General features: G+C 48.9%; 4 protein-coding genes across 7 annotated transcripts in view; 1 reads left to right on the forward strand and 3 right to left on the reverse strand.

Annotated features, from left to right (window-relative positions):
• Tmf1 (TATA element modulatory factor 1) overlaps positions 1-239 on the reverse strand; it is a 24,321-nt gene extending 24,082 nt beyond the window's left edge. The window contains exon 1 of the mRNA XM_076841049.1: positions 1-239. This exon is cut by the window's left edge and continues 93 nt beyond it. Within this exon, the coding sequence (XP_076697164.1) occupies positions 1-46 (46 nt within the window). The 5' untranslated portion in view covers positions 47-239.
• Positions 240-3,400: 3,161 nt separating this feature from the next.
• Positions 3,401-22,672, reverse strand: Uba3 (ubiquitin like modifier activating enzyme 3). 3 transcript variants are annotated; one of them, XM_076841179.1, is made up of 18 exons: positions 22,603-22,672; positions 22,383-22,424; positions 21,064-21,184; positions 19,733-19,813; positions 17,448-17,530; positions 15,632-15,712; positions 11,701-11,744; positions 11,112-11,176; positions 10,663-10,818; positions 8,889-8,991; positions 8,634-8,747; positions 5,951-6,004; positions 5,456-5,492; positions 5,289-5,370; positions 4,840-4,940; positions 4,657-4,720; positions 4,504-4,558; positions 3,401-4,186 (listed from the first exon to the last, which is right to left on the reverse strand). In XM_076841179.1, exons 1-18 carry the CDS (start codon positions 22,620-22,622, stop codon positions 4,098-4,100), a joined length of 1,392 nt encoding a protein of 463 aa, XP_076697294.1. In that variant the 5' UTR covers positions 22,623-22,672; the 3' UTR covers positions 3,401-4,097. The 3 variants fall into 3 exon arrangements, with proteins under 3 accessions (XP_076697294.1, XP_076697295.1, XP_076697297.1); XM_076841180.1 differs by lacking the exon at positions 22,383-22,424 and having other exon boundaries at positions 22,603-22,658; XM_076841182.2 differs by lacking the exons at positions 22,383-22,424; positions 22,603-22,672 and adding an exon at positions 21,630-22,133.
• A 5,150-nt stretch (positions 22,673-27,822) lies between these two features.
• Arl6ip5 (ARF like GTPase 6 interacting protein 5) lies at positions 27,823-43,709 on the forward strand. Its single transcript, XM_076841056.1, has 3 exons — positions 27,823-28,088; positions 40,561-40,778; positions 42,888-43,709. Exons 1-3 carry the CDS (start codon positions 27,913-27,915, stop codon positions 43,058-43,060), a joined length of 567 nt encoding a protein of 188 aa, XP_076697171.1. The 5' UTR covers positions 27,823-27,912; the 3' UTR covers positions 43,061-43,709.
• Positions 43,710-45,951: 2,242 nt separating this feature from the next.
• On the reverse strand, positions 45,952-55,868 carry Lmod3 (leiomodin 3). Of its 2 annotated transcripts, none has more exons than XM_076841178.1 (4): positions 55,786-55,868; positions 54,988-55,308; positions 50,945-52,324; positions 45,952-46,302 (listed from the first exon to the last, which is right to left on the reverse strand). In XM_076841178.1, exons 2-4 carry the CDS (start codon positions 55,273-55,275, stop codon positions 46,276-46,278), a joined length of 1,695 nt encoding a protein of 564 aa, XP_076697293.1. In that variant the 5' UTR covers positions 55,276-55,308; positions 55,786-55,868; the 3' UTR covers positions 45,952-46,275. The 2 variants fall into 2 exon arrangements, with proteins under 2 accessions (XP_076697293.1, XP_076697292.1); XM_076841177.1 differs by lacking the exon at positions 55,786-55,868 and adding an exon at positions 55,410-55,494.
• Positions 55,869-69,311: the final 13,443 nt, after the last annotated feature.

Here is a 69,311-nt window from a genome sequence, read left to right on the forward strand (position 1 = left end):
CCTGCTTGGCGAAGCTGGACAGCTGCGCGGCGTTGAACCAGCTCATCGCCCCTCTGGCCGGCGGGGCGTTCGTGCGGAGCGGGGCGGAGGCCGCGGCCGCCTCAAGCCGCCAGGTCGAGTGGGCAGCCTCGCCCTCTGCGCTGGGGGTTGGTCAGTGGGCGGCCATGGCCCAGCGGCCCCGCCGGGACACGACCCTCCCTCCCGCCGGCCGAGACGCGGCCCGTGCGCATGCGCCGGCCCCCTCCACGTCCACAGCGCCGGGTCCGGGTTCTCCAGTGCGTTAGTGCAGCCCGGCGTGACGTCACGTCCGGGACCGCGCGGCCGGGTAACCAGCCGCGCCGGAAGCGCCTCTCCGACACATCCGGCCAGGACTGCTGCTCCCGGAAGTCGGTCCGCTAGTGAGGAACCCCAGGCAAAGGGGAGTCCACGCCTCGCGCCTCCGGTGGCGCCTGGCCGCCTGTCACCCGGTCCCCAGGGCGAGCCTTGGCCTGTTTACCGCGCAAGAAGCGTGGGCGGCCGTCGGCGCCAGACGCCAGGCCCTCGCGAGTAGGCGGGGCCGAGGCCCGTCGAGGTTGTGGGTGAACCGCCCCGTTGATGGGCGGTGGCGAGCTCAGAAGCACTGTCCTTGGGAGGCCGGGGCGGAAGGCGCGCAAGTGCCAGGCCAGCCTCGGCCAAGCTGGACTGTGTCCGCGTGAAAGTGCAGGAGGGCGGGACGGGGATGAAGCTCAGACCACCCCAAAAGGACGGAGGCACCTGGGGAGCGCCGAGACTGCCGCCCGTCGCACGCACGGGGCCTTAGCGAGGTGGCCGCCTGCGTGGAACTACGCGTCCGCCCCGCATTCCCGTCGGGGACAGCGCTCGGCCCTGCGGGACCACTGCGGGACTTCAGAGACCGCCCAAATCCAGAAAAATAGAAGAGAATGACCCTCTCGGTACCGGCAGTTGCATCCAGAGATTCCGCAGGAAGGAAGGAAAAGATGCACAAGATGAAAACTACCGGGGGGGGGGGGGGAGGCAAACCAGAAAATAAGACTGAACCAAACCTCGAGGAAGACCAGTCTGAGAAAAGCCAGAGGAGGAGGGACAGGAGGGAAAAGTAGACAACAAAGACGGATTCACTCTCCGCAGTAATTTAAAGACGACATACAGAGTGCAAAGGCATTTGGGCAATGAGGTGGATGGAATAGGAGGGCTGGGCTCAGGGTAGAGCACTTGCCCAGCATGCAAGAGGCACTAGGTTCTCAGCACCGCCTATAAATGAATAAAATAAAGGTTCATCAACATCAAAAAAAGAATAGAAAAACAGAAATGGACGAGAATTAGAAACAAACCTAAGGGTATTCCTGGATGGGACGTTAGAAACCAGCCTTGCCCCTGTTCACCTTTATTTCCGTTTCATAAAGATATTAACATTGCTGTATAGTGTTCTTTTTATTAGCATTTTTCTAATATATCTTTCCTAGTATATCTTTTATTAGCATTTCGTAGTGATAAACGTGCAGGTATATCCATCTTTCTACTTTTAACTAGCTGGTGTTAGTGGCTTTAGATGTTTGTTCTCTTACCTGCATCTCACTGTTTACTGTATTTTGAGCCTATCCTATTTTTACTAGGATTTACTCATTGTGTAAGTTCATAATAAAAAATGAAAGAAGATTGGCCTTGGGAAGAAATCTTAAGTTGATAGCCTAGTTCCTACTCCAGTCAGCAGCCGTTTTGTTTGGCGTCACTTATGTTAAAGACAAAATCCACCAACATTTAAAAGACAGACTTCATACAAAAATCCAGGGTTCCATGGTGGCACTCACTTTCAAAAGCATCTTGGACCTGCCCTAGGTCCTCCCAGATCTCTGAGACCTGGAAAGGGAGCAACCTGCCCAGAACCCGTGTAGAACAGGAAACTGAGGGAACTCTCACATGGAAGACTCCGGTGAAAGGAAAGGACAACTACAAAATGAAGAAAAGCCAGAAGACCAAAGCAGGGCCTGAGATGAAGGGAAGTCAGACAAGGAAGAAAAGCTGGATGTGGAGGGGAAGCCAGCACACCAGGGAAAGCTGTATGTAGGCTGAGAGAAGTCACGTGATAAGGGTCAACCAGAAGATCAGGGTGAGCCAGAAAAGCAGGGAACGTGGGTGATGAGGGCAAACCACAGTGAGGTCAAGCCATAAAGCACCACTGAAGGGTTACATGCCCTGTTGCAGAAGGGAAATGGATGGGCCACACTGATATTCCCAGTAACTCTCAGTAGGACCAGAGTAAAGGCATTGGAGCAGCAGAGCACTGTACAGGTGTATAGAGGGTCCAGGAAAAGATAAGGAAAAAACAAATGGGCAGCTTTCACCACATGCAGATACCTGCAGGATGTGCTGGCCCCAAACCCAAAGGGATAGGCAGAAAATCAGCTTGGAGGCAGGGGCCACTAGGGCCCTTTTGCCTTCAACTCTGGCTTCTTCGATCATCGTGTGGCAGCCTGAGTTCCCTGCCAGGATTTTTCCAGGCCCTGTGCTTTCACCTTGAGCTGGTGCTTAGCATTAGGTGATACTCTCCTTATCGGTGGCTCCTGACCCAGCTACAGCACTGTTGGTACAAGATTTGTACCTGTGTATGCTACAGGATAAATCAACAGAAAGTCTGCAGACCAACTTTGTATAAAAGACCCAAACCTTCCTAAACTATTTCTTCAGCAGTGAGATGGAGACAGTATTATCTTTTCAGAAGGCTACTTTTGAGAGGTATAGCACCTGAACAAAGGAGATGCTAAATGTTGTTTCTTCACCTTCAGAAATTGAAGCTATTCTGGGGACATGGCTAAGTTCTAGCTTAGTAGTCCACAAGGCCCTGGGTTCCATCCCTGGTATCCCAAATAAACTAACAAAAATTCAGGCTGGCTCTGTGACTTTTTAGGTATAGAATGTAAATTTACCCCCTTTGGATTGATAAACAATTTGTCAACATGGAGCTGGGAAGAATAAATGAAAACCACTGACACATATCTACAAAGCTTTTGGGCAGAAAACTGCCATCTAACCAAAAAACAAAACAAAAAACTCTCATCCAAGTCAACAACAAGGACTACATGTTCCCACATCAAAATACTACAACCCAGGTTTTTAGTACATGTGCTTAATTTTGGTTTTAGTATCTTTGAAGAAACAAAAATATGTTGTGACCTTAATATAAAAATATAGTTATTCAATTTCATTACATTATTATGTTAGAGGCAAGTCAAATTAAAACAGTAGATCTTTACTGTGGAAATCACTGTAGTAAAAGTATTAATTCAGGTGCAATAAAAATCTGGTGATAGTAGTTCTTTTAAACATTTAAAAATTATTCCTACATTACTTTGGAATTACTGTTCAACTTAATCTACTTTTTAAAATTTCAGTGAAAAAGGAAGACAATGTATGATTTTATTAATAAATAGTGCAAAAGCATCAGCAATAACTGTTTAAACAGTAAATTTTTTAAACAGCCAAGTCCTGGCTTAAATCTGTGCATATTGGCCTCTATGGCACTACAAATAAATACATGAAAATAGTTCCTATTTTCATGCACAGGTATTCAGTTATAACACTGTTTACAAATTATTATGGACAAGATAAAATGCAATAATTAACATTCATTTGGACAGCCACAGTGAAATGAGCATTAAATCAAGAAACAGTCTATGTTCAGGATACTCTACTTGTCAAGCTGTAATGTTAAAAACTGAATTCCTTATTTCCTTGAAGGTTGTCCTCTGTGTACATGGTGCTCAAGTGAAGGCCGAGGAGTGTGTTCTTCAAGCAGAATAACAATGCTCACACACAGGAGGGTGCCTGCCTCCTCCTTCAAGAGAAGCAACCCGCTTAGTCCAGGTCCCTCTCCCTGCAGGCATCATCACCCATACAAGGAAGATGCTTGTAAGCACCAACCCCAAAACTCTGTCTTCAAGGTAAGTTATCAAGTTAAAAAAGAGTAGTTCATTATATTAAAAAAAAAAAAAATCAAATTCCAGCAATACTAATGCTAAAAATGACATCAATTATATTTCTTAGCATCCATGAAGTATCTTATTTCCCTAAGTGTTCTATTATGTGCAGATTTATTCTCCTTAAGAAGTAAAATGAAGTTTGAATAGTACAGTCTGTGGTGTGGTGACATCAGCAACTGCCAGTTCTTGTCCATCAACGAGTCCTAATTCTTAAAATAAAAGAAGCATAATTAGTCCCCAGCAAAAAAGAAAAAAAAAAAAAAAAAAAAAGAGAGAGATAAAGATAACAATATACACACAAATATAGTTTTATGGTACAGATAAACATAGAAATTAAGTTCTCTTTAAGCAAGATAATAATTATTTTTTTTTGGAGTTTATTAATTCTATTAAAAGAGCAATTAATTCTTTTTCCAAAGATATAAGTAATTATGATCTGATCATGTATATAAGCATTAAGTGCAAATCTAGAATAAACATTTACTATTTTTACCAAAATAAAACTATTAATATATGTTTAAAATACCTTTCAATGTCTTGGAAAGATTTGGCCTTGTTCGTTCTTCAATAGAGGTTACTGACTAGAAAACAAAACTTATGTTAATGTAAATCACATTAAAGTGAAATTACACTGTTGCTAAAATTTTCTGAAAAAAAATTTAAAATGAGCACTGATCACCTGTAAGTAAAGTGTTCTGTTGTTCCCCTCTAATGTGGCTGTAATAGCCGGAGATTTCATTTGCCTAAATATGATCATGAGAAAAATATAACATCATTTGCTTAAAAAACAATTCTTGTTTTCAAAGTTTTAAAATACAAAATAAAGGATTTTTACAATATAACCAAAGCACAGAACACTTACAGAGAAGCACTATTGGTTAGATAATCCAAAACCTCCTGCAGTTTTGCTGATGGAGAAAACTGAATGTTCTGAGGAAGCTGGCTACAAGCTGGGCAGTTTTCCTATGTACAGAAAACACAACAAATTTCAGTGGTACATGAACCAATACTAGTCTCCTTGTAAACAAGGAAATGGAAATCAAGCTACTTATGATCAGGCATACTTCCTACGAAAACTTTTTAATGCTTTAAAGGCTGTTTCTCATAATAGACTATTTCTTCTAAATTATTTTGCTGTAGAGTATTTATTTGAGGCTACCCATCAAAAGATGTGTAAGTAGAGCTCTGGTAGTTGGCAAGTAAAATACTCATGATTTGGGCCATTCTGTTCAAATTGCTGATCAAAAATTAATATGTAAAAATCAAAGCATGCATGATCAAAAACCTTCCCATTAGTTGAACAGTACCAACCTTTCTTTCTGCTTCAAATGTGTAAGTGTACAGCCCGTCTACGTCATTGAATACCAAGTAATTATTAAGGGGAATGTATGCACTGTAATGAAAAGAGGTTCATCTTTATACAATCAAACCATGTCAAAACACAGATTTATATATATATTAAAGATGAAAACCATTACCTTGTAGCTATTTTAAAAACTTCAGTGGCACACACAGCTGAAAGGGGAGAAAATAAAGATGCTTTAACTCATTTGAAAATTAGACACTTAAAAGGTTAGTTATAAATCAGAATACATTTACAATGGCTATTGTTTTTTTTTAAATATGCTCTTTTAAAAACTGAAAAAGTTACAAATTTTCATTTGCTTTGTGAGATCTAAGCAACAGAGTAACATACTTATTTTTCTTCTTCTTTATCAGATTAATGAGCAGCCTGTTATACTGATTAAAAAGATATGGTATTAAAATGTCCCTCCACTGAAAAGCACATTAAGACATAGCATGGACAAAAATTACGCAGGGTCCAACAGCTTGTTCTTCTTTGGATAACTTAATTACACAATTCACCCAAGATACTGAATTCCTGGAACACAGCAGCTGCAGAAACATCAATTTAAACACTGATTCAAAAACCAAAGGAAAGAAACAACTAAGAGGTAGCCTTTCCTCCTTACCTGCAATGACTGCGTTTGTGGAAGCAACAGCAGGAATGATGCGTTTTACCACCCCTGAAAAAATGTATCGATTAAAATATAGTCATTTGTCTTAAAATAATAGTTTAAAATGATTATTAATGCCATTTTTGGGCTTTAAAGCCAGGGAGTAAAGGTTAATCATGAAACAATGTTTTGTGCTCCTATCATTTTATAATGTGCTCAGAATCTTAATCTACAGGAACAAAGAGATTTTTCTGGTGTACAGAAGTGCTCCTCCATGTCCTCTGGTTTCTCTCTTCCCTATCGACGTTCCAGTCCTCAAGCTGCAAAGTGTACACCATGTTCTGGTGAAAGGTGTGGGAGGATGAAGGAGAGCCAGCCTCAGGAATTTAGCAAGACCCTGAGCAACTTAGGAGACTCTGTCTCAAAATTAAATATTAACAGGGCTGGGGATATGGCTCCATGGTGGTAAAGTGCCCCTGGGTTCAATCCCTGTTGCCAAAAAAAAAAAAAAAGTATGGATGAAGGAAATAACATCCTGAAATGTGTTTATCGTTCTCTAAGACAAAGCACACTTATTTGTTAATTTTAAGGACTGCCAAGTGCATCCCATATGCCAGACACTGTTCCAGGTGGTGTTCACAGTGGTAGTGAAGAAAGTTTCTGACAGACCTTTCAGGGGGGACATAGCAGTCAATTAAATGAAACAGTGTGTGTTAGGACAACAGTGGTGGGGGGTAGTCATCCCATGAGATGGCTCTCAGGCCTCCTTGGAGAGGTGATGGAACTATGGCAAGGACCTAGTCAGTCTGCAGTGATTTCTCTAAACAGCAATGGCCACAGTCCCAGATTCGGATGCATAACAGCGTTAAGTGTGAAATACTCTTTGCATTAAAAAATGAGGCTGTCAGTAAGTAGTGTCATGCAAGGAAAAACAGGTAAAGTAGGCACGGTTTAGACATCAGCGGAGGCCGAATGATGAAAGAACCTGGTTGATGGATACCTGAGGGGAGGAGGAAGTCTTGAGGGATCAAGGAAAAGAATATCCCAGGCACAGGCATCAGGGGGTATTAAACCACCAAGGGGTGAAGGAGCATGATGTGTTCAGGGAACACCAAGCTGGTCAGCACAGGGAAGGGAGTGGGGTAAGGAGGACAGGGTATGAATGGAAGTTTCAAGTAACGTCACTAGCACACCAGTGAATATAAGGAAATAATCAAGAAGGAAAACAGGCAATTTGCAAAAAGAAAAACCTCTTCCTGGTGAACCTCTGAGACTCTGGGGCAAAATTCTAGGAAGGATGGATGGCCTGTAGTAGGTGGGCCAGGAGCCCTGCTGACAGCGACTGAGCTGACTCTTCAGAGGCAAGTCTTATAGGACCAGTCCCATCTAGCCACTATGACCAGCTGGGCAACTCAGGGACACAGGGAAGACATTGTGTCCAGGCTTACGCTGAGCAGGAAGGTCCTTCAGCAATAAAAAGAAATGTGAAATACTCAAGAAGGCCTAATTAATAGAATGATCTAGATGTGAAAGGGTCTGAATCACATGTCTGCTATCAGGCAACTAAGTCTTGTTTTTTTTTCCTCCTCCTCCTCTTTTTTGGCTGGGAACTGATCCCAGGGTCTTGAACATGCTAGGCAAGTGCTCTACCACTAAGCTATATCCCTAGCCCTTTTTATTTTCTTGCCCAGTTGCCCAGGCTAGTCTGGAATTTTTGACCCTCCTGCCTCAGCCTCCTGGGTAGCTAGGATTACAGGCATGCACCACCATGTTGGGCTAAAATTTCAATCAGATGTTTGGAGAAGAAATAAATAGTAAGTTTTTCAAAACAGAAGATCAATGGAAGTTGGTAGAAGAATAGAGAGAGAAAATAGGAAGTTGAATTTTAAGAATAAATGTCTAAGAACCTATACTTGGATAAAATAAAACAACACCCCAAATTGCCAAGTCTGTAATAGGGAGACGTGGCTTCGCGACTGCATAGTCAGAATGAACAGTAGACAGGAGACAAGAGAATCCAAAGTGCAGCATCGAGGACAAAAGAACAAACGGCAGAAAAACAAAAACTCCACTCTCATCTTTAAGAGTGCACCAAGTGCACCATCTGTCCCAAGTCTGGTTCACAATAAGCTGGATCCCAGAATGCTGCTCTGGCCAGGCAGTCAGGACGGCACAGACAACTGGAATATAGCCCCAGCAGAAGCAGGCAGTGAGGACTCGAGGCCACACAGCATGAGAGAGGTCTACAGAGTGACAGACCTGGGTCCTCAGTACCCGCAAAGCGTAGGCAGAGGAGCACTAGACTGAGAAGAAACCCAGACTAAAGGTAGAGATTTCTTATCGTCGACATAGAGACTACACAAAATAATCGTGCAACAGCATTGTCCAAATGTGAAAGAGATGTCCACAGGGAGCCATGGATGTCTTCATTGAGAGAGAAAATGGATGACTCAGGGCCTAAATAAGCACAATCCTATCATTTCACTAACCCCCTAGTAATACATAGTGTGAATTCTGCTGGACCTGGTTCTCTCTACTCTGGAGGAACCTGGAAACTGTCATTTCCATGTGCCTTTACAGAATCTCAAATGGATGGTACTGTCTAAAATTACTTACTGATAATTTCCCCAAAGCATTCCTAGCCCTTAAAAAAAGGATCACCCAAAGATCACAATTCCTTGACAATTCACTAACTTACCTTGGGTGAGCCTATATGTAACACCCCTAATATTATATTGTGATGCTCTCTCTAGAGATTTTTGGAAAATCCATTGAATATGTTCAGGATCGTCTCCATCTAATAGAACCCCTTCTGTTAAAAAAAGAGAGAGAAAGAAAGGAAAACAGAAATATGTAATCATAAGCAATTTATTTTTTGATGAAATTATCCAAATGAATAATGTAGAAAATACATATTTTATATAATTCTGGATTATTAAATTAGGTCAGTTACCTCCAAAAGGTCGCTCTTTAGGCCACTGCAACATCCTTACATACTCAATACAATGCTCTGGTAGCCTGGGCATAGATGCAATGGTGCACATGGGAAAATTAACCTAAAACCACAGTTTGTCTTTTTTAGTGAATCTTAAGTGATGAATTATTTTAAAAAGCAACTTCTAGTTACGATTTAGTTTGTAACATTCACCTAAGAACTCCATTTATATGAGGAAAACACCGTATGCCATTAATATTTCTAAAACTAACGGAGCAGCTCAGTTACTTTAGGTTCATCTTCCTATAAAGATGGGTTGCCCTATTCTTTTATGGTATGTAAATTTAAGCTCTGTTAGACCAAGAGAAGTGCTGAATTAGGTTCTCAAATATGAGAGAAACCAACTTTTAAGTCATATGAAATATAAATTCCAAAATTTTAACTGTCCTTTAAAGTGGGCAGGTAGACTAAAGAGCCCCATTTGGAAACATCATTCTATTGCTGGTATTTTTATTTCCCTAAAATAAGGACAGCTGTTTCCTTTCATCTGGGGGGGATACATTCCAAGGCCCTCCATAGAAGCCTGAAGCTGCAGATCTATACCCAACCCTATACATGCTGTTTTTCCCTACACATACATGCTTTAGCGTAAGAAAGAGTTTAACTTACAAATTAAATACAGGAATAATAATGATAAAAATGAAAGAATAAAACACAATACAATAAACGTCATGTGAGCGTGGCCTTTCCAACATTACTGTCCTACAGGCATCACTGTATTTGGCTTCTGCAGCACACTGTTCCTTTGTTGTGGCTGTTTTTGAAGATGCTGTTGATGTTTTGGACTAGGGACTAAACCCAGGGGCCCTTAACCACTGAGCCACATCCCCACCCCCTTTTATTTTTTTGAGACAGGGTCTCACCAAGTTGCTTAGGGCCTCTCTACGTTGCGGAGGCTGGCTTTAAACTTGTGATCCTCCTGCCTCCGCCTCTGGAGCCACTGGGATGACAGGCGTGTGTGACTGCACCAGCCATCTTTTTTTTCCCTTTATTAAGTCAAGGACCTTCACTTTCTCACTGAGGGGAAGCACCTGCTGTTTCTCTCTGGCATGTACAAACTGCTCCTGTGCTCGGGAACCACTTTTAAGACAGGAGCACCTTCCACAGCAACAGTGACACAGGACACTGCATGTGATGGTCGAGCACACAGCATGGACTCTGCACAAAGGAGCGAGTCACAAGCTGGGCAGGCAGGAGACCTCATCACGACTGAGCACACAATTCAGAACTTACAAACTGTCTGTTTCCAGAATTTTCCATTTAATGTTTTCAGAACATAGGTAACTAAAACCAGGGAAATCAAAAACATGGATAAAGGAGGAATACTGTGTAACTGAAAACCAAATAAATCACAGCTTTATCTCAGCACACTCTGTAATTCTCCTCAATCCCTACCTCCCAAATAAACAACTAGTACAAATGAAGTATAAAAACAAAACAGTTCAGAACTATGATATTCACTCTATAACTTTCCTTAAATAGACAAGAACCTCAAGTTTTATTCTTAAAATAATCATATTTTTCAAAACTAATTTACTTATTTTGTGCTGGGGATTGAAGCCAAGCCTCATGCATGCTAAATAGATGCTCTAGCACTGCACGACACCCCAGTTCTTAGCACAATTAAAAATGTTCACCCCTAATTAGAAATCCTAAGTCCTGACTAGATATAAGAATTCAACCCCACTTTAGCGTAAGATGCTATGAGAGACGCGCAGGTCCTTCTAGTTACCTGTGGTGGATAGAGCTCCAGCGTGCATTCGATGCACGCAGTCATCCCAGGCAGGATCACCCGGGCATTGCCTTTAAAACCTTCTGTTCCCCCATCAATCAGAGGGACAATGGAGCTTGGATCCAGCACACCATCTTCATAGTTGAGGAGAGAGATCTAGGGAAGCGTTTTGAATGTTGAAAGGGAGAAGGGATTAAAAACTGAAAACCAGCAGCACACTTCCAAGTAACTGTGGGAGGGTCACAGTGCTAACATCTACACTCCAGCGTGATAGTGTTCACAGTCTGTGTTCTCCCCTCAACCACTGACTGGGAAGTAACAGACAAGTACATTCACTTAATCCAGAATTACATAAACTGATTTCCAAACACAGGATATGCAATTCTGGTCCTTGGTATGTCAAAAACAGAGGCAAACCCTTCAGAGAACTGTAACACTAAAGTCTTTACCAGCATTCCATTAATCCATCTTCTGGCTATGATGGAGTCCAGTCCACACACGATAATGTGAAATTCTAAGAGAGACAAACCAGGTTTAATTTTTAAAGACTCAGTTCCACGTGACGTTCCAAGGCAGTCCCCTACGCTGGCAAATGCACCACTCCGGTGTGGAATGCTAATAGCAGAGAAGGCTGTTGCAGGGAGAAGGGACAGGAAACTGGGATTCCCATTCTACTATGCTGAGAACCTAAAACTGCTCTAAAAATATATATTTATTAATTTAAATAAGGCAGTTTTACAAAATGATTTCCTTTCTTGGAAACCAACGATAAAGTGCATTTTATCACAATCTCTCTCTCTCAAAGCTTCTGACCCTTGAGTAATCCTTATTTCAGTCAGCACGGAATAATACAGCAAGTCGATCAACTACGACCTAAAATCGTAGCACTCTTTTCAGTTGGTTGATCGAGAACCTGACTGAAAAGCCAATGCTGAGAAAAACCAGCTGAGAGAGCCTTCCAGCAGCCAGCAATTGTGGAAAGGCCAGCAACTAAAAAGCTAAGAACCAAGGAAATTTAGTTTCAAGCAAACAACTTACGTCGATAGAAAGTGTCATTGAAATCTTGAATCTTGTTGAAGTGTCTGAACACAGGTAAAGGAACTTAAGCGGCCAAAATTTTAATTTCTAAAATGAACTTAAAATGCCAACAGAACAAATGATAAGTGTATATTTAAGCAAGAAAGTGTTCAAAGCAGGGGATTCAAGAAACCTGACAAGACCCACACAAGCCTACTTCCTGGCAGTCTTTCCTCCCTCCCAAACCACTGGTCTCCCCATCCCTGAGCACCTCTCGTCAACCAAACCAGTGCCGCCTGGGAGGTCTGCAGGCTACCTGGCTGTAGGTTGGTTGTGGTTAGTTTTGGTACTGGGGATTGAACCAGGGCCTCACACACACTAGCAAACGCTCTCCCAGTAAGCAACGAGTTCAGCACAGCCTCCATTTAAAAAGCAAGGTTTCTAATTTGTGCCTACAAATAGTTGTGAAAAATAAATGATTTTTCTCACCCATTCAGACCTCCATTCCTTTTGAACACTAGGCAAGTAGGAACCTGAGCCATAGCTAAGAGGTCAACAAAAGAAACACAGCAAGCCTGGAAGACTGGCAGTAGGGGAGCCAGGGGCTACCCCAAGAGATCACTCACGCAGGCCTGTGTGTGGTGCTGGAGACGGTCTGCACAGCCTAGGCACCTGCTCGCCACTGAGCTCAAACTCCGGCCCTTATTTATCTTACTTTGAGACAGGATCTTTCCAAGTTGCCTCAAACTCGCAAACCTTCTGCCTCAGCCTCCTGAGTAGCTAAGAAGACAAGGGTGTATTACCAAGCGTGGCTCCACATCCTGGATTTCTATAAAATACACAAGGTTTCTCAGATCTAAATAATGACCCAGAGAGAATACAAATATCCTTGCTTTTTTTTTTTTTTTGCCCTAAAGAGGCTGTATTTCCAACTTATGTTCAAATAATATGAATTTATAGTAAGTTGCAAGCAGAGTACAGAAAGGTCTCATGGTTACATCTCACATTATCACAGTGTCATAATCATGACTACAACATTGTTACCATGTGAATACAGCTGACACTCAGACACAACTGTACATCTCACAACTGTTCTACCACCATAAAGGCCTCTCAATACCTGTTTGTAGCTGATCCTTGACCTCCTGCTTAATCCCTGGCGTCACTCACTTTCCATCTCCTTCACTGTCATTTCAAGATGGTGTGTAAGGGGAGCCCCCAGAATCTGACCTTCCAAGGGAAACACTGTTCACTCAGCAGTCTACACGTTTCACAAGGTGCTTTTACTAGTCAGTAGTATTTCGTGACAGGTATACTACAGTTTGACACTTGACTTATCGCGGGAAGTTGTTTACAGTTTTGGGCTACCTACCACAAATAGCCATGAACACTGTCACAAAAATTGGCTTTTATGCAAACATGTGTTCTTTCCTCTGGGATCTGTCCAGAAATGAAACTATTAGGTGCTCTGCAAGTTTATGCCTACAATTTTAGGATCAGCCAAACTATTTTTCCAGATGGCTACCCTATTTTACATTTCCATGAGTAACATGTGAGTGATCTTGTTTTTCTGTAATTCCATTAGCATTAGTTGCCATATTTTCTTTTAGCTATTCTAATAGATGTGTCACAGTAGTATTTCATTATGGTTTTGACTTGATATTGAACATTTCAGGGGTTTTTTGCCGTTTCTTTAATAAAATATCCCTTTATATCTTTTATCCATTTTTTAAATGGGATTGTTTAACTGTTTGGTGATACTGGAGATTTAAGCCAAGGTTTTACACATGGTAGGCAAGCATTTTATTACTCAGCTATATCCCCAGCCTTTTTTATTTTTGAGACAGGGTCTCCCAAGTTTCTCAGATTGGCCTCGAACTTATGATATCCTGCTTCAGCCTCCAGAGCAGCTAGGATTATAGGGGTGCACTGCTGTACTAGGCTTATTACTGAGTTTTCAGAATTCTTTATATACAGTTGGCCCTCTGTATCCATGGGTTCTACAGGCATGGTTCAACAATTTGGGATAGTATTGGGAAAAAAAAAAAAAAAGAATCACACCTTACTATGTTCAAATAATATGAATTTATAATAAGACTGTTTTTCTTTGTCACTGTTCCCTCAACAGTTCAATTATTTTCATAGCATTTAAATTGCATTACGTATTGTAAGTAATCTGGAAATGATTCAACCTCATAGTTCTACATAAATACTAGGCCATTCTACATAACAGGACTTCAGCATCCCTGGACGTTGGTCTCTCTGGCAGCCTGGACTTGACCTTCCATGGACACTGAAGGAACTGTATTGGAAACAGGACTGCCTTGCAGCTGCTTCATCATCCCTCCAGTCCGGTGGTCTGCCTTTCCCTCCCTGTGAGAGGGTCTTTTACAGACCCAAAGTTTTTCAAGTCCTGCTTGTCAACTGTCTCTTCTGTGGATGATGCTGATATGATCTAAAGACTGGTCAACAAGCCCAGGTCCCAAAGACACTGCCATCGCCAGGCTTCTCCCTTTCACCCCGTGTGCTTGCGTCCATGCCCACTCCGTCAATTCTACAGGAGAGGTGAGGGTCAGGCCGGGGCAGTCCAGCTAATCCAGCACAGCTACGGCAGACGGCCCTTCCTCCACTGAGTTGTCTTTGTGCCTTTCTAAAGCCCAGCTGCTGTCCCTGCCCTTCTGATCACCGATCTGTGCACTGTCCCTCTGACAGTGCCTGAGAAGCCTGGACACTACACAGCGCTCCTTCCACTTTATTCTTTTTTCCCCCTAGAATTGTTTTAGCCATTCCTTTCCTTTCCATACAGATTCTGGAATAATTCTGTATCAGTAAAACTTTTCTTGGGATATTGATAGGAACTGTAATGTCACACAGAAGTGACATTACCAAATTGTTCAATCCTTGAACACAGAATCTCTCTCCTTTTATTTGTTCTTTGGTTCTTTCATGAGCACTTTACAGTTTTCAGCACACTGGCCTGGTACTTATCTTGTTAGATTTCCACTTAAATCCTACTGTTTTTGACAGTTCCACATGGCACTGTACTTTGGATTTCAGTTTCCAGATGTTCACTGTTAAGGCATGGAAACAACTGATTTTTATGTTGATTTTGATTTCTGAAGCATTTCTCACATCTAAATCCAATCTCCTGATTGCCTATAAAATATCAAGTTTCCCAGATCTGAATTCCTACCACAGTAGGACTACTCCTTTGTTTAAAAAAAAAAAAAAAAAGATTATTGTAAAAGTAAATTTTTTCTAACATGATACAACTTTCATTTACCTACCAACATGCCAACTGTCTACTCTGTCAACTACCAGAAGACACCACTGGCCTAGGAATTCAGTCTAGTAGCAAACATGTGACTGAGACTGAAACTAAGGACAATCATTCAAAATGAAAGTAGATGATGACACAGGCCACAAAAGCTTAACTGGAAAGTCAGGGCACAGCTGGGTGTAACAGCCACACCCACCATCTAGCTGCTAGGGAGGCTGCAGGAGCAGGAACCCACACTCTAGGCCAGCCTGGGAAACGGACCCAGACCATCTGAAAATAGAACAAAAACATGATGCAGAGTTGCTATGCACCAAATTTTTGATGCCTTTTAAATACCCTGATGCCTGTAGCATTAGAAATGCTTTCTTATTTAAAATAAAATTTTTAAAATAGATTAAATAAATAAATAAAACAAGAAGGGCTGGGGACGTAGCTCAGTGGTAGAGTGCCCTGGGTTCAATCCTAATACAAAAAATAAAAGCAAAAACCAGGATGAAAACATATTTACATAACTATAAAGAAAAAATGGAAAGAATATAAAACAAAAGGTTACTGTCTGTTACTTCAGTAATAAAATCATGCCACCTTTTCCCCTTATCTATATTCTTTATTTAATGTGTTATAATAAAATTTGATCTCAAAAAGTAAGCAATGCTTTTGACAAAAGGATACGGAACTACATTGCAATTAGGAATCCTCTCATTTAAAAATTCTGCAGCAACTTCAGCCTTAGGTCTTCCAACATCTTTAGGCCTACAAGAAAAATCATATTTAAATAATCATTCATAATATAAATCTAGATGATCCACATAATTAACTTTTAAACATAAATATAAATCCACAGTGAATTTACTTATAGAATATTTAGAATTTTTTAGCTAAGTATTTTTACACCAATAACTTTCAACCCTAAATTTCAATCCCTGCTGATGGTCTTTACTGTGACATCTAATTATGTACTTAAGTGAAAACATGAACAGTGCTTTTTTTTCCCCCAGATAAAGCATAAAAATGCCCTATTTCCTGGACAGTTATCACTCTGACATTTTTCAGTGTAAGAACTTAAATATCCAAACAAACATTCCAGGTACGTAGCCTGAACCAGAACTGAAGAGGTTACTTACCTACTACGCAAGCCTTGCCTGAAATATAAAGAAATTCATTCTAGGGACACAAGAACCTTCTACTTATTATCACCTTCTTCCAGTGTGTGCTAACTAGTAGATTCTGGGTCCCTTAAGCAGCTTTACTCATGTTTTTAAAGAAAGAGTAATTTTCAAAGGCATTACCTAAAAAGTGCAAATAGATCAACATTTTCAAGAAGCCAACAACATAAAGCCCCACAGGTCACCCCTAGCTAATAACCACGTAACAGGAGAGGACACCATTCCCTCTTCCAGCAGGACCCAGGGCATTTCTTTTCCTAATGCCTCCTTATCCTTCTCATACAATGACTCACTCCTTCATGTACTCAGGAAGTGCCTCATGATTCCTACCTTCATAACACATTTTATCATATGCACACCTATCAGACCCACCAGGTTTAAACACCTAGAAAAAAAGCAATTGTATTTTTACTCTTGTATTCCTTCATGTCTAACACGAACACTTTAAAACAAATGAAAAGAACACATCTCATTGGCTTATTAGAGGGTATATTTTATTTAAAATTGGAATTTCAAAGAAAAATACTTTAACAGGTCAATTTTTCTCTTCTCCATACAACAATATTCTTTTTAGATTCAAATCTGCTAAGAGTTTTGTTGTCAATTTGTCCTAATTTGCATAAGACTATAAACCAGAGCACTTGATTTCAGTATTGCATTCAACTGCTGTGTACACAGGAAGCTCCTTGGGTATGTAGTAGGGATTGTGCATCCTAGGCTTTCACAGCAGATACCAAGCAGAAGAACCCCATAGTGGTTTCTGGGAAGACTGCTGGCTCATTTACATGCTAAGTGGGGTCTGACTGCTCCACACAGGACTAATTTATAAAAAATGGCCTTTTGCACACATCCTTACAGACATCTTCACCGAATTACTTAACCAAGAATTGAGAACTACTTTGAAATTAAATAAGGTAACACAAAGAGTTTAGAAAGTGCTTAGCACCTAATAAACACTCAAGAAATGTCAACTATCATTATTTCTTCAACCATTTTAGCCACAAATTAAAGGGCATGGCCTATTATCAATAATCAATCATTTCAGTGGACTTTTAGAGCATTTCTATAATCAAAATTTGTCATACTAGAAATGGTCCACATACCAAGAAAAAAGACTATATTTGCTTACAGAACTATTTTCACTCAGATGCTCCAAATTATCTTGCAAAATTTTTCGTAAAACTAAGCACTAGTTTTCTTTTTTCCTAAATAAAATTTGCATATATTCTCCATTAGTTTTTTAAAAATCTATTAAACTTCAATGTACTCAAGTTCAAATGTTTTGCAGGGTTAAGGAAAAAAACTCTGATAGTAAAACTTACCTAAATAAAAACTGCCTATTTAGATTGGAAACATCTATAGTGTCCATGTCTATAACATGAATCTGCCTAAAACCAGACAGAGCCTGTGGGAACAAAAACAATCCAATTAAGCAGAAGTGTCCTGACAATTGTGGAAATTTAAGATTTGTTTTCAGTGCAGCCCACACCCAAAACTCTTGGTAACAAACTCTGCGTAACTGCATTCCATGACTAAAAGAAGTCTTAAAGGCACACAAAACTTGTGATGGTAAAAGTGTGTACTGGCCCAGCTTCAACCAGCCTGGAACCAGAGGACAGCAGCTCAGGCCTCTGTGGCTTGTGAGTCTGCTGCTCCCTGCCTAGATGGGTGTCCCCAGGCACCTGCGTGGCACACTGCTTGCCTGGCTCAAAGACACCCCTCTGCAGCCTGTGCCCCAACAACAGCCTTCCTCTCTTGCCTCCTTCCTTTCTTCACAGGTTGGTTGCCACCTATAAATTCTGCTCGTCTTTTCCCCTCAGCTAAAATGTGAGCAGCATGCACACCTGTCTGTATTGCTCAATGCTACATCTTTCCCATCTAAAGTGATGCTCGACCATGCAGAGGAGGCTCAAGAAATGTAGGCTGTTCAGTCACTAAACAAAAACAAGAACAACAAAAAAACATGTATCTCTTATGTGCCATGGCTAAATAAAGCAAAGTAACAGGGAGAAAACTGAAGTCCTAAGTTTTTTTGCTGTGTGTAAGAAGTAAATGATGTAACAAATAACAACCACTCCTTGAAGCTGTTTGATGACTAATCCTCAGATCTAATCTTCAATTATTTTACATTTAACGTTAGTACATACCACATAGGAAACAATGGGCTTCAAAATGGAAGTGAAGCTTTCAGAGACTTGGACATACATATTGTTTAACAAAATCACTGTCTAAGCTCCAGGAGCACTTCCCTTCCACAAGTCTTTGGTTTCACATTGCAGGAGCATCTAAGTCTGACAAGGTGCCATCATTTTGGCACTCTAACCCAAAATATCACACACACTGCTATTTCATACGTGTGAGACTTGTCTCCCCAGTAAAAATGTAAATTTGTTGTAGAGACCATGGAGACCTGTAATTCCCAGAGAAGCCAGCATAACACTATGTAAAATGGACATTTAAGTTTCTACAACTTCAATAGGAGTGACATTAGTGTTTCTTAGTGCAATTAATACAGCTGGGTTTATACTGAAAAAAATTTTTGGTACTGGAGATTTAACCCAGGGGCATTCAATCCCTGAGCCACATCCTCAGCCTTTTTTATTTCTAATTTTGAGACAGGTTCTCAAAATTAAGTTGCTTAGGGTCTCTTTAAGTTGCTGAGGCTGGTCTCAAACCTGCAAACCTCCTGCCTCAGCTTCCTTAGTTGCTGGGATTACAGGCATGGCACCACTGTGCCCAGCTTTTATACTGAAACTTTAATTCCCTTGGGCAACTACTCAGATCCCCCATCTGTCTCTGACCTGCTTTATCTTCTCAAGCATTTCCACTGTCCACACAGCAATGAGAAGCCCACCATGTAACAGTTTTAAATCAATTCTCCCCTTACCTATTTTTGTTAAATAAACTGATAAAAGACTGAAAAAGCCACTGTGTGGTTATAAAAAAACTAATGAAACCAATTAATTATACAACAAATTATGAATTTCCATAAAATATACACAGGTTTAGCCATCCTAAATTTAGGGGTTTATCATGGGTCATCAAAAATTACCATTTTATTAGGTCACATAATGGTTACTGCTTCAGTGAAAAAGGATACTAATCTAACAATTGATTCCAGGCCATTCACTATAATCCAGAAAAATCTGGAACTTCCCTGACCTCAGTGTTTCACTCTATAAAATGATACAATGTTTACTCATCTAGCTGGTTAATTTGGAAAAGTAAAAGAAACAGTAAATTATTTGAAACTCACATTAAAATACCAATTACTCGTTTTTTATTTATTTCAGTGTCAGTAAAATAAAGTGGGTTATTTGCAAAAGAATATATGCCAAAATTTGGTCAAGAGCAGAGAAGAAAATAAGTGTAAGAAATTCGAGAATTTTTTAGAGTTCAAAACATTCCAAAGTGATGTCCTTAAATCGAATTTACTGTGTAGAATATGACCTACTAAACTTATCTAACAAGGACTCAAGAAAAAGTTAACAGTCACAATAGAGAAATTTCCTAGTATGACAGAAAAGGAAAAGTTTTACTCATCACCAAAGACAATAATACTTTATATATATATATATATATATATACACACACACACATATATTACCAGATTTTTCAGGAGCTCACATCCTAAGCCACCAGCTCCAATGATTAGAACTTTACATGTATCTAACAAAAACTGGAGAGACTGTAAAGAATGGAAAGGCATATTAAAATCTTGATGATTACCATTAATAAAGCAAAAAACCACAAGATAGCTTCTGATGTACCCAAGAAAAATACAATTAAGGATAAAGAGCAGTTTTCATTTGACCAATTACTTCAAATTTATGAATCAGATCCAGAAATTCTAAAATACTAGTGATTTCACAGTTTTAAATTGACTTTTACTGTATAATGTTAAAAGGCTATTTCTAACAGGAAAAGCTATCCTAATTATTTTTTCTTTAACTTTTGAAAGGTAGGGAAAGCATCAAATTCAGTTACTTAATTGATTTCCTAAATAATAGAAAAGTTTAAAAATCTTACAAAGCGATGATAGAGCATTAAATAAGGTGTTTGAAGTTTTAAGAAATAAGATAAGAACAATAACAGATGCTTTTGGACACAGTAAGAGAAATAAAACATGAGATGAGAAGAAAAAACAGAAGGAACTCAGAAAATTCCTTATCAGCAAAAAATAATTTGAAACAATAATTTTAACAGAAGGGACAATCTTAAATTATCAAGCAAAACAAATAAAACTTTAAAAGTACAAGAAAGTATGGTGTATTACCCAAAGAAAGCAGATGTAACTCTATTGATTCTGTTCAACCACTCAAAGATGAGACCCTGGGTCAAACTCAAAATTCTGCACACTAAATTTTAGGAGTAGCACAATATTTCTATTTCAAAATAATACCTCTTCTGAACACAAAAGTACACAAAAATTTATTGTAAAGAATCCTTTTTTCCATATTATAATGAAAAGCAAGTTGTATCTAATTGAACATTAGCTTCACATCAGACATAATCAGTTCAAAATTCTATTACAGCTCAAACATTTTAACATGCAATTCATTACAGTTAATGCTAAGATGCTCATTCCAGCCCAATTTCAAAACTTAAACAAGCATATCTATATTCCTATCAAAAGTTAATTTCTCATAACAAGGCTACAAAAGGGAAAAGAGTCTAAGAATTTACTTTGAGCTTTAAGAATTTAAAGTGTAACAACTTGAATGAAGTTATGAACTGAAAATTTTCAACTTACATAATATGAAAGTGACTCATGTATTAGTCATTCAAATAAAAACATTTAAATATTCTATTTAAAACTTCAAGATAAATGTTTCACCAAACAGCATTTGCATTATAAGAGCAAATTAAAAAGGAAGCATTTTATTATTTTCAAAATGTAAACTACTAAGCAATTATTTAAAAATAAATGTTTCTCACTTCAGTGCTTGGTTCGAAATCAGGGTGTGTGAAGGGTCCAGATCGCTCGAGGAACTTCTTTACATGGTTCCAGCGACCTTCCCAGTCTCCAGTGTCCCCACACCCACCATCAACAGCCATTCTGCACAGAACACAGTAAATTCAACTGCAAAGATCAGTATGAAAAAGTCACACCTATAACTATTATGGTTTTATGGAATGAAAAGGTAACCACACCAGACCTGCTCAAATAGAATAGGAAATGTTCAATGTGGTTATGTTTAGGCTTTCCAGTTTGTCTTGCTTATTATATTGGTTCATTTAAAACTAAGAACTGTATGTTTATTCCTATTTTTATTTCATCCATTTGATGAAATAGATCAGCCTATTTCTGGGTTCCTAGAGCAACCCAGGCTCAAATTTAGAATACTGATCTCTCCATGAGAAATGGACTTCTCTGCATTTGGCACTTACAAAAGAATACTGCAAACTTTCAGTCTATGCCTTCAACATTGGATCAGGAGGTATGAGATACCTGGGGGCACTTTCAGAACTGTGTTGTTTCCACTATACTATTGTTTATGTACCTTTCTGAGTCAGAATGGTGTGATTTAAAGATCACTTTTGACGAGAGGAACTTTCAGGCATTTTTCTCAGAAAGAAACAGAGGTTCCAATTTCCAAAAAACAAAAGAATCACACTGTCAGGTGGTGGTTGTCACTAAACACACACAGAAAAGGATTTCGAGAGACCGTATATCACCTAGAATCTTCCAGGATACTGAATATGGGGCTCCACTAATAAAGGTCTATCAACAACTAAATAATAATAATAATAGAGGCATCTCAGTTCTATGCAGAGCTGGGTTCGGCTGCACAACTAACGCTGTCCCCTTGAGCAGATCGCTTGACAGCCACAGACCTCATCTACAGGCGGTCTCGCTAGCTCTTAGGGGTCGACCACAGAGGCCGTGGCACTTGGCCTGGCACACAGTGCGCGCCCGACCTGCAACTGTCACTCCATGCACAAGCTGGGGGGGCAGCAAGGGTGGGGTGGCTTGTCACTATGGCCACCGAGCCAGGGCCGCGGCCCCTCCCAGGCGCGCGGAGGTCGCGGGGCTGGCCGGCGAGACCCGGCCCGCGGCCCCCGCCCCGCCCGGCGCGCAGAGCGGGGAGCCGGCCGCGGGCCCCCTGCGCTCCCCGGGCTGCAGCGCAGGCCGCGGCCCCCGCGCGGCGGCAGGACCCCGGCCCGCCCCGGCCCCCCAGCCGCTGCGGCTGTCCCCGCGCCGGGGCGGGAGGCGGGGGTCCCCGGAGAGGCCCCGGCCTCCCGGCAGCACTAACTTCTCAGCCAGCAGCTCCTCTACTCTCCTTCTTTTCTTCTCCCTAAAAGAAAGAGAGAATAAAAGAAGGGTCAGCATCACGCCGCACACTGGCGCCGCGAAGGGATGGGGCGAGGGGACGGGGCGGGGGAGGGGACCCCGGCGGCGGCGGCAACCGCCCACCGCCGCGCTCTCACAGCCAGCCCAGCCCGGCGCGCAGGCCGGCCCACCCTGGTACTTACGGCTCTTCGCCATCCGCCATATTGCTCCCGCCGCTTCCCAGGGGCCCTCGCGGCGAGGAGGAAGGGGCGGGACCCAAGGGAGGGAAGGGGCCAACAGGAAGGAAAGGAGGGCGGGGCGTGGAAGGGGAGGAGCCTATTGGAGGATCGGAAGGGCGGGGACCGAGAGAGGAGCAGGGCCAATGGGGAAAATAAAAGGGAGGGCGATGCTTAAAAGAAAAGGCGGGGCCTACGGAGGAGAGGGACGACTGGGTCTCAGGATGGGGCGTGGCCTACAGGAAGGAAAGGGAGGGCCGTGCTGGAGGAAGAGGCGGAGCCTACGGGGAGAAAAGGAAGGGCGTGGCCTGAGAGGAAGAGACGGAGAAAAGGGTCTGAGAAAGGGGCGTGGCCTAGAGGAAAGGAAAGGAGGATAGGGTGGGAGAAAGGGGCGGGGCCTGAGGGAGGGGTGAGGGCGAGGGGGGTCTGGAGCAAGGGCGTGGCCGGTGGCCGGCGAGGCCGGGAGGGCCTCAGGAGGCGGGCAGGGTTGTGCCGTCTACAGTGTTGTTGTGCCGCGTGAAACGCGGACGTGGGACGTTGTGTGCCTCTGCGTTACCGTGTTCATCGGCAGCCGCCCAAGATGTGGAGGCCGACCGCGGAAACGACTGCCCAGCCGGCCTCGGTGGGGATGGCGGCCTGCAGAGGCAGGGCTCCTTTTTTTGTGAAAATCGACACTTCAGCGTCGCATCACTCGGTCCAGTACCAGAATTCTGGCATAAAGGTGTTAGATGTGTCTTAGGTTGATAGATATGATACGTAGATGGAAAGTGTCAAGCAGAAAACACAAAAGTTGAAACGTGATTTAGAACACCCATAATCCCGGCACTTTAGGGTGGGACAAAAATGATATTTAGAGTCAGAAAAAAAAAAACCTGAGCTTGAATCCCCAGTTATTATCAATGAAATCTTGGGCCCCTCTGTTCCTTTATTTGTGAATTGAGCATGACAACATACGCCTTATAAGACTGAGAACTGAATGAGGTTCATATTGGTTCTCAAAATACAGTCCCTGATCAGCACCTCTTGGAAGTACGTCACAAATGCAAATTTGCAGCCCTTGCTCCAGCCTCGTGCAAAGCGTGGGATGATTGTACAGATGTAAATTTTGAAAACCACTGGTGTGAGTAAAGCAAAGCCTGTTGGTGAAGGTAGCTGTTCTAATGGTTGTGATATTTAATCTCCTCCTTGTCCTATTCTCCATCACACTTTAAGGAGGGCTTATCCTTTATGAACCACAATTGGGTTCACCAAGAGCATTCACTGAGCTGAGATCAGCCCATGCCAGGTGGTGGGTGCAGGAACAGAGCTCGTGGTGCATGCCAGGAGACACCAGCCCCCTCTGGATCCTGTCTCTCAACCTCTACTCAGAAACCTCTTCTACCTGCCCAGACAATTCCACAGAAGGAAACCACTGAGATTAAACCACTTGTTTGTCAAAATGAGCTCCTGTGGGCTAGGCCTGTAACAAAGCTGGTTTGGGGATGCCCTTTGATTGGTGGCAGTGAGCATCACACACACCCCTGTCGGATGAGCAGGAGCCTCAGGAATCCTGTATCCTCTCATAATCATTTTACAGAAGAAGAAACAGGCCTAGGGATTGTATGGAGCTGGGCCATGGTGATACAAAGGCATCTGCCCTTCATCTGCCTGCCGTGGACTGACACCCTGACTCACAGCAGAGGCATTTTGATAGAGGACACCAGGCACACACTGGTTCAAGCTGACTGATTAGAACCAGCCATCTGCCCTTGACAGCAACAGAGATAGGAACATACAATAAACTTTTAAACTATCCACTAGGTTTATAGACAGACAGGGTACTTCTATCTAGAAGCCCATGTCCCCCATAGAAGCCCCAGGAAGACCTCTATGGTAAATCTGTCCACTTCTGCCTTCCCCACCCTCAAAGAAGAGAGAGAAAGAATGGGAAGTACTGGTCACTTCCAAACAGTGATAAAGAGACTCAGTATGTGTTCGTTTTTATTTAAAAGGGTTCTAAGCTGGGCCTGGTGGCACATGCCTGTAATTGCACAGACTGCAGAAGCTGAGCCGGCAGGATGGCAAGTTCAAAGCCAGCCTCAGTAACGTAGTGAGACCTGCCTCGTCTCAAAATAAAAAAGGGCTTTTGGTCATGCAGTTTTGAGCAGCGAGGGGTGAAAGCTCCTGTCACACTCCCAGGCTCACAGGTCTCTGCTGCAGGTGTGGGGCTGGTAAGATCTGTGAGCCCCAGCCCTGGGGCTGCTGCCCTGGTCTTGACCAAGATCTCTCCCTCAGCTTGCCCCACACTGTGGCATCTTGGAATCCCTAAGCCCAGGGATCCCTCCCCGCCCTCTGACTCCCTGTAACTGAGCAGGAGGCCTGGAACGTCTCTGTTTAGCTCTCCTCCTCACAGTCCCACAGAGAGGAGTATTTCCGCACCTTGCAGGGTCCTTGGAGGCCAAGCAAGGCAGCATCTTGCTCCTGTCTTATCCCACACCGGGCTTTCACAGAGCCTGGAAGACCCAGAAGATGGGTTGACCTTGTAGCTTCCGCCTTTTCTCCCTGTACGCCCAGATGCAACCCCAATAAAATGACAATGTGGATGTTTATTAAAAAGCACAGGAAACAGAGCAGGTTAAAGCACTATGAATACCACCCAGATAAATCACGGACCCGACGTCATTACCAATGAGTGGCGTCTACCTCTGAGCATCTACTATACACCAGGCACTTCCCAAACAGCCCCACCTGTGTGACAGAGATGTTCTCACCCAGTTTACACGTGAAAATCTGAGGCTGGGGGGAGACTGAGTGAAGTCCCCAAGGTTGCCTGTCAGGGACTGAGGATCTGGAATGATCATTTTGCTTCTTCTGGCTTAAACTCTCTTATTTTCTCATATCCAAGAAAACGTGAACACTCAGGAACATGATAACATGAACACATTTTAAATGCAATTAAAAAGCAACACCAAGATGTCTCTTAGCACTGATTTGATTCAGTTACCAAAGTCCTGAACATCAGTAGCAGTAGTGATTTCCTACACTCTAAGTTCCTTAGCTGCTTTCAGAAAACAAAGGCAATTATATATATATATATATATATATATATATATATATATATATATCTTGTAGACTTTGCTTTTTTTTTTTTTTTTTTTTGCTTTTCAATTTTTTGAAAGTTGGCGATCTGAGTAGAGTGGATTTAATGTGTTGAAACAGTCCGACTGTCAGGTTTAGAGATTGTTGTATTGGGCACAATCATCTTAGAATTCTGTCTACCACACCATGAAACTAATCAAAATACAGTCCACCCCACCCCCATCGTCCCATCCGTGAATTCAACTAACCACAGATAGAAAACACTTTTTAAAATTTTGTCTGTTGTGAACATGTGTTATTATCTTCTACAGCATAACAACTATTTATGAAATGCATTGCATTAATGTAATGTAAAGCCTTTTATTTTTATTTTATTTTGTTCCATTTTGAGTACTGGGTATTCAACCCAGAGGGGCTTTTTACAACTGAGCCATATCCTCAGTCCTTTTTATTTTATTTTATTTATTTATTTTTTGAGACAGGGTCTTACAGGTTGCTTATGGCCTCACTGAGTTGCTGAGGCTGGCCTTGAACTTGTGATCCTCCTGCCTCAGCCTCCCAAGTTGCTGGGATTACAGGTGTTTGCCACCGTGCTCAGTTTTATTGTTTTCAGTATTATAAGTGATCTACAAATGATCTAAAGCCTATAGGAGGGCTGGAGTTGTGGCTCAGTGGTAGAGTGCTTGCCTAGTATGCATGAGGCACTGGGTTCGATTCTCAGCACCATATATAAACAAATAAATAAGTAAAGGTCCATCTATAACTAATAAAAATTTTTTAAAAAGCCTATAGGATACAAAATTTTCAGCAGCTTTCAATTTAAATATGGCGGGGGAGGGGGTCCAGAAAATAATTAGATGCTGAGAGATGATTGTACTTTTATTTCAGGTACTTGACATAAGAGATGTACTAAGCCTGGCACAGTGGTGCACACTGTAATCCCGGTGATACAGGAGGCTGAGGCAGGAGGATGGTGAGGGTACCCAGCCTGGTCAACTTAGCAAGACCCTGTCTCAAAAAAATAAAAAGGACTGGGGATGTGGCTTGGTGGCTTGAAACACACTCCTCCCTGGTTAAAATCTCCAGTAGCAAAAAAGAAAGAAAAGGAAAAAATTATATTTATTGTAGTATTTGACACCTTAACTGAAAAGAGGCCACCCTTTGGCACCTGGGAGATAATTTGCCATCAATACAAATGCGTCTCACCAGTTCTTCAGGCTGGGATTCAAAGCATCACCTTAGCTGTTAAAATACTGTGCTCCCTTAGTGAAAGTCGTCACTAAATATCGGAATAAAACTAAGGAAGCTTTTTATTTTATTTATTTATTTATTTATTATTATTATTATTATTATTATTATTTTTGCAGTGGGATCCATGCCCCTGCGCAGAAAACACTAAGGGCAGAACTATGGTTCTGCATCCACACTCGTGGGCAACTTAGCAAGACCCTGTCTCAAAAAATAAAAAGGACTGGGGATGTGGCTTGGTGGCTTGAAGCACACTCCTCCCTGGTTAAAATCTCCAGTAGCAAAAAAGAAAGAAAAGGAAAAATATATCTATTGTAGTATTTGGCCCCTTGACTGAAAAGAGGCTGTTAACTTTGGGATGTAAACGACATACTGTGTGTGTGTGTGGGGGGGGGGGGGCTGGAGCGAACAGAGTGGCTTATCACTTTGTTAAGATGGCACAGCAGTTCGGTCCTTCCGCCCTGGGTGAAGAGAAGGGAGGTCAAAGAGAGAGAAAAGCCAACCCAGGGCTCGTGCTGTGCAGGGTTTCCCTCCCGAGCTGCCACTCTGATCTCCTGCGGCGACGCACCGCCGAGCAGAGCTGGGGACCCGCCTGCAGAGGCGCGGGGACGGTGACCCCGAATTCCGAAACCCGCCCACCCTCCCGGACCGCGGCGGCGCCCGGGTTTTGTTTTTCCCTGAAGACAGACAACAATCGCCCTTGCGGGCTGGACCCGGAGCTGGACCGTGGAGGAGGCCGCGGCCACCCGCTGCGCCCCGCGGCCGGCCCCGGGCCCCCGGCCATGCCCAAGCCTCGCGCGGAGCCAATGGGAGCGCAGGGCCCCGCGGCCGCCCGCCCAGCTCCCCGCCCGCCGCGCGCCAGCCGCAGAGCCCATCGCGCCGACGCGGCTGTCACCTCGGCGTCACCGCGGCCCGGCGCGCGCTGGGCAGGCAGGAGCGGCGGCCGCGAGCATGGACGTGAGCATCGCCCCGCTGCGCGCCTGGGACGACTTCTTCCCGGGCTCCGACCGCTTCGCGCGCCCGGACTTCAGGGACATCTCGAAATGGAACAACCGTGTGGTCAGCAACCTGCTCTACTACCAGACCAACTACCTGGTGGTGGCCGCCCTGATGGTCTCGGTCGTGGGGTGAGTGGCCAGGCGGGCGGGCGGGCGGGGCGGCGCGGGGCTGTCCTCGCCCCCCCCCGAGAGGACACTGCCCTGCCCTCCCTGCAGGCCTCCGGAGGGCTGGGGGGCCAGGCCAGGGCAGGACAGTCCACAGCTGCCAGGGGACACCGCCCTCAGCACCGGGTGTGCCTTCCCTGCCAGGCCCGAGGGCCTGGGGTCCTGGCTCAGGTCTGTCCACAGCTGCGAGGGGACACCGCCCTCAGCCACCGGGTGCGCCCTCCCTGCGGGTCAGGAGAGGCTGGAGGCCAGGCGAGGCATTTCCGAGCAGACACTGGGTCTCTGGAGGCCCGGCCACCTGCCCGGGCCTGGGCTCCTTCCCCGGAGGGCTGGGCCTGGGGCCTGGGGCCCGGGAGCTGGAAGAGCACCGCTGCCCACTGGGGCAGGGAAATTTCTTCTCCCCCTGTGCTGGGACCTAGCTCTAGCTGAGGAGATAGTTGTACAGTTTTTTAAAAATAAGAACAAAGTCGGGTAACCTTGTCCTGGGGCTGCCTGGGCACCACCCAGAGAGGACACACCCAGAGTGTGTCCTAAAGGGCCATCCTGCCGGTTTGTCCCCTAAGCCTGCCAGACTCTAGGGCAAGGCTGACCCGGGAGCAGAGGGTGCCTGTCTCCTAGGGCACACGCCCCAGTGGGGGCAGCTCTGGGCGCAGGCCCCTGGCAGTTTCTCCTTCCCTGCCTGGCCACCTTTTCCCCTGATCCTGGGGTCTCAGCGTATGTGATGTTGAAAAACTGCCCTGGTTTAATCAGGGCGGCACACACACGGGTACACACACACACACACACACACACACACATTCTTTAGAAACCACACTGCCTTGCGGTTCGCCCTCTAAAACACGCTTCTCCCACCTTTGCCAGATGGGAGACAGTGTTCTCCATGTGGTCATCTCCTACCCATCTTTAAAGAAAAGCCACCCTAGGACTGAAAATGCTTGCCCTTAAACACGTGTCTGACATCTCTACCTCTGAGCAAACAGCTCTGCCTTGGAAGGAAAGTGAGCAATTCGCACTTGGAGGGTGTGGGAAAGGGTGAGCAGGATGGGGTGCTAAGTTGGCGCCGCGCTGTGAGTTGGCTACGTCCCTGCGCCAGGCCCCACACCAAGCTGGAGCGCAGCAAGATGAATCAGACTTGAATCCTGTCCCGGGGGACACATGGCATTTTTTTGAGAAGCTCAAGGAGCAAAGGCACAGTCCAGAGGAGGGGAGAGTTCAGTGTCCGGGTGTGGCTGGAGGGGTCACCCCGCAGCAGCGGAAGGCCCACGGGTGGGAGCCCGGCCGTCTGTGGACCCCTCCGGGGGGATGACTTGAGGTGGACCTCCCCCAGCTCTGTGCTTCTTTTCTGAAACTCATTTAAAAGAAAAAAAAGAAGTAGAAAGTAAGTTTTGCGTTTGCTTCCTTTTCCTTGGTAAAGAAGACAGGGCGTCTTATCTGGTCATCTAGTTATGTGGGTGTTTTTCTTCAGGCAACTCCAAGAACAGAGACAAGGCAAAGTTTGACACACATCAATCAAACGTACAAAAACAAAGAGCATTTTTCTTATCTTTTTTTATTTTTATTTTTTCCCCAAAAGGCGTGCTGACCAAACCAGCCGCAAGCTCAGGCAGCCTTGCAGCTTTGACTCACTGCAAAGGCCAGGGCCAGCCCCTGGACTAAATATAGCTCCCCCCTTGTGGTGCCTTGGGCCACTGACGCCTCCAGTTTGGGGGTGTTGGCTCTTCTCCTTCCAAGTAGAAGATGTTAATTGCTAGTGACATTTTCAAAGGAAAAAGTGAAAAGTGCCCATTGCAGTTTTTATTATCCTTATTTTTAAAAATTTACAATAGATTTAGGGCAGTCATAGTAAAAAGTTCTTTTTAAAAATTGAGTGTGTGTAAAATGGTAAATGCCCTTCACAACCTAACAAAAGTTTTGGTACATAACCTTTAACTGTTTTCTAGCACCTAGAAATACGTACTCTATAGTCCCCCCACCATCATCCTTTTCTTTCATTACAATCAAAAACAACAAAAATAAACATGTATGGAGGGCTCTGCGTGCTGATTACTCAATCGTCTGCATCATGTGAGAGGACCTAATGCGTAAAGGATCACTACTCTAAAACCTGAGGCTCAGAGAAGTTAAAGGAGTTACCCAGGCCTGTGCTCCTAACTACCGTGACATCTCTCTCGCAGTCATGAGGTTTGGCATGCTAGTTGCTCAAAGCTGGAGGAAACCCAATACCTTCAGGGCCAGGTTGGTCAGCTGATTCTGGGCCTTTCACATGCTGGAGAGAACTCTCCTGTTCTGCAGGGCAGCAGATGGGCGGGTCAGAGTTGCTGGAGGCTGTTAGCCTAGCTCCTGGACTCGCCCAGAATAGCTCCCAGGACCCAGTTGTGGCCCAAGGCCAGGACTGTTTGGAGGTGCTCACCTGGAGGAGCCTCGGGAGCAGCCTGGGAGGCCTGTGGCCTGGGTGACTCTCTGATGTTGGAAAGGAGGTCAGGAGAGGATGGAGGAGGCCACGGGTCAGGATCACAGGACGGGAGAGGCAGCCCCAGGACTGGACCCAGAAACACCGGGAGAAGATTGAGAGGGCTCAGGAGGGGACAGATCTGGGTGTGAGGTCCTTATTAGGCGGGGCTGAGTGAGCCTGGTCTTCCTCCTAAGAGGGAGGCTGGGCAGGCACCTGAGCCACAGCAGCGCAGCGGACTGTGTGTGTGAGAGGAATCGCAGCCCAGCCTGTTAGCGCCTAGCCCTCCTGGAAGTTCTTGCCTCTTGTGCTCCCTGAGAAGTCAGGTAGTGGTTGGAGACCAGACTGAGTTCAAGTCCCAGCTGCAGGACACCAGCTATGCACCCTGCGCTGAGCCGAGCCTCTGACGTGGCCGATGGTGCTGCCGCAGCTGGCCCACTCTGAGGACGAGCCAAGTGCACGCAGGCCAGGCTCTCAGAGCAGGGCCAGCCGCCCTGGAGAGTCCGCTCCAGTCCAGTCTGGATAAATGTTTTCCCCTATGGTTGTCTCTGTTGGCGTTACCAACGAGGGCCTGAGAAATGCAGGCTGTGCCTTCTATTTATCCATTTATTTTGGTACCAGGGATTGAACCCAGGAGCACTGAGCCACGGAGCCACACCCCCAGCCCTTTTTAGATTTTATTTTGAGACCGGGTCTTGCTAAGTGGCTTAGAGACTCACTCAGTTGCTCAGGACGGCTTTGAACTTTTGATCCTCCTGCCTCAGCCTCGGGAGCCACTGGGATTACAGGTGTGTGCTCCTGTGCCCTGCTCCAGACAGCATTCTTGTAGCCTAGACTCCATCCACCCCAAGCCCTGCCTCAGCTTCCCCACGCACCTGCAGACTGCGGCCTCCTCTGGGTCACCCCTCAGAGGCCACGCCCCTTTCTCCCTCCCACCAGTGTCATGGGGCCCCCGACCTGTGCTCAGAGCTTCCTGTTACCCCACGGGGTTTCAGGTGTCTCTCTGCTCTGGACTCTGGACTCCTCGAGGCCAGGTCGCAGGCTTTGGTGGTGACAGCTTTTCCTTTGCTTTGTGTTTTATGGTGGTGATTGTGGGTCTCTGCATCCTGAGGCTGCCGTGTTGCACATACCAACGTGGTGAGTGCAGAGAGGGGAGGAGGCCAGACCTCCGCAGGGCCATGGGGCAGCTCACAGGAGCATGCCAACACATAGCTGAGGCAGCATGCTCCCACACGGATGGCCACTGGGTCACTGCCCGGGCACTGTGCTACGTACGTACGCATGGGTCAGCGTGATGGCAGCTGTGTCAAAATTAACTTAAGGAGATTATGTCAGACTGCACTGCTCTGTTTTAAGATCCTGGTGAGGTCCTCTGCGGTCAGGCTTCTCCACCTCAGCCCTGTGGACATTTTGCACCATGTAGACTTGTGAGGGGCTGTGCCGTGCAGTGGGGTGCTTAGCCGCCTCCCTGACCTCTGCCCGCTGCCCCCCAGCCACACACCCTTCAGTCACCACAGTGGAGGTGCTTGCAGATGCCGCTGGTGATTGAGAACCACCTGAAAAATCGGGCGATTCCTGCCGTCCACTGAATACCAGTTTCTTCGTAACAAGCTACAAAAGCAGCTCATAATTTTCTCGTAGGGGAGGGGTGAGTGGCCTGAAGCTTTACCTAGCTCCGACTGTCATGTCCTCTCCCTTCCCTTAGTCTGCCCGAGGTCTCTCCTGGTTCTGCAGGCTCTGTCTTTTTGTTTTCTGACGGAATGCTGATCTTGACTGCTCTGGAGTTCTGCTGCTCTAAAACAGGGGTGGAAGGAAAGACTTCCTCAAGACCAAGTACATTAGGGCTTAGTGAGCAAGGGCAGCCCGGGTCCTGCTGCTGTGTGAAATCCCAGGCTGCAGGCCCCTCTCCTGCCCATGCCTCAGGGGTTCCCTTAGGCAGGGGAGTGGGGGGATGTGTGCCCCTTGGTGTGTCTGTTGCCACTTCAAGCCATGTTCCTTATACAACTTCCTTCCTGTCGGGGGCTGCAGGCCTCCCCGCAGAAGGGACTGAGTGACTTATAAGCAACAGCCGGAGTAACAAGCTAACCAGTGCTGTTTTGCTGAAAGCAGCCTCAGCTCCTTCCAGTGACGAAGGAGAATGTGACGATTTCTGCATCCTGGGCACGGGACGTCTCGGCACCAACATGCTGTGTTCACACTGTGCACAGCAATCCCAGCCGCTGCCTCTTTTTGTAAAGTGAAAAAATCAAGGCGACAGTTAATTGTACTTGCAGTGTAAGAAACGAGCATGTGACGCGCTGTGGGAGCTTCTGTGTGCTTGGTCGAAAGCCAAAAGATTTTAACTGGAAAATCCTATCCAGAGCGGGCCCAGGACCAGCAGCAGTCTCACCTGTCAGCTTGTCAGAAATGAAGACTCTCTGACCCCACAGCAGACCTCTGGGGTCAGACCCCAGATGATTCATGGGCACATTAAAATTTCAGAAGCACTGCTCTGGATGAAAAGAAAGACTGGCAGAACTTAAAGACACACACCGTACGTCCAGATGAACCTTCAGAGATTCTGAACGCGTACTTCCGGCCAGGGATTGGCTGGTCTTCCCCCCTAACTGCCCACACTGTTGAGATACATGCCTCCAAGTTCAGGAGGAGAGCCATCGACCCTCCTGAGGCCCCTGACGTAAGAAGTATAAAAGCTCGAGCTCAGGTGGCTAAAGGTGCTAACAGTAGCTGGGTTCATTGCTAGGAGGTGAGATGGTTTTTCATTTAAACCATATTGCCCATTTTCTGAAGCTGTTGATGAGCTAAATCTAACAGAATACCCGACCCTTAACATCCGCACTGTCCTGCCCACCTCACTCTCAAAAATCCCTCTCTGCCACCGGAAGAGAGGTGCAGCTCCAGAATCTCCGACCACACACAGAAATTGCACGAGTAAGTGCCTCCGCTGCTCCTCCCGCAGACAGGGCACACCTATCCTCGGGGCCACCTCGGGTCTCCCCTGAGACAGAGCAGTGTCGCTGCCCCGTGAATGAGCCAAAGAAACCGCCACGGGGTGGTCTGCCTGGGCAGGTGGGCAGGAAGGTGGGCTCTACAGCTGCTGCTTTGTCACCCGGGTGACAAGGGGTTTCTGGAGGGCTGGTCACCCTGGGTTTAAAACCAGGTTACCGCAGTGCTCTTCAACATGAGCACGGCGGCTCTGCAATATGTCGCAGCCGGTGGCTGTGGGTGTCTGGCATTGAGAAGTGCTCCCAGGGTCTGTGCTTTTAAATGCTGCCAGGATGAGGAAGCAGGCTTCAGGTGGCCGGGGAAGGAAAGGACAAGGCAGCTCCCAGGGTGCTCTGGACAGGCCTGCGGGAAGCATTGCCCAAGGAGTCAAAGTCTGTCCCGGCTGAAGCCAGAGGCAAGCCTTTTAGATCCACCAGCTGCAACTGCAGTTTTACTCTATCACCCTCACGTGTGTTGCTCCCTTCCTTCCTTCCTTCATTCAACTTCCCAGACCCTGTGCCAGGAGACCTGGGGGAGAATAAGACTATGATCCCAGCCTCCTTCCTCTAGAGTCCAGAGGGGCAGCAAGACAGCACTGGACACATCAGAATGGATTTTCATTCAAATACAGCAAGCACACAGAAATACGACCCCGCCCACACACACACACATACACACCTTTTCCCACCTGACTCACCCTGTGCAATTCCAAATTCCAGAACTCCTGGGTGTTGGGATTAGAGGGGACACTGAACGTGAGGACCCGGGAAAGGGCTACTCAATTTTATTTATTTATTTATTTATTTTTAAGGGGAATCTTTTTATTTTTTAGTTATCGGCGGACACAACATCTTTGTATGTGGTGCTGAGGATCGAACCCGGGCCGTACGCATGCCAGGCGAACGCGCTACCGCTTGAGCCACATCCCCAGCCCCAGGGCTATTCAATTTTACTTTTCTCACCCACAGCTCAGATGGCTGTTACTGAGCACCTATCTAGTGTCTGTCGCAGTGAGGCCCAGAGGGTAGCTAGCAGGGAGAACAGCTCTGCCCAGCCTTCCCCAGCCTCCCTGGTAAAGGCCCTCCCCCTCCCAGCCTCTCGAATGGCACTTACTGTGTGACAGGAGATGGGTTGGATTCCTTCCCGTAGCTCATGCATTACTTCTGAGTGCAGGGCTTTAAGAGAGGTCTATTAACACTGGGTCTATGAAAAATTCTTCATCTGGTAAGAATTGGATTTCATTAGATCATCTTCTGACACTTTGTAGCTCACTCTTCTTGGCTCCTCCCCACCCCAGCCCTAGTCTGGTTGGTAGTGCCTGTTTCTGTTCTGTAGGGAGGGGCTTACGGTTTTTCTAGGTTAAGCGTGCAAATGAACGACACATGGCCGGGATTCCCAAACCCCTCTCTTAGAAGGCAGAAGCCGTCAGTCGACTTCAGGGTACAGAACTCTGTACAGGAATCCAGATCTGAGAGGTCAAGGTCCAGTTCTTGGCCTGTCTACTTCAAACCCAACTGAGGGAGAGGCACTATTAGAAATCTATAGGACTTCCTGTTCGACAAATGGGTTTCTGTCCTTTGTCACTTATCTTCAAAATGCTCACCCTGGCCCCTCCTCTGTCTCTTGCAGTAAGTTTTGCGTTCAGAGAATGCTTTCAAGGCCTGAGAGTGTAGACAAAATCTACAGGTCAGCTTCCATTCTGCAAGCATTACCCAAGTAGGTGGGATCTCTCCCCCATTCCCCTTCCATTAAGTACTGGCTGACGGAGGCACTGGGCAGGCAGACGCCCATTTAAAGCAGAAAACCAGAACGTGGTTCCTGCTTCTGCTGATCCGCCTTGCAGCTGTGGGTACAACTTCTTGTCTTAGAGGAAGAGAGGGGACGGCTGGAACTGAGCGTGGGTGCAGGTGGGACCGGAACTCTCATGGGAGGGGGCCACATGTCACCAAAGCTCATGAGCATTTGTCCAACCCCTGTGTTCTCTGTGGCTCTGTAAGAACTTGCTGTGCAGTAATCATTCTCAAGAGCTTTCCTTTGCAAACCTCACTCTGCTGGAAGCATTTGGGGAGAAACAGTTTGTAAACAAACAAATGTCTTCCCACACTGGCTCTGAAAAACTCCAGGTTGTGAGTAACGCTGAGCCCAGGCGGTGACAGATGCTCTGGAGGGTTCAGCCTACCAGCCTTCTGACCTCTGCCTGTGTTCCCAATGTGCCGCGACGAGAAGTTTCAGAAGGACCTTTGCAGCCTGGTGAGGGTCCTGATGCCCGTTGCCAGGGCAGGTGTTGGATGTGCCACCTCTTCTGACTCAGATCCAAGTTGTCGCTTATTAAAAATAAAACAAGCAGTTAGCGAGAGAAGCGCAAAACGAAACTTGGAGTTTATGTCCCGTACGAGAGTGCCTTGAGGTGCCAGCGGCTGCGGGCCGTGGGTCACGGGATGTGGGTGCTGAATTTGGTGGCGCCACGGTGGGCCTAGGGCACCATTAAATATTTGCACATATGGAGCACACAATAAATACGCTGGGCCTCCCTCATGCAGCTGTGACTAAAGAGCCGGGCTCCTGTCCCACCTGAGCTTCTCCGAAGCCTCCTTTACCCCATGGGTCCTTGGCCCATTTACTCAAGACTAATTCGCGTCCAGAGCCATATTTATCCTTCACAGTCACAGGCCCATCTTGCCAAGGTGCTGCCCTGGGAAACCAGGACAAACACAGGAGGCTGTTGAGGTCCAAGGAGGGACCAAGAGGCGCCTGCAGAGGGACGGGTCTCGGGGCAGGGCTCTCCCTGACCCTCAGTGCCCCTTCCTGCCACAGGCCCTGCCCCATCCACTCCCCTGCGCGGGTCACCCCTTACATCTGCATGGGAATTCAGGTGATTTCCCCACTGTTGATTCTCACTGTTGCCCTTAATCCCAGCTCTGGGAGGGGACAGAGACAGGGACTCCTTCCCTAGCACTGCTTAGTGCACAATGAGAATAATTGTAGTTTGTCCAAGGTGAACCTCATGTCACCTGACCCATGGCTGGAGAAGCTAGCCGAGTTATTTAAGGGAAATTCTTTTGTGGGGCTACTGAGGGTTGAACCAGGACATTACTCTACCACTGAGCGACACTCCAGCCCTTTTTATTTTTTCATTTTGGAGCAGGGTCTTGCTAAAGGCTGGCTTCAGATGTGAGATCCTCCGGGCTCAGACTCCTGAGGGACTGCAGGCCTGGGCCCCGGTGCTGGCTCGCTGACCGTATGTGATAGTATGTGAATGTGCTGGATTCTGAAGCTTCTTTCTCTGAACACACGCTTACTGGATACCTGCTCTGTGTCAGGCAGGGGGCTAGGTGCTGGGGCCGAATATGTCATGGTGCCTGGCCTTACGGAGCTTCGTGTCTAGGAGGGGCCAGAGCCATCTGTTCAATCAATGCAAATATACGTGAAACTGCCGCTCTGGTGAGCACCTGGGGAACAGGCCTGTGTGCTGTCCCTGTGGAGGACATGGACAGCAGGCTGGCTGTGTGAGACTTGAAGGGGGTTGGAGGGGATGGGGGTGACTCCTGGGCATAGGAAGGTGAGTTCTGGGGAGCGGTGGGCTGACCACAGCCAGGAGCTGGTGGAGGGCGGAGGCTGGCCAGCCTCTATTTAACTCGTGAGTCAGGATTCCCCAGGAACCGCATTGCAAAAGTGGCTTTTGACGTTGGAGAACTGACCTCTGTGCAGAGCTGCCTGTGCTTGGGAAATACGCCCTGGGCAGCTCCTGTCGGCCCTGTGGCCTTGAGGATCGCTGCTGTGGTCACTTTGGTTTTCAGCTCTGGGTTGGTGGCCTTGGGCACCGACTCCTTAGTTGCTCGTGTGTAAATGGAGGTGAGTTCTCAAGATGTCTCCAAGCTCTCAAACTGTGACTGGCCCAGATCCCCAGGGCACCGTTGCGGTAGATAAGGCTAGCTGAATCATGCCAGCAAGTGGAGGGCAGGCGTCCACAGCCTCTCCCAGGCCACACCCTCTCCCAGCCACTTTCCCTGGGAGGAATGAGCTGGCCCCGGGACTTCCCAGCATGATGCTCAGCTGCCGACCCCAGCTGCAGGGACAGGTGGCCTGGAACGGGGAGGGGGCCCCAGAGCTGATTGCAGGATGGGTCATGCTGTGAACCGCGGTCACAGGTGGCAAGTGGCCCCACCCCGATTCTCTCTCCCTCCTCCCGGGTCCCTTGGACGATGTTTCTTCACCTCTCTGGGCCTCGGTGTCTTCACCGCACAGTAGGGCTGACTCATCCTTTCAGACCTTGACCACTTCTGCAGCCAGGAAGGGTTCCGCCAGCGTCTCAGACTATCGCAGACAGGAACTCACCGATGGTCTATCGGAATGGGGTGATTCATACCCGAGTCTCTTGACTCAATAGAGAACACATTGCAGGCTTGGAATTGCAGGAGGAGGGCCCGCGTCCTGCCCTCTCCTCCCTCTCTCTCCCTTCCCTGTCCCCTCTCCTCCTTCTCTCGTCCTCCCCCTCCTCCATGGACTGCCAGTGAGTGAAGCTCCTGACCAAGCGCAGTGGCCGCATCCACAGGAAGGATGAGGCCGGGTTTATGGAAACTCCTGTCCCTGACGCGCCGGGGGCTGTCTGGACGGGGGTGAGCAACAGCACAACTGCGGCTAAAAGCCTCTCACCCAAGGACTGCGCCCCAAATTCCTGCACTGGAAAATGGACTCGTGTGGTGTGTGTGCGTGGTGTGGGGTGTCTGAGGTGTGTGTGGTGTGTTGTGTGTGGTGTCTGTGTCTGTGTGTGTGTGGTGTGTGTGTGTGTGTGTGTGGTGTGTATGTGTGTGGTGTGTATCTGTGTATGTGTGTGGTGTGTCTGTGTGTGTGTCTATGTGAGGCTTAGGCTGAAGGATCTGTGTGTGTGTGTCTATGTGTGTGGTGTGTATGTGTGTCTGCATGTGATGTATATGTATATGTGTCTGTGTGTGGAATGAGAGTCTGTGTCTGTATGTGGTGTGTTGTATGTGTGTGTATGTGAGGCTTAGGCTGAAGGATCTATGTGTGTGGTGTGTGTGTGTCTGTGTCTGTGGGGTGTGTGTGTATCTGCATGTGGTGTGTGGTGTGTGTGTGGTGTGTCTCTGTGGTGTGGTGTGTCTCCACGTGTGTATCTACGTGTGTGTGTGTGTGTGTGTGTGATCTTGCTCCAGGGCGTGGTGCAGTGTGCATTTCCCGTCTCGGGATGACGCTGCATGTAATCAGAACGTGGAATAAAATCCAGTGGCTTGGCCAGTTTTTTCCCTCTTGGAAACTCAGTCACTCTCTAATCATAGCTTGCGGCTGGGCGCGTGGAGGGCTAACTCCAGCCCATAGGAGGTTCGCTCTGCTCTTCCCCTGAACATGAGCGACGGGAGCAGGTGGAGAGCCAATCTGGGATCGCATGAGTCAAGCCGGACTTTAGACCTTCGGCCTAGATGTCCGCTCTGCATGTGCACAGGGAAAGGGGAGCTTGCTGGGCAGGGTGGCCAGCCTGTCATCACAGTGACCGGTGGGGGGCCTAGATTCAAGGATCTCCAGGGTGAGGCCAGCCTCAGCAACTTAGCAAGGTCCTAATCAATTTAGGGAGACCCCATTAAAATAAATAAATAAATACAGCAGTATTTTTTATTACCCCATTAAAATAAATAAATAAATACAGTGGCCCAGTGGTTAAATGCCCTGGATTCAATCCCTAGTACCTCCCCGATCCCAAAAAAGAAAGAAAAAGGAGAATCTTGACATGGGTCTCATGACATCATCCTGAACGGCTGTTTCAGTGAGTATTCTGGAAAGACGCCCGGGAGACGTGGGTGCCCTCGCCAGGCAGCCCCTGGTCGCAGTTTGCACAGAGGCTTTTCCTCAACTTTAACCCCCATTCTCCTGTTTGTGTTAACTTGATCTCTGCTTTACCATACAGCTGAGAAACATTTCTAGGTCGTTGGCCAGGTCCAAGTCAAGAGGCTTCTATAGAGGGCTGTGTTTCTTTGTCATTTTTTAAAGATCAGGCGTTTTTTAGTTAATTCAGGTAACTCGTGACCTTTGCCAAACTAATAAATAAAGATAAGGAACTGGGAGTGACCCCTTGGCTCCCCTACCCAGGACCCACCCTGGTGTTTTGGTCTCTTTGCTCTCTCCCTCCTTATGTTGCGTGGAGGAGAGGGATGGCTCGGGAGGCTGCTGGGCCTCTGCCGCAAGCTCGCCCTAGAGAGGGAGAGGGCTGCGGCCACGTGGGGAGCCTGTGTTCCCTCTGAGTGTGAAGGTGGAAGGCGCTCCAGCCCGCTCTCGGCGGGGAGGAAAGTGGGCCCGGAGCACCTGGATCGTCTTGTTCCAGGAGGAGCAAGGTATAGCCAGGTTGTCTGGATGTGTTTTTAATACATAGATGGGGCTTCAAGTACAAGTTTTAAAAAAACACTGTATCGGTGGGACTGGGGCTGTAGCTCAGTGGCAGATCACTTGCCTTGCGTGTGTGGGGCACTGGGTTCGAATCCCAGCACCACACAAAAATAAATAAATAAAGCTATTGTGTCCATCTACAACTAAAACAAACAAACAAACAAAAAAACCCCACTGTATAGGAGAAACAAAAATGTGCCTGCAGAGTGTATCTGGCCCCTGGAGGCCCTAGTGTGGCTGCTAGTCTACATTCAGCCAACGGGGCCCGTCCTGGGAGGACTGGAAGGTGCCCCGAGAGCTGGGAAGCACAGCGCCCTGCGTCGTCGGCCCGGGTGGGGGGGGGGCATGGTAGCCGGGCACGCCGCCTCCCAGAGAGGCCTCAGACTACAACTCTGGGCCTCAGGAAGGTGGGGGCCCCTGGCTGGGAGCCAGAGGCCGGGCAGGGAGCTGGGCGTCATGGGTTCCTCTTAGAAGTACTAACCGTGTCCACTCCACGGGGTGAAAGGCTAAGGTTCTGGTTCAGGTCAAGGCTTCGGCAGTGCGCCCCGCCCCCCTCCCCCCCCCCTCCCCCGTGCCAGGCCCGGGCTCACCCCCTGCCCCCTGTTGCAGGTTCCTGAGCCCCTTCAACATGATCCTGGGAGGACTGGTGGTGGTGCTGGTGTTCACCGTCTTCGTGTGGGCGGCCCACAATAAGGACGTCCTGCGCCGCACCAAGAAGCAGTACCCCACGGCCTTCGTGATGGTGGTCATGGTGGCCAGCTACTTCCTCATCTCCATGTTCGGGGGAGTCATGGTCTTCGTGTTCGGGATCACTTTCCCTCTGCTGCGTAAGTCGGCCCGAGTTTTCCTTCTTTCTTTTTTTATTTTTTTTGTGGGGCTGGGGAGGGACCCCAGGGCCTGGGACCAACTGAGCGCTGTCCCGACCCCTGAGCGTTCTGTCTCCCACGTCATAAGGCAAACGAGCGCCACTGTCCCGTGGGGTCACCTAACCCCTTGGCCCACCCCCTCTGGAGGTTCCTAAAGTGGGAGATCGGTGCCCAGTGGCTCCTTCATGCCACTGACACGCATGGACACTTGCTCTTTGGAGACGCAAGAATCAACCACACTCCCAGGAGCCCTGCTTCAGTCACCATTTTCGCTGCGGTGACCTAAAGACCTGACCAGCACAACCGTAGAGGAGGAGGGTTTATTTAGGGCCTCGCGGTTTCCGAGGTCTCGGTCCACAGACAGCAGGCTCCGCTCCTCGGGGCTCGAGGTGAGGCAGGACATCGTGGTGGGAGAGTGTGGCAGAGGGAAGCAGCTCACGTGGTGATCAGGAGGCAGAGAGAGACTCCCCTTGCCAGCTACAAATGGGTCCCGAAGCCACACTTCCCAGTGCCCACCTCCTCCGGCCACACCCGCCCCTTCAGTGGTCGCCCAGTTAATGCCCAGTCAGTCACTGATCGGTAACGGCTCCCACAACCCAGTCGTTTCTCCTCTGAACCTTCTCGCGTTGCCTCAGGCATGAGCTTTTGGGGACACCTCCCATCAGAACCATGACAAGCCCCGAGTCCTACAGCAGGACCTGGCGCAGCCCCGCAGGACTCCAGGTGTGTCTGGTCCTGCGGTCGGCCGCAGCCTGCCCGCCCTTCACATTGGCCTGACGCAGCACTGAACAGGCTTGTCCTGAGGAAGTGGAGGACTTCCCCTCTGACTGAGATCCGTATTAGTGCCCGAGGGTGGGTAAGTCCACGAGAATACTGCACCCAAGCACTCTGGTTCTGGGGAAGAGCACTCACCATTTTCTAAACTAGACGCGCCTCGCGTACTAGGACTCCACACGCTGGCAGCCGGAGGGAGCGGAGGGATAAGAACCCTGTCTCATCAGCAGAAATCCGATGGAAGTTCTAGTGCGTTAAGAATGGCAGGAACGTCCCCTGAACTTAATAGCATCTTACCTGTGCACCATGATCGGCTGATCTGGGGTTGGGTGAGGCTAAGCTCAGAGCCTCTACGGATGGATCCTGAACCTTGGAGGACAGAATCAGTAAATTCAGACTTTGTGAAATGTCTTCAGCTTTTCCTTATGTGGTAGAGGCCCGTGGTTAGCGGTTCTGTTTGAACCAAGCCCTCACGTTAGCACCCTTCCACATTACGAGCCCCAGGCTGTGAGCATGACCCATGGGGCTGGGATGCCGCTCAGTGGTCAGCGCTTGCCTAGCCCGAGCCAGGTTCTGGGTTCCATCCCCAGCACCACAAAAATTAAATAAGTATGATCATATGTGGGTAGATTCTGGAGCCCCCACCTCATTCGCAATTGGAATCTGGGGTGTGGGGAGTGGGGTTTGTCTGTCCGCAGACTCTGCCGTGCCTGGATGTGCAGGTCACTGGTGCAGGTCACATGACAGGTGCTGGTCAGATGGGCATTGCCTTAAAATACAGGTTCCCTTAACTTCAGGCTCCGGGTCGGCAGGTCCAGGAGAGAAACCAAAGAATCTGATGATGAATAAATGGCAGGGAGTGGGCAGCTCCTAATGCTCACCAGCCCCAGAAAACTGACCCCAGGAGACACCTGAAGGGCGGCTTGCCCTGTGTGCCTCCCCCAGGGAGCATGTGGCGTCCCTGAGGGAGCAGGAGTCCCTGTTAGGAACACCTCGGCCACGCGGGTTTCTGTTGGGTTGGATTCACGCTGAATGTCGTGGCATTTAAGTAGCGTCTGCAAGGAGAGGGTGTCAGGATGAAGGGAGCAGGGTGGCTGCCAGGTGCTAGACCTCGCTACTGAATTCCAGGTTCTGCCGCACACGCAGAGATGGGAGCTGCAGGGAGTCGGAGCGGCCACGGGGGCTTGGCCCGGGGAGGGCCGGCTGCAGTGTGGCCGCGCCGTGGGGCGTGGAGCGGCAGAGGAGTGGCAGAGGAGGGCTCTGGCTCTGTGCTGACCGTGGGTCCCTTCTTCGCAGTGATGTTCGTCCACGCCTCGCTGCGGCTGCGGAACCTCAAGAACAAGGTGGAGAACAAGATGGAGGGGATCGGTCTGAAGAGGACCCCCATGGGCATCGTCCTGGACGCCTTGGAACAGCAGGAGGAGAACATCGGCAAATTCACCGAGTTCATCAGCAAAGTGAAGGAGTAGCCGGGAGCCGGGCTCCGGGCCACCGCCCTGGGCCGCAGTCCCCCCAGTCCACGCCCACTTTCCTCAGTGTCTGAGCAGGAGGTGCCCATCTTACCAGCCAGCTCTCCATGGCAGCATGCTCCACGGGCGTCCTCCTACCAGCCCCGATGGTACCCAGGGAGGCCCTCAGACACCATAGAAAACCACCCTCCTGCTGGCCTCGGGTTTCCCGAGTGTCTGTGAAAGACACCCGTGGACTCCACAGCAAGCCAGCACCACGGAGCGTCCAGACAGGGACTAGCCTGTGTCCCCTCCCGCACCCCTCGAGAGCCCCCGGGATGGCCCCGCGTGGGGTGTAAACTAGCTCAGTCTGTATGGTTACTCTTCTGAAATCAGAGGCCATCTCTCTCACCTGGCCACCTGTTGGACGTGCAGTGAATGCTGGTCAAGCCAGTTCTTTCTACTTTGTTTACGAATATAAAGATAGCTGTTTAGGATATTTTGTTAAAGTTTTGTAAAATTTTTTTGGAAACGCTCGTCCTGTTTCTTTTCACCAGCAGGTGGTTGCTGCAAACTTAATGTCCTCTTCCCTAAGGTGGTTACACTGGGTAGCCCATGTCACCCTGGACAGACTTGTTAAAAGACACAATAAAACCGAACTTGGATTCTGTGTGTTGCACATTTTTTTTTTTTAAAGAGAGAGGAGAGAGAGAGAGAGAGAGAGAGAGAGAGAGAGAGAGAGAGAGAGTTTTTTAATATCTATTTTTCAGTTTTCGGTGGACACAATATCTTTATTTTATTTTTATGTGGTGCTGAGGATCCGAACCCAGCGCCCCGTGCATGCCAGGTGAGCGGTTACCGCTTGAGCCACATCCCCAGCCCTGCACATTTTTATGTTGTTGTTATAACACACAGAAAAAGGTGCCCGAGATCACGTTTCTTGTACGTTTCCCATGGTTTCGTTTCCAACTGGAACATTTAGAAAAACACAAGAACGTGCATTTTTACCAATTCCCTGGGGGGGGGGGCACAAAGAAGCCGAGAATAACTCCTCTGTTTGAAGTTTGAAAAGCATCTTCAGACAGCCAGGTGAGAGGCTTCTAAAAGCAGAATGGTCGCTGGTTTCTGCACTCCATAACAATCTGGGATAGCAATTGTGATGACCGTGTGCTTTGACAGACATTGGGCTTGCTGATGGGACAACTCCATCCGTGAAGCGAACCATGAGGCTTTCCTGCCTTGGGACTGTGCAGACACGGGGCGGGGGGGTGGGGGGGCACCTGCTGGGGAAATTCTCTCCATGTCCTAGAGTGAAGAGCACTTGCATTTTCTGCTCCGGATTCTTCTTGCATTTTAATTTCTCAGCCATCCCGGAGCATCTGCTTAGCCCAGTGATACCACTAGGATTTCAGACGCAGAACACCATGACATGTACATGGTGTCAATCAGCATCCCATTTTAAAAGCAGGTTAAATTCTTCAGCCAAGCTCTTTAGCCTGGGAATGGCCAGCAGAAAAACCATCCCGTGAGCTGCTGATCCTTTCTTGCCAAACCTGGGTACTGAGGCAGGGGATCGGGAAGCTGGATCATCTTTTCTTGGAGCATCCTCGGGTTAGAGTCCTCTTTCGGTACCCGTAGCCCTTCTGAAACTCTGGACCTTGCTGTGGTCAGCAGGCACCGGGGCTCCCAGAACTTTGCCTGCGACATCCAGACTGTTTCTGAGCGTGTTTAGAGATGCTGGTCCTCAGAGGTTCGCCTGGGTACAGAATGTGCCGACTACTTAGGAAGCATTATTTTTGCAGCCCTTTCTTAACGATCCTGTTAAGAACAAAGCTGTGGGCTGTTGTCTATTTTAAGTTACATACTGAACTGGAAACTATTTGAATTTGGATACTTTGGCATAAATTATGTTCAAAACAGAGACCCGCCGTGTTTTTTTTTTTTTTTATCCTGGCTCATCCTTCCAAATCGTGTGTTGTTTGCCCCCTTTGAATCTGTCCTCTCCCAGCCCACTCTGCCTGCTGGGCATCAGCCGTGACCCCCACAGGGGGAGGAAGGCCGTGCCCAGAGTCTGTCCACCCAGATAAAGAGCCGACTGATTCCCAGCTCACGTCAGTCCTATTACTATAGAGCCTCAGATTGATTCTACGCACCTAGTGACCAGGATGGACAGGTCAGGGCTCTGGGAATGGGGCTGGAGCAGCCCGGGATGTCCTTGTGGAGGAGATTGGAACTGGGCACCGGCTTTGGAGACCGGATGGGGCTTTCATATGTGGGGGCAGAGAAGAGCTTTTGGGGGACCATCCTGTGCAAAGGTCCTGGAGTAGGCAGAGGATGTCTTTACCAAGAGGAGCATAAAGGGCTTGTGGGGCATGAGACTGGTAGTCCTCTGGGGCCAGTCAAGGGAGCTCTGAAGGGTAGGTTGGGGAATTCAACCCGTCAGCTCCCTTCAGAAGGTCTGGAGGAGAGCAAGATCAAGTCAGACTCGGAGGTGGAGGTTAAGACACCGGATGTGTGCATAGACCTACAGGAGCCCTCACCTCCATTATTCATCTCCCCATTTGTTTTTCGACAGAGCTGTAAGTTGTCCCCTGCTGCCCACATACGGAAAGGCTGTCTGGAAGCGCTTTCAGGGATGCAAGGGTCACTCTTCCTATTACTGTTTTGGTGACACTCGGTCCACATCCTCTGGCTTCGGGATGGTGCTCCTGGGATAGCCCTCTCAGAAGAACACCCCAGAACATGGAGGGGTCTCCAGGGGAGAGAGCCATTTCCAAACCTGGGTGGGCCGGGAACACACCTGCCCTTCACGGGTCGGTGAGAGGTGGCCTCCTCCCTGTGTGGTGTGTGGCGGGCGACAGCACAGGGGCTGGCGGGAGGAACAGCGGGAGCCCCAAGACAACACCCCCGTCGTCACGTTTATTGTCATCAACCACAAGAAAGCGAATGTTTACAAAAACGTTTCAAACTGCTGCTTTTGGAAGCCAGACTCAAGATCCCGCCCCCAGTCACTCGGGCTGATTGGCAGTAGAAAGCGTGGCCCGTGAATCTTAGATTCTCTCTCCGTCCACCCTCCTCTTCTGCCTGTTTCCTGCGTGGCCCGAGCTTCGCGTCTCTTACACAGGCCCCAGGTGTTGGGGGACACAGCTCCCAGCTGTGCCGCTGAAGCAGCCCCCAGCTCCAACCCCACAGCCGCTGCTTCCGTCTCCTGTTCTTCTAGATCCTTCTGTTGCCGCTTACGCCAGTTCTTTTGGCAGTTGCACCTGTGATTGAAGCGTTGGAAGGAAAGGGGGAAAAATGAATTCTGGAAATTCAAGAAGTTCACAGCAAAAGTCACAAACCCATGCCTCCATGGATACAGAATGGATAAGAGATCCTGGCCCGAGAGCCCTCCAAAGTCACGATAGAGGGGCTGGGGACATAGCTCAGTTGGTAGAGTGCCCGCCTGGCATGCACAAGGCCCTGGGTTCAGTCCCCAGCGCCACCAAAAAACAACAAGGAAAAAAAACAAATCACGATAAAACAGCAGCGGCCTCGGCCACCACGCATTGGGCACTTTCTAACAACTGGGAGTGTGTCCGGGTCTTTGGGCACGTGGAAAATGTCATCACAGGAAACAAGGGGACCAGGGCTGGCCTGGGCCTCAGTTCAAAGCTGTCACCCACTTGTACGGTACAGCTGGTGCCGAGTATCGATTTCCCTAGTAGTCGTTGTTTTTAATATTTATTTATAAATATGTTTTAGTTGTAGTTGACACAATACCTTCATTTTATTGGGATTTACTTATATATGATGCTGAGGATCGAACCTAGCGCCTCATGCATCCTAGGCAAGCGCTCTGGCGCTGAGGTACAGCCCCAGCCCTCAATTTCCTGAGTGGTAAAGCGACAATAACTATCCACTCAGAAGGGCAAAGATTAAGTTACAGAATACAAGAGAGTCCTCAATAGTAACACTGACTTTTAAAAACATCTCACTGCATCCTACGATAGCCTAGCACAGAAGGAAATGGCTCAGAGAGGAAAGTCACTTCCCTTAGGACACACAGCTAGGAAGTACAAGAGCAGGATTTGGACCAACTCTGTCTATAAACATGCCGCCACAAGATGTATGATTTGTCCTCTTGCAAAGGTACTTATTTGTTGCTCAGTAAAATTCTAAAATATTACAAAAATTCACAAAGAGCAATGTAAGTTCAACTGCCAACCTGCTTCCCACTCCTGTTTCCTGGAGAAGATCAGCGGAGCAGAGGAAAGGGCTTTGGGAGAAAACGGGGAAGCACGGGGGAATGCTGCTGACTACATACTGCCTCTCACACACGTGTACAAATATGTCACAGCGAATCCCACCGTGATGTGTAGTCAACCTGCACCAATAAAGACGGGGGATTAAAAAACCTCACCCTTCTCAACTCCAGTCCCTGGTGATGATGATCCTCGGAAAGAGACAGACCAACTGGAGGCGCGTCCTTACAGGTTTCCAGTGGTCCCACGCCTCCGGAGGGTGACTCATGTACCTACCTTCCAGAAGACGCTAAGAGAAGTTAAGGGGACGCTCTGTGCAATGACCAAGGCTGTTTCTCTCTGGACGGTCCATCTCTACCCAGGCTCCTCCCGCGGCCAGGTCCTGCCCACGATCTTGCCTAGGAGAGTTACCCAGCACCCTGCCCACCTGAGAGGAAGGTGCATGCGCTGCCATCTGCCCAGCCTCAAGCCAAGGGTCCCCCGGGTACCGCTGCCCTGTGCCCTTGGGAAGGGTGGGACTGGCTGTACCCGGCGGGGCTCACCCATGGAAAACACCGATCATTAAGAGCACTGAGCAACAAAGAGGTCAGGTGCTTAACTATACCATAGTTCTAAGGTCACGGTTGTCAAAATGGGGTTCAGGAAAAGGCTGCACCAGCATCACCAGAGAACTGGCGAAGACTGGGAATCCCCAGGCCCCACCTAAGGCCTATTGAATCCAAGACTCTGGGGTGGGCCCAGCAATCTATTAAATTTTGAGCACCTCCACCTAGACTTTAGAAGATTTTATATCAAAAACCTTTCCCGCTACCTATTATGGGAAGGTAACGTCTGGTCTAAATGGTTCCTGGATTATAGATGTTCTTTTGAGGTGACCTTGAAATGTCACCCCTCCTTTTTTTTTTTTTTCCTGCAATCTCCCTTTTTAAGGATCACAGCATTTCCACAGTCAGGGTTCACCTTCAGCTCTGGCTCTCGTCGGTTCTCCTGATTTCTGTTGTGGGGGCAGGAAAAAGGAATTTGAAGGTGACTGTAAGATTTCAGAGCTGAATGCAAGAGAAAATGCACACACCAAACATGCTGGTCACTGCGACCAAACACCCGGCAGAACAGCTCAGAGGAAGAAAGATTCATTTTGGCCCAAGTCTCAGGGGTTTCAGTCCACGGACAGTTGGCTCCTTTGCTCTGGGCTCAAGTGAGGCAGAATTAGGGTGTGGCCAAGAGAGCTGCTCAACTCAGGGCAGCCAGAGAGCCGAGGGAGGCAGCCAGGGACAGGGGACAGTCCCCAGGAGTCCACAAGGGCTGGATCTGCTGGTGAGGTTACAGCCCTCAGGATCCGGTCACTTCCTCAGAGCCCCAGTTTAGAAACTGGCTGCGTTGGGGACCATACTGTCAAACCTTGAGCCTTTGGGGACACATGGCAGGCTCAAAGCATAACACTGAGGAAATTTGGGAACCAGATACAATAACCAGGTCCAAACAGGAAGGCTCTGTTTGGGGAAGCCTTGAACAAGAATGTTAAGAGAACCTTGGGGACCTGCAGGGAAAAGGACACTGGGGACCGTCCCGCATGACGTGGTACTGACACAAGAGGAGAAGATGGGGAACGAACTGGCAAAAGGATAGGACCTCAGAACCTGCCAGGAGAGAAAGAAGATCTTACACGTGAGGCGAACAAGGGGGGCCAGAGGCAAAGATGAAGGTTCAAGTCTAGAATCTTTTTTGGGGGGGCAGGGGCAGTACCAGGGATTGAACTCAGGGGGCACTCGACCACCGAGCCCCATCCCCAGCCCTATTTTGTATTTTATTTAGAGACAGAGTCTCCCTGAGTTGCTTAGCACCTTGCTGTTGCTGAGACTGGCTTTGAACTCAGGATCCTCCCGCCTCAGCCTCCCCAGCGGCTGGGATGACTTACACAAGTCTGGCATCTGAAGTCAACAATCACAGCAGGTGCTCGGTCACTCTGTAGCCTTAGGGTGAGGGAGGCTGCAGGTGACGTCGACATACTGCAGTCATTTTGCAGGGTCCTTAAGCCAATTGCCTGGGAGCAGTTCAGAGGTGAACTAGATACAGGAGGCCAAAGGCAATTGAGTGCCTGTCCTTGCCCCAAGTAGAACCTGGGGGCTCCTGGAAATGCGAGTTGGCCTCAGGACCAGGCAGATCCTGCAGTGGGCTCTGAATCTCCGTGAAAGGTGCCAACACTCCTGGGGCGGGGCGGCAGGGGCTGAAGCACAGCCCAGGTGAAGAGGGGACTGACTTTCGCCAGGGAGGAGCCCAGGCCAGCCTTATGCCTCGGCTTTGTGCTGGGGCCACAGCGACCCAGAGCTGTGGGCTCCTAGGCCATCGACAAGGCCTGAGTAGCAGGAGCAAAACAGGAACTTCCACAGGAGCCAAGTAAGGGATGTCAATGAGCGAAGGGTGGCAGGTGAAGTCAGGCAGAGAGCCCTGCTGACTCCATGCCACCTCTCTTCTCCCCGGGGGCCTGCCCCAGGAGGACTCAGGTGCCCTCCAAGACTCAGGGGGAATTCACCTCGGATTTAGAAAACAAAGGACTGGTCACTGTGCTTCTAAGAGATGAAAATGAGAAATGCACGCCTGTGTGCATACGAGTAAGCCGCAGGGCTAGGGAAGTAACCACTGTCTTATGTTAGAATAGCTCTTTAAAGCAGAAAAGAAATACAAGATTGTCTAAAAATATAAAAAATAGAAGATCACATAAAAATAGAAGAGTATATAAAAAATATAAGATATGCATTCCACATATCTAAAAAAAACTGTGACCCTTTAGGCTGAAATCATACATCTGACCTCTTGGCTAAATCACATGCAAGATTTTGAAATGATACAGCTCCCTATCAGTCTCAGGAATGTCCTTCAGCCTGTGTAAATACCAGCGTCATGACAAAAGAACTCTCGTTTGTGCAACCTCAGCGGCAAGGAATACAGCTTCTTCTCCTCGTGGGAGACTGAATCAGCAAACTGAAATGCTGGTAGGATCTCCTGAACCTGCAGGGATTCACAGACGGCAGCCGCAGCCCACCGTCTCTGCCCACCCGACAGGGTGAATGCACCTGAAGTGGCGTCACCTCATCTGTAAAAAGCACGGACTCCGGGGCCTTTCCCCCAGCGACCCAGAAGCCTAACCTCGTATCCTCTTTCCTCTTTGTGCCTCCCAGCAGGTCCTCGGGGATCTCTGTCAGCTCTGTGTTTGTACTTGGGGGGTTCAGAATAGCGGGGTGAATCTAAGCCTGACCCCGAACTCAGAAGGGGAGTGATTTCAAGGTCGGCTCTGCCACTTCCGAGCCGACCCCCTTAGACGGGCGCTGAGCACCTCTGAGCCTCCGGCTCCTCGTTATAAAGTGGGGAGGACGAGGGCACCTACATTGCAGAAGGAAGACGCCTCTGTGACTCGGCTCGGGCTCCTGGGAAGGGCTCTGTAGACAGAGCTGCTGGGATTCGCGTCCCAGAACTCATTCAGGTGTAGTCCTGAGGGAGGGCTGGTGCTTCAGACCCACGGGGCAGCTCCCTGTGCTCCCCAGCAAGTCGGGACTGGTGTCTGCCAGGGTGCAGATGCCAGGGTCGGGAGCTGGGGCGCAGGGGACAGACGGGAGCTGGGGCCCAGGTCATGCGATGCGGGTCCAGCGTCCCCCCTTCTACTCACGGGTTTAAGGTAGGCGACGTTGCTGTGACGGATGTCATTCAGGAGCTGGTCTCTGGGCGTGATCTCCACCAGGGGCGGTGGCCGGTTTCGGGGCACGGGTTTGAGCGTCTTGATCACGTCTTTGAGGTTGGTTTTCTCGGGCGGCTCCTTGGCCTCCGGCATGCGGGATTTGCGTTGGATCCTCTTCAGCTTCACCACCCGGAAGGAGTCGGGGTCCGTCTTGTGCTGCGGAGGCTGAGACGGCTTTTTCGCCATCTCGTTTCTGCGGCCCAAGGGGACCGCGTGGGGGCCGTGGGGGCTGTGGGGGCCGGGAGGCCCGGGAGGCGGCTGGAGGAACTCCTGCATCCTGGGGTCGGGCATGGGCCCCCCCAGCCTCTCCCACATCCCCGGGGGCAGCCCCAGGCCGTTCTCCAGCATGGCTATGAGCTTCCTCTGCTCCTTGAGCTGCTGCTGTTTCTGTTCTTCTTGCCTTTTCTGCCTCTGTCTGTCTTGGTTCCTGGTGAGCAGATTCGTGACCACCATCCGGGGACCCGGGAGCTCAAAGTGGTAGCCCACCTTGAGCAGGGTGTGGTTGGCCTTCAGCAGCCGGGAGATCTCCATCTCGGCGTGGTGGCCCAGCAGGTGCCTCTGGTTGTGGAAGCGCAGCTCCGTGAGGGTCTCGTTGAACTGCAGGCACCGCATGATGGCCACGATGCCCTTCCCCGTGATGAAGTTGGACTCGATGTTGAGCGTGCGGATGCTCCTGTTCTCCCGCAGCATGTTGGCCAGGGCGAAGGCCACGCTCTCGTCGGCGCCCACGTTGGCCAGGCTGAGCGTCCTCACGTGCTTGTTCTTCTTCATGGCGTTGACAAAGTCCAGCAGCATCTCCCTGGGGATGTTCTCGATGTTGTTGAGGTTGAGCTCCTTCATGTCGGGGTCGTTCTGCCTCACGCGCCTCAGGCTCCCGTCCAGGTCGGTCTGGTTCCCAGAGGGCCTCGCGCTGACCTTCAGGAAGCTGGTGTCCAGGGCCAGCTTCTTGGGATCCAGTTTGGAGACTTTCTTCTCACTTTTTTCCTGGGCTGCGGGTTGGTTTCCGTGTTCCTCCGGAGCTCCGGTGGCCGTCCGGGGGCTGCTGCTCTCGCCGTTTCCAACTGGATTCGGTGCTTCTCCCTGCTCACCGTCGTCCTCCTCTTCCTCTTCTTCCTCTTCCTCTTCTTCCTCTTCCTCCTCCTCCTCCTCCTCTTCCTCTTCCCCATCCTCCTCCTCCGCTTCCTGCACACTGTCGCTGCCGTCGGAGTCTCTTTTATGTGCCGCGATTTCATCATTGAGCTTTTCTTTCAGGAACCGGAGCACGTTTTTATTCCCTGGGTCTCTGGCCTCCTGCCGTCCTTGCGTGTTTTCCTAAGAGAGAGTTCACGTGGGTTAGAGCCCATAGCAACCAAGAAAGACAGGAGAGAGACACAGCTCCATCAAAAACCACGAGGTGAAACCCGCAGGACCACAGAGCGCTCGTACGCACGGGGTTCTCCTGCCTGTGCACAGAGGCTTCTGACTGTAGGTAGAGCAACAGTCGGCCAGCTCCTAAGGAAGGGAGGCGACCGCGTAAGAAAACTCCAAGGAGGGGAAGCATTGGGGGGCCCCTCACTTTTACCTTGTATAATTCTAGAGTGTTTGAGTTTTCTATATAAAGAAACCTCACATATTCTTGGTAACCAAAACAAAGACCCATTTTCAGTGACGATTTCAGCTGTGCCTGTCTCATCTCCTACTCAGTGGTCCCTGGGTGTCCTTCGGCGACCGACACCAGGGTTCCAGGAGGTAGGGTGCACGATCCTTTATACAATGGCGTAGTGCTTGCACCTACCCTAGGCAGATCTTCCCAAGGACAGGCTCTTCACGTCCTCCCCAGGTTACTTATAATAACACTACACAAACGCTGTATCTGTCGTCGTTATACTACGCTGTTTAGGGGATAATGACCCCAAGGAACCTGTCCCGGTTCAGTCCACTTGCAAAAATTTCCTTGCTGTGGTGCTGGGGATGGAGCACAGGGCCCGGCACATGCTAGGTAGGTGCGCTAGCACCGGAGGATGTGGTATTTACTTTGAGGCAGGATCTCAGTAAGTTATCCAGGCTGGACTTCAACTTGTGATCCTCCTGCCTCAGCCTCTCAAGTAGCTGGGAGTACAAACCTGTGCCACCATATTTGGCTTCTAAATTTTTTTTTTTTTTTATCCATGGTTGGTTGAGTCCAGGAAGGTGAACCCCCAAGAATAGTGAGGGCCAATTGTAATTAAAATAAAAATAAAACCTAGCTCACTGTATTGTCAGATTTTTAAAAATTATTTTTATGGTTTTTATCTAAATGTGTGGTGCTGGGGGGCGGGGGTCAAACCCAGGACCCTGTGCATGCTAGGCAAGTGTTCTACCACGGAACTACAACCCCAGACTTGTTTTATTTTTAAAGTAATGTTCAGTTCCAGAAGCAGTAAAGGTTATTTGTTTTGCAAACTTTATACAGTTTTTATCAACACATTGAAGTCTTTGTTTGACATATAGCTGAATAGAGTCTTTGTATTCCATGACCCAGGGTTACACAGTAGTTTCCTTATTGCTCTAAAATTTACATGCCTAAAATGTCTGCAAAACTTATACAACGTGTAGATTCCATTTCCCAGAGACTATAACATAATGTGGGGTAAATGAGAGCAGTTTGGCAATTTGGAATACATATTAAAAAAAAAAAAAACAACCTTGATTTGGATTTCATCTGCTCAGCTCTGTGAAAACTGCCCTGGCTGTTCCAGAAACCGGCTCACCGCTCTTGTTTCTTTTGAGGAACAGTGCCTAGAAGGAAGAGTATTGTGCAGAGATCTAGAAATTGCAGGTTTGGGAAGGAAAGTAGCTGTCCCTTGTCAGAGTTTTTAGAGACTTATGCATTATTGTGCTTTTCTGTACAAGATGTGTACCTCATGGGTGTCATTTTGACAGTGAGTGCACCAGTCAGAGACGCATGATATGTGGCTGGTGGGGATGGACCATTGACCCCTGCCCTTCACCACCTAAGGCCCCTTCCCCCGCACTTCTCACCTGTCCCAGCAGGGGGAGCCACTACCAAGCCGTTTAAAGTACACCAGCAGAAGCAACCGTGTTTGAAAGCCCTCCTTTTGTTCCCTCTAACCCTGGTGTTCACACAGAATCACCTCCAACATAAAAGGTCTATGAATTTTATCTTCAGCTTTAACCTCATCTAGCCAGCCATGCATTTTCCCAAGCTGAGTGCGTGTCCAAGTTCTCCTGAATGTGAAACCCGTTGTCCACCTCCCTGAGCGCCAGCCAGTGGGACAGTAATGTGACAACGCACAGCTCTCTCAGCCAGCACACCTGAAAGAGACTTCACCTGGATGGCCACTGTCTTGTTTCTGCCAAATTATTTTTAAGTGGAACTTTTAAAAAAAAATTATGCTAATGCAAAGTAAATTTTAGAGTCACTAACAGTTCCATTTTTTCAACCTAAAAAATTTTGAGAAAAAACTAGAAGAGCTTACTACCACCACGACACTTACTAAGTGTCGTCACGGATACCCAGTGCACGGTGAGAATGTTACACGTTTTTGGTTGTTTCACCTGGTCCCTTGCAGGGTATGGGCTGGACCTCTGGGGTACCGTGAGGTCTTTGACGTTGTGCGTGGAGTATTGCATAGGTGAGGACGTGACAGAGAGAGGACCAGAGCTCCCGTGAGCCCCTCAAGGGGGTCTGCCAGCCAAATAAATAAATTCAATGAAGTAGGTGCTCAGAACACCTGCTCCTGGTCACGAGTTGGGGCCCCTGACATCCACCAGCCTTCCAGCAAGCAAAACCGAGAGGCCGATGAGAAATGACCCGCTCTCCCCTTGCCAGGGGTTTCAGAAAGTTCCAGTCTGCAGTGGGGTCGAACCTTACAGCACACGCTAGGATGTGGCAAAACCGCAGGACCCAACGCCGGCGCCCTGAGCAGTCCCAGGGGACACACAGACAGCCGACAGCCGGCCAGGGGCCACCTGTCAGGACAGGTGCTGGTTACCTCGGACCGCACAAAGGTGACGGGGACGCGCTCATCTTCCAGCATGCGCCTGGAGGCCTTCTGCAAGTACATGTAATCCACCAGGGACCTGTGGTCGAAGGTCCCCGTCGGTGGCTTCTCGGTTTGGTCCTTCTGGATCATTCCCACGGGAAGGTGGGGGTCCGGAGCCATGACTTCCATTTCCGACTGCAGTTCCCTCAGCTCTTCGGGGGACAGGTTGGCCAAGAGCTCATCCTCGTCCAGCTCACCCAGCTCCTCTTGATCCGAATTCCTGCCGCGGCCCGACATGGTCTGTTTTTTTCCTGTTTGTTTCTAATTTCACTAGAAGAGAAGAAATGATCAAAGCTGATTTCAAAAAAGAAGAGGAACACAGAAGCACTCCAAGCGGCTCTGCTGGTGAACAGGTGAGCAGGTCAACCCACCTTGAGATCTCTCCCCAGGAGCCTCAGTGGGTTTGCCGAGCGGCGTGACTGCAGTTCAGCCCCGGCAGATCTATATTAAGCAGGGCTGGGCTGCCCGGGGTCAGTTGATGGGGTTACTACACTGCTCTCTCTTGGGCAACTCGGTCAGCTGTGCAAATCCATCTGACATTTCAGCACAGCTGCTTAAGCCCGCCACTGAGCAACTGGTCCACAAGTCTCTGCAGGAATAAGCTCCTCTCCCCAGGAGCCCTCAGATGGCCACAGGGGCTCAGTGCAGCTTCAGCTGCACACCCTGGGCCTCCAGGGAGCCCACTCCTCTGTATTTAAGTGCTGAAAACAACTTACAAGCTGTCCGAAGGGAAACCCATCCACCAACCTCAATTCTCCTGGAGTAGAAAATTCACTAGGAGGTGCATGGGGTCCTCGGGGCTTTGCTTCTGCCTGACCCTGGAAGCCAGGCAGCCTGGGAGAGTGAGCCGCTCTCCACCCCGTGTAAGCTGAACCCTCGCGAGGTGTCCTTATTGCACCAGGATCCTGTGATCCAACAGATGCGGATAACCAGCACTAGAATTTCCACGACCGGCGAGGAGTTTAATGTCTTAAATTATTTGTTTTTCTTATGCAGCATTCATGAAGCCTGGATACATTAAGATGGATTGAAAGTGAAATGTCAAGAAAATCTCAGACAATTAAAATACTGCAAGAAACCATGAGAACATTTTTTTTTTTTTTTTTTGGTAACCTCAGGAGGCAAAGTTTATCGAAATTACCAGTGCACATTTGCTTTGACCCTGGAATTCTACCTCTAGAAATGCAGGAGGCTTCAGGAGGCTCCCACCCACAGGAAGTCGCAGGTGTAGAAGTTGACACAATGTAGCACAGCACAAAGGCTTGTGTGTTACATGGTATTTACGTGACAACCGGGTCAAAACGGAATGTGAGGGGCTGGGGCTGGGGCTCAGCCGTAGAACGCTTGTCTTGCATGTGTGAGGCCCTGGATTCGATCCTCAGCACCATATAAATAAAATATAGGTATTTGTTCACCTACAACTAAAAAAAATTAGTAAAACAATATGCAAACACAGAAAAGACACCAACATAACACATCTAGAGGAGGTATGCAAAAAACCAAAATCTTTTTTGTTTGTTTGTTTGTGGTGCTGAGGAGTGGACCCAGGGCCTCGTGCATGCCAGGCAAGCACTCTACCACCAAGCCACATCCCCAGTCCTTTATTTTAAAATTTCGAACTTTACTGTAAATATAATACTTATTCAGAAATATGCATTTATTACACAGAAGTTAGGATAAGGGTAGATACGGAGAAAATGAAATTTTCCCCATCTCACTGCTGAGCCTACTGTTGACATTTCAGTTTATGATTCCAGTTGTTTGTTTTAGGCCAGCCAACTCTGTGATCCTCTACGTGTCTTTGTCTTACTTTCTTCTGCAGGGCTGGGAACAGAACCCAGGGCCTCCTGTTTGCTTGGCAAGGTCTCCTCCACAGAGCTCACCCCAGCCCTGTCTGACTTTCACTGACCAAATCAGGAATCGGCTTCCTACGCCATTATGTTTTCTACTACTAGTTCTTAAGATCTCCCTGTTCAAGGCGTTTTAAGAGCTATTGTTTGTTACTGCATAGTTTATGTGACCTGTCCTTAACTGTTAAATATTTAGACTGCTTTCATTAGTCACAAGCCTGGTTCTCCAATAAATATCCTTGTAGCCAATATGTTTAAAACATGCCAATGTATTTCCTTAGGCTACACTGGATAAATGCCAAAAAGTGAAGTTGCTGGGTCAAAGAATAAGAAGAAAGTGAACACTTCACACGTGTATGGCTAAGACACGCCTTCATGTTGCTGCACCCATCCCCAGGATGTGGAAATCACTTGCGTACATGATACACACATTACTGTTCCGATATTATGTATGGGCAGCCCTCCACACTAGAGGGGTCTGCATCCACCGAGCCAACCAAACACAATAAAAATTTATTTGGGGAAAAAAAATCACACAGGTAGACTTACGTTCCTTGTCATTTTCCCTGAACAATACAGCCTAATAACTATTTACACAGCACCGACGCTGTCGGAGGCCAAAGGGGAGAAGGGCACAGGTCATGGGCAAGTGCTGTGCTGTCTCACGAGAGGGAGTCGAGATCTGCAGACCTGGTATTTTCAGGGGACCCTGGACCCAGTCCCTGTAGATACCCGGGGACCACTGCATGTACATAATCTCAAAACTTGCAAAAGTGAAAAAGAACGTAAGCAGTTGTGAGTGCATGTTCTAATACTTCCGCTGGCCCTGGTGGTCTGTCCAGAGCTCCCAAGGGTAACAGGCTTTCACAGGCAAGGCTACATGACCCCCCAAAAAGGTGTGACCAAGCACTTGAATGATGATTTTAGAAATAGAGAATACAGGGGCATCCTGGTGACTCACCCCATGGCCTCTCACCCATCAAGTTTTCTCTTGGTCCCCATAAAACATGAGTGACGCTTGGCCTCGGGGCGGGAAGGCACCCCAGTTTGTGGACCGTGGTGTAGACCATCATTTCACAGCTTGGCTCACAGAACGGTGGTCTCGAGAGACCCCACCAGGGGCTGGGGCTGTGGCTCATGGTTTAGAACACGTTCTCAGCATGCTTGAGGCCCTGGCTCAGTTGCTAGCACCATGAATAAACAGAGGCTCAGCCGAAAAGAGATTTGGGAAATGTTATACTCTGCTTTTTTGCATTTTAGACATTTGTAAAGCGCATTTGCATTTAGAGACTCCAAGAAACCTTACACTAAAGAAACCCATGTGTTTAACTGATATTCCCAACCTTTGAAAATCATCTACTAATATTCCATGTCATTAACTTCCCAAAATATCTATACTTTGGGAAATACTGATCCAAATAGAAATGAAGAGGACCTGGGGGGAGACCACCTGGAGCCAGGTCCCAGCTCCACCTTTTATTAACTAACTTCCCGCTATTGAGCAACCTACGGGTCCATAGCTAATAATAATGTACACAACATGCAGTTATGGAGAGAATTAAATGAGGCAATGTATACATACACAATTAAGTAGAAAAGTGCACAGCACAGAGCAAGCCCTCAATAAATGTTAAATATTGTTATTCTCATAATTCAGGGAGAACCACAGAAACATTTAAAGAAACACAAAAACAATTATTTTTTTTTAAAAAAACATTTCTGGAGTTGTAGCTCAGTGGTTGAGCGCTTGCCTCGTATGCATGAAGCACTAAAATAAATAAATAAATAAACAAAGAAATTGTTTCCATCTACAACTAAAAAAATAGAAAAAAAAAAACCATTTCCATGACAGAAACCATTTTATTAACAGCAATAAACAAAAGAATGTTTTAAAATCTTGTTGCTTTTACAGAAAACAACCGAGGGGCATTTAGAGGCAATGGTATATAAAGAAAATAGAAACCCATGATGTGCATATAAATATGAATCTTTCCCAAGAAGAGCATCTGAGTGTTTGATTGGGTGCTTTCGAATTCCAGGTCTGCTCTGAGGAATTGCTCTTCCTTAAGCGCGACCCTCGCTCCTGTGGGCCAAGCTGACTGGGGAGTTTCTGCAAGGGTGCTGCTTCAGGGTGCTGCTTCAGGGTGCTGCTTCAGGGTGCTGCTTCAGGGTGCTGCTTCAAGGTGCTGCTTCACGGGACCACCTCTTGCTGAAGGCAGAGGCCAATCTATGCAGGGCCAGTCTCTGCCAGCTGCTCTCCCTCTCATCTCGCCTTGGTGCTGACGGGAGCTTTGCTGGTGTGGTCAGCCTCCTTTGACAGAGATGATTTAGCCGTGCTTTCTCTTAAGGACGCTCTGTGGCTGCCGCCTCAGCAGCTTCTCGCATCAGAATCTGGCTATGACAGCAGAAGGCAGTGGTGGGCTGGAGGACAGTCGATGGCAGGAGGAGGCCGGGAGGGTGTCACGGGTCATCGGGCTTGGCACCAGAGTCTCTGGAGGAAGGTATAGTGAATCGACCCCCTGGACCCATCCAGAAGCTACGGAATCATAATTCTCAGCCTGGGTCGTATATTTGGAAAGCTCTCAGGGGATCCTGACGTGTAAATCCATCGGGGGTGTCACAGGGCTCCTGCCAGCCGCTCATTATGGGTCGGGACTGGTCAGCTTAGGAGAATTGGGATAGGTCTCTTCATTCACCCACTGGACGGTGTTTGCTGAATGGGCTCGGAGCCCTGCACAGTGCCAGGGCAGGGCTAGGGGCAACTGAAACAGTCCCTTGTCACGAGGCAGCAAGCAGGGCCGAGCCGCTGGTAGCGGGACCCTGAGATGGGCACAGCACATGGGAGAAGCCAGGAGCAGCCGCTGCCGGGAGCCAGGGAAACCCTTCCCTCAGCAGAGCGCATCCAGGTCCGCAAAGCCTTGGGATGTTCTAGGAGGAGTCCTGGAACCTGACGGCCTTGTGCCTCCCAGATGGGCAGAGAGGTGGGCAGAGCCGGTCAGGTGGGCCATCCTGCCCTGGGGAAGCTGAGTCTTCCTGAGAGTGTCTGGGCCCCCAAGGCTCCTACACAAGCAAGCCGAGCGGCCTTTCGGCAAGGTGGCCTTGGCTGCTGGTTAAAGGGCTGGGAAGAGTCCGGCCACAGGTTAGAGTCCAGGGAGTAAGTGACGACCAGGCTTCTGAAGGCTGTGACGGTCAAGCCAGTGCAGTGTGTGGGACCTCAGAGGTCCCCACATGTCACTCTGCAAGGCACACATAAAGCTTAAAAAATCCCTGGTGTTTCCATCTAGAGCTCAGATCTGTGTGGATTGCTCTCCTTGCCACATCCCTCCTCCACACCCTCCCAGCAAGGAGTCCACCAGACTCACAGGAGAGGGAGAGGGGAAGTGGGGGGCTGGAGGAAGGGAGGGAGGGGGAGGGGAGGGGAAGGGGGAAGGGAGGGAGGAGAGGGAAGGAGGGGGAGGAGGAGAGGGAGGGAGGGGGAGGAGGGGGGAAGGGAGGGAGGGATGGGGAGGAGGGGGGAAGGGAGGGAAGGGAGGGAGGGATGGGGAGGAGGGGGGAAGGGAGGGAAGGGAGGAGGAGGGGAGGGGGAGGAAGGGGGAAGGGAGGGGGAGGGGAGGGGGAGGAAGGGGGAAGGGAGGGGGAGGGGAGGGGAAGGAAGGAGGAAGGGAGGGGGAGGGAGGGGGAAGGGAGGGGAAGGGGGAAGGGAGGGAGGAGAGGGAGGGAGGGGGAGGAGGAGAGGGAGGGAGGGGGAGGAGGGGGAAGGGAGGGAAGGGAGGGAGGGATGGGGAGGAGGGGGGAAGGGAGGGAAGGGAGGGAGGGATGGGGAGGAGGGGGGAAGGGAGGGAAGGGAGGAGGAGGGGAGGGGGAGGAAGGGGGAAGGGAGGGGGAGGGGAGGGGGAGGAAGGGGGAAGGGAGGGGGAGGGGAGGGGAAGGAAGGGGGAAGGGAGGGGGAGGGAGGGGGAAGGGAGGGGAAGGGGGAAGGGAGGGAGGAGAGGGAGGGAGGGGGAGGAGGAGAGGGAGGGAGGGGGAGGAGGGGGAAGGGAGGGAAGGGAGGGAGGGATGGGGAGGAGGGGGGAAGGGAGGGAAGGGAGGGAGGGATGGGGAGGAGGGGGGAAGGGAGGGAAGGGAGGGAGGGATGGGGAGGAGGGAGGGAGAGAGGGAAGGGTAGGGTGAGGGAGGGAGGGGAGGGGAAGGGAGGAAGAGGGAGGGGGAGGGTTGGGAGGGGGAGGGAGGGAGGGGGAGGAGGGAGGGAGGAGGGGAGGGGAGCCATTCCACCTGGGCACAGTGGCACAGGTCTGCAATCCCAGCGACTCTTGAGGCTGAGGCAGGAGGACCACAGGACCCTGTCTGGGAGCTGGCTCCCTGGCACAGCACTCCTGGACTCAATGCCCAGTCCTGGAAAAAAATCTTTTTTAATTATTGGAGAAGAAAAAGAGAGAGAGACTGGCCACCCCTTGGGTTCTGAAAACAGCTGCCTGTCTCTTCTGCTCCGTGGGCCTAGGGCTTCCCTCACTGTCGCTCCTGTGGCCTGGTTGGCTGGTGACTTGCTGCTCTGCTGAAGCCCCTTCAGTGAGCTCCTGCGGCCACAGGGTCAGTCCGCGGTTCCTGACGTGGGCCTTCGGTTTTCATCAATCTATGTCACTCTTTCTGTCCCGTCCACAGCCGACCTGAGGACTCCAGGGGGTGCCGCTCTCTGCCACGCCCAGGTTTCCCGCACCGTCTCCCCTGGGTGGACCAACCTGCTGCCCCCCTCTTTCATCTGGCTCTGGAGTCGCCTCCTCTAGGAAGCCCTCCCTGATCCTGAGAACCCGGCGTGGGGTCCCTGATGTCGTTGCTGAGAACTGGGCACTTTCCCACGGCCTTATCCCTCCAGATCCCTGGTCAATCTTGCCTCTCGGGGCTGACACTGTCCTAGGACAAGGGTGGCCTCGTTTGTCATTGTACTGAGGGGACTTTACATAGTACTTGGTGATAATAGAATTTTTTCAGTGAATATCTAAATTTTCCACCATAGGAATATCCAAATTTTTGCACAAAACAGGAGGCGTTTCAGGGTAAGTCCTTCATTTGGTCTTGCCACCTGGAAACCGGATACGTGAGACATCTTCCCTCGGCCTTTGCCTTGGACACCTGAGCTCAGGAAGCCAACAGGACTTGGGAGTCAGGCAATCCGGGTATAAATCCTGGTTGCATCACGGATGGGGAAAACTGGAAGTTCCTCCTCCCCTCTGCCTCAGGTGCCCCCCATGATCGGAGCCGGGCAGCCTAGCCGGTGGTTCACAGGACGCTCCGGGTTGGGGTGCCTGACTGCCAACACCAGCGCTGCCCTGTCCTTGTAGCGGGAACTGGGGTATCAAGCTCTCTCTCAGTTACTACCCTGTAAAAATGGGGTCAGGCGTGTCTCTACTTCAAAGGGTGTTTGAAAAAACCGAATGAGATGATCCATGGAAAACAGTAAACGTCAGCCCTCATTATACTTTCATAAATAATCACATTCTTCTGCCTAGAAAATGCCCAACACCAGATGATATTCAGAACAGAAAAACGACGGCTCTTCTGTTTTCTAAAACGTCACCGGCAGTGCGGGTCCAAAACACGGGGCAGCTTGACCCACGCAGGGGGTCTTGGTGGGGAAGCAGGCCTCCTTGCTGGGTGCCCGTTGTTTTTCCACCTGTGAAGGGTGACCGTGAGCCACTCCGTCTCCGCCTTCAGCTCCATCCACTGGCTATAAATGGACATGGCGAGAACGGTTTCCCAATGGCACTAAATAAATCCGCTCTGTCCTGTTGGTGGCCGGCTATTCTCTTGTGCAATTCCACTTGGGTCACCACAGCTTGCCTCCTGGCGCACATGGCCCGGAGGCTCCGTGAGTGTAGACATGCCTGGCTCCCTCCTCAAATTCCCTGGCCCCTGGCTGCAAGGCTCCAGGATGGGCTTTATGTCTGGGGCAGGAAGACTTCTTACAGCCTGCGTACCCAGCCCACCTTTCTTCCTTCCACCAGACCCCAGGGCAGCTGAGGTTACAAGAGGAAATTTATTATTTTACCTTGATTGGTAAGCCATCTCAAATTCCTTCAGTGAGTCTGATTTTGCTTTAACGTCAAATGCATTCATTTTATATGCTTCTGAGGGGTGTGAGGATGTTACTACAGTGCTCCTAAGAGGGCCACGAGATCAAATACCAGATCACTGCCACACGTCAGCACCCCCACGGCTCGCCCTGCTGCAACTATTGCAACTGCTGCTCCTGTGCGTGTGGATGCCGCACCTGCACTGCTGAGGCCGACACCGCTAAGCACGGGATGACAATTAAATGTTCGTCCATCTCTCACACGCACCTGAAATGCATGTCGTTGGTAGCTGCCTTTGGCAGGAACCAGAGGTGGGCCACGGGCATTTGAACTACTGCCCCTGAGGTCCGTGCTCTTCATCCGCATCCCCCGTGGCTTCCCATCTGTCCAGTCCACTCGGCGGCGTTTCGCCTGCCTACAAGCTGGAGCCACAAAGCACCTAATGTGACGGCACTGCTTATTGGGGCAGACAAGAAGTGTCACAGGTCGGAAGAACTGGAGTCAAGCAATCATGCACAGCGATGCTACCGCCGTGGAGACCTCTGCAACTTTTGAGATATTGTCTCAAAAAGGAAAATGGGACTGGTAGGAAATGTTGTAAGATGTTAAAACCCCAGGGGAAGGGATTACCAACATTGATCTTGATTTCCCTCTTAAACCGATATTTTATTTTATTCATTTTTTGATGCACTCCTTCTTTGTGTTTCCAGACATTTAAATGTTGTTTACATTTTAATACACAGAAAGTAACCCCAAATCACCTTTAAGTCAATTTCAGAATAATTGCCTTTTCTTACCAAATTGGGCTTAGGAGCATCCTAAGAAAACAGGAGAAAAATCAATGAAATTTGATCAGACTTGCAGATTCAAATACTTCAGCCCTTAAATCTGCAGCATCTACTAAGACAACCCACGATGTTTCTATGACATTGGTAAACCCAGCAGGTAAACATCCAACTTTTTTTTTTTTTTGGTACCTCAAGAATATGACAAACAAGGATTTCCCAACTACTGGGACATCAGGTCACCTTCTCAAAGGCGGAGATACTAAAGTAGTTGAAAATGATATTTACATGTTTAGCAAGCCTTTGATTTTTTTTGAGAGCTGTCCTAACACGTTTCACCAGGACGAGCTGCTGCTGCGGAGCTGCGAGAGGAGTGAGCCTTCACGTCTGACTCAGCAGGTGGCCGTGCAACAGTGCCAGCGTACTGGTGGCATCGGAAGAACCCGTAAGCTTGAACACCAAGGTGACCCACGCTCTTAGAGGAATGCCCTGCTCTGAGTGGTCTCACAGCTGGGCGTTCCCAGGGGGCTCACCACATTCACGGCAATGACCCTGGACGACGGTGGACAGGTGGAAAGAACCTCGTGCTAGTCCCTCCCCTGAGGCCCTGAAGTCGGCCGGTGACACTGACACCGAGCTTTACTCAGCATGAAATGGCACCTGCAACTTGAGTGAACATTGCTTTTTGTAAAAATGGGATATTTTGTCACAAAAATAAACACAGTCTGTATGTGTTGATTTATGTCACACCTAGGCACAGTGAAGGGCCCGCGGCAAGCTCCTTAGCGGTGATCTTGGTTTTCCTCTTAAACCTTTTAGGTAATTTGGATATTTTTCTGATGCAGATGTGGTTTTAAGATGAGGAAGACCTGAAACCATATTTTAAGGGTGTGTGTTCACACACAGGTGATATGACTGCGGGGACTGTTTGATGTTGTTAAAGTGTAGGCCACTCTGTGTTATCATGAGGGAGCTAGTGGGTTCTTCTGTTTGTTGTCTTTTAAATGAAATCAAGAATTAAGTAAAAAAAAAAAATCTTTTTTTTTTTTTCTCTTTTTTCAGTACTGAGGATTAAACCCAGGGCTGCTGTGCCACAGAGCTACATCCTCAGCCCTTTGAATTTTTTGAGACATGGCCTCACCAAGTTGCTCAGGTTGACCTTGAACTTGTGATCCTCCTGCCTCAGCCTCCTGAGTTGCTAGGGTCACGGTGTGTGCCACGGCACCCAGCTATGTCCAGTTCTATTGAGGCACTACCATCCTGCTTCAGACAGCTGCCGCATCGTTTCATATTCCTACCAGCAGCACCCCACCTTCCCAAGTCTCTACGTTCTTCCAATACTTGCTATTCTCTTTCTTTCTTTCTTTTTCTTCTTCATTTTCTTTTCTTTTTCTTTCTTTCTTTTTTTTTTTTAAGGAGAACATAATAACTAAGTGGATCAGGGGTTCAAATTATATGGTCACAAAAACTGATAATCAACAAAAACAGTATTTTCAGCATTTTAACATTTGTTCATTCCAGGCAAAACCAATTTGTAGATTTACACAGTTTTAAAACACCTCCGCCTGGTGATACCTAGACACCTTGGAGTAAATCCGCAGAACTTCCAAGCAAGCACCAAAGAGAAAACACATTTCCACAATATCAAGAATCTGAGCGGCAGCAGACACTTCACCCACAATGACAGACGAAAAGTCAACAGAAGGATATAAAAAGTCAACAGAGGGACGTGAAAGGCCAATAGAGGGGCATAAAACGTCCACAGAGAAGCATGCGAGGCGCGGCTCCGTCTGGGCAGAGCAAGGAGATCACCCCCTGGGGTTTTTGACCCTTCAGACGTAGCTGAGCCCAGTTGGGGGCAGCGCAGACGGTGCAGGCGCCCTGGACATCAGTGTGGTGATTCTGCCAGAAACACGAAGCATGAGGGTTCCAGGTGCCCTCACAACCCCACTCCGGGCAGACTGCCCCGAGAGCTGAAGCCAGGGTCCCCAGCGCACACGCCCATGTTCCTAGCAAGTCATTCACAACAGCCAAGGGGCAGCGGCCAAGTGTCAATCAATAGATGAAGAGATGAGGTAAAACGTGCAGGTAAAGGGGATGGAATAGGGCTCTGTCTCAAAAAGGAAGGCGACCTGTCACCTGCCACAGCGTCGTGGGTGGACGTGAGGACGTGGGGTGAGATAGACCAGAAGAACCCCAGATGGTTCCGCAGAATCGAGGTCCCCGGAGCCGTCAACCACACAGACAGAAAGTAGCATGGTGGGTGGCAGGACGGGGAGCGGGGAGCTGGGGGGTAGTTAACGGGTGTGCAATCCCAGTTCTGCAAAGGTTCTGGAGATCCGAGCACAGCCATGAGAGTGCTGGACCTGACACCTCTGAACTGTACGCTTAAGATGATTAACTCGGGACCAGGGTGTAGCTTGGGGTTGGAGCACAGCAAGCACCTGCAGGCTCCTGCCCCAGGTAATGAAGGAAGAAATAATAGATAAAGGGCTGGGGTTGTGGCTCAGTGGTAAGCGCTCGCCGAGCCCGTGGGAGGCACTGGGTTCGATTCTCAGCACCACGTATAAATAAATAAAATAAAGGTCCACTGACAACTAAAACAAATTTTTTTTAAATTAAGATAGTCCATTTTTTTATCATGTATCTTTCACTGCAATTAAAAAAGATTAGAAAAAGATGTTGAACAAAAATTATTGAAGCAAAGCCAGGTGATCAGTCTGCTTGTATATATTATTTCAGAATATAAAAAGTCGTATTGAAATTTGACAGCATTAAGTCCATCAACAGAGGAATGGAGAGACCAATTGTGTTGTAGGCGTAAAAGGGCAGACTGCTCAGTGAGTAAAACCAAGCCTGGATCCGCAGCAGCGAGACGGAGCCAAGTCAGAGGCCGAAGAGCCCAGGCGGCAGGGTGTGGCTCAGGTGGAGAACAGAGCGGGCAAGTGAGACCCCAGAGATGGAGACCCACACAGCAGCTGTTCCCAGAGCTGGGATTGGCTGGAAGGTTGGCGCCTGGTTGGGGCTTTTGGGGAGGCAACAGCTAAGTCTTAACTGGGGTGCCGGCTGCAGGAGTGAGCACGTTTGCCAGATGGATCTATCTGCACACTTGTGATGCGGACACTTCAAGCAGGGCAAAGGGACAATAAAATTAAAGCTTCTTTAAAAAGTAGGCGACTGACAGGTGGAAAAAAGAACCTCAAGGCTGTTGGCACAGACACCCGAGGACCCGGGGCGAGACCCCTCAGTCGACTGAAACACAAGGAGAGGGCTGGAGCCACCCAACTGTGTTACTCAAGAAGCACCCAAGACACTGGAGAAAAGGCCGAAGCTTCTGGAAACTCTAGAAGAGCAACCTGACGCTTGAGCAGCGTCTGGGGAATTTTATCACATCTTACCCACGGACCCGTAAGCCTCCTCTGGTCCCCTTCCATTGACGTGGCAGAAAGAGAAGGTCACCAGAGGCAAGCTCCTCCGGTCTTTCAAATACCTTGATTTTAAGTACATGTCACCTAAGTTCATTATTAAAAAAAAGATATTTTCTAATGTGTATAAGCAAAAAGGAAGAAATTGAGATCACAAGCGTGCTCACTGTCAGCCTGTTGGAGTGCTTTCCGCCACGCTCTCCATCAATGTCACCACTTTCTCCTTTAAGGCTGTTTCCAATCTTGTCCCCGGTGCTGTCTGTTCTCACTTTGGGGAACCCGTGGCCGTCTTGCTGGGAGGAGCGAGCGTTCTGACTCTGTAATTAATCGAGTTTGTGCACAGACCCATGGTGCCCGCCCCAAGGGCTCTTCTCAGCTTCTCCTTCTGCAAAGATGAATCCGTGGTCGGATGGGGAGACCAGCCCTGGGTTTTCATTTGTGACGAGGCGCGTGTTCTATAAGCGCCAGGGAGTGGTACTTTCATGAGGATGAATTTTTCCGTGGCTGTGCTTGTGTGTGAAGCATGGCCATGGATCCCTGCAGGCAGGAGCTTGAAAGTCCACGTGCTGCAAAGCCCAAACCCGGCTGAGCTGCTCCCCTCCTTCTGTCCTGAGGCCCGAGAGCCACGCTGAGCCTCGGTGGTATATTCTGTTAAATATTCTCCATTAGACTACAGATGAGGAAGACCAGAGGCTGTGGCTGCCCCAGGACATTGTGACCCCCAGTAGCAATGTTCCCAGAGGGAACAGGCTCAAAGCGGATGTGTTGAAGGAACCAGTGGGGTGGATCTCCACCTCCTGAGGGACAACTGATGCTGACAGCACCTGTCATTTCCCAGTGTGGCTGTTCCTGTGCCTCCCTCCCACCTCTCTCCAGTCACAGTGGGGGCTCCTAAGTGAGGACGACAGCATGTGAGGCAAATATGGGGAGCTGAGAAGGTGCCCGACAATGAAAAACCTCGGAGGACACGGTGAGGAAGTCCCATCGCATGCTACGTGCCACCAGAAGCCACCGTGAGAAGCAAAATGATCTGTGTAGAAAATCCCTCTGGTGCAGTGGCTTATGCCTGTATTTCTATCAACTCGGGAGGTTGAGGCAAGAGGATTGCAGGGTAGAGGCCAGCTTGGGCAACTTAGCCAGACCCTGTCTCAAAGCTAAAAAAAAAAAAAAAAAGCGAAAGGGCTGGCGGTCTGGCTTAGAGCTAGAGCGCCCCTGGGTTCAGTCCCCAGTACTGCAAAAATGCACAAATCAGCCCTCGGCAGGGAGACACCGGGGCTCATGGCACAAAAGTGGAAGCAGCAAGACCTTTAGGAGGCTGCTGTGGAGGCCTAAAGAGAGAAGATGGTGCCGTGGGCTGCAGAGATCACCGTGCAAAGGAGACTGGGCTGCTTCTGGGTGTCCTCAGGCAGTAGCTAACGGGGTTCCCGGAGCCTGGTTAGCAGGACCCGTGCGGTGTGACCTGCAGCTGCCCGAGGGAGACCCATTCCCACCATGCGTCTTCAGATGTCATGGTTTGGACTCCACCATTCCAATGAATGGCATCTGACTGCTTTGTTAGGACACCAGGGGAGGCTGGGCCGTGGCGCCTGGCCACTCAGTCCTGTGCAGGATTGCTGGGGTGCCGTTATCAGGAGAGGGGTGGTGGCTGGGTTGGGTCACCCCGTGGCGGACTGTGCACGCCTGCACAGGAATTCCTTAAAGGACCATGGGCTTAGGAAAGGTCTCCAAAACCTGCTCCAGGGGAGTGGGGACCTGTGCGGAAGCAGGCAGCTCATCCCGTCCATCACTCTGAGGCCACACCCTGAAATCTCTCCACGCAGAACACAGACGCCCTCGAAAACACACACGTGAGCTCTGAGGAGGTGTGAGGACCTCTACGCAAAGACCCTAAGGTTCCCCTCTCGCCATCCCGTCCACAGGGGCAGCCTCTCCCCTCGCCCTGCCCATCAGTTCCCTCACTGCTGCCTGGCTGGCTGGGGAGGCGGACAGGAGCCCAGCGCTCCTGGCCTCCTTGCCAATCGTGTGCAAATCCCTTTCTCTGCAGAGTCTGGTGCCGTGGTTTGGGCTCCTGTGCATGTCGGGCAGCAAACCCCTGCTCAGTGTCACAAGTACAACAGATGTCCTCTGCATGTGCACCCACTCATC

This window comes from Callospermophilus lateralis, chromosome 20, assembly GCF_048772815.1.
Source record: "Callospermophilus lateralis isolate mCalLat2 chromosome 20, mCalLat2.hap1, whole genome shotgun sequence".
Taxonomy (NCBI): Eukaryota; Metazoa; Chordata; class Mammalia; order Rodentia; family Sciuridae; genus Callospermophilus; species Callospermophilus lateralis.

Excerpts from the sequence above, each read along its gene's own strand:
- Uba3 (XM_076841179.1), bottom strand. The coding sequence starts at position 22,622 with ATGGCGGATGGCGAAGAGCC. Across the intron at positions 10,819-11,111 it reads GATGGATTAATGGAATGCTG|ATCTCTCTCCTCAACTATGA; the intron begins GTAAAGACTTTA and ends ACGCTTCCCTAG. Across the intron at positions 4,187-4,503 it reads TCTTTCCAAGACATTGAAAG|AATTAGGACTCGTTGATGGA; the intron begins GTATTTTAAACA and ends TTTTATTTTAAG.
- Lmod3 (XM_076841178.1), bottom strand. The coding sequence starts at position 55,275 with ATGTCGGGCCGCGGCAGGAATTCGGATCAAGAGGAGCTGGGTGAGCTG. Across the intron at positions 52,325-54,987 it reads TCACCTTTGTGCGGTCCGAG|GAAAACACGCAAGGACGGCA; the intron begins GTAACCAGCACC and ends ACTCTCTCTTAG. Across the intron at positions 46,303-50,944 it reads ACGTCGCCTACCTTAAACCC|GTGCAACTGCCAAAAGAACT; the intron begins GTGAGTAGAAGG and ends CTTCAATCACAG.
- Arl6ip5 (XM_076841056.1), top strand. The coding sequence starts at position 27,913 with ATGGACGTGAGCATCGCCCCGCTGCGCGCCTGGGACGACTTCTTCCCG. Across the intron at positions 28,089-40,560 it reads CTGATGGTCTCGGTCGTGGG|GTTCCTGAGCCCCTTCAACA; the intron begins GTGAGTGGCCAG and ends CCCCTGTTGCAG. Across the intron at positions 40,779-42,887 it reads GATCACTTTCCCTCTGCTGC|TGATGTTCGTCCACGCCTCG; the intron begins GTAAGTCGGCCC and ends CCTTCTTCGCAG.